This window comes from Vigna radiata, chromosome 8 (genome assembly GCF_000741045.1).
Source record: "Vigna radiata var. radiata cultivar VC1973A chromosome 8, Vradiata_ver6, whole genome shotgun sequence".
NCBI classification, from domain to species: Eukaryota; Viridiplantae; Streptophyta; class Magnoliopsida; order Fabales; family Fabaceae; genus Vigna; species Vigna radiata.
Window position 1 is genome coordinate 37769331 of NC_028358.1, and position 72089 is coordinate 37841419.

The 72089-nt window shown below is 31.7% G+C and overlaps 5 protein-coding genes across 13 annotated transcripts; 3 read left to right on the plus strand and 2 right to left on the minus strand.

Moving 5' to 3' along the window:
• The first annotated feature begins 4193 nt into the window (after window positions 1–4193).
• LOC106772811 (auxin response factor 22) lies at window positions 4194–7658 on the plus strand. The gene is made up of 2 exons (XM_014659408.2): window positions 4194–5717; window positions 6482–7658. The coding sequence occupies exons 1-2, from the start codon at window positions 4647–4649 to the stop codon at window positions 7229–7231; spliced, it is 1821 nt and encodes a 606-aa protein (XP_014514894.1). The 5' UTR covers window positions 4194–4646; the 3' UTR covers window positions 7232–7658.
• A 5482-nt stretch (window positions 7659–13140) lies between these two features.
• On the plus strand, window positions 13141–22554 carry LOC106771950 (phosphoglucomutase). 3 transcript variants are annotated; one of them, XM_014658027.2, is made up of 18 exons: window positions 13141–13419; window positions 13735–13971; window positions 14234–14306; window positions 15443–15626; window positions 15745–15797; window positions 17293–17381; window positions 18073–18309; window positions 18521–18585; window positions 19915–19975; window positions 20059–20176; window positions 20258–20339; window positions 20444–20516; window positions 20670–20731; window positions 21044–21139; window positions 21498–21652; window positions 21731–21827; window positions 22028–22105; window positions 22193–22554. In XM_014658027.2, exons 1-18 carry the CDS (start codon window positions 13413–13415, stop codon window positions 22301–22303), a joined length of 1878 nt encoding a protein of 625 aa, XP_014513513.1. In that variant the 5' UTR covers window positions 13141–13412; the 3' UTR covers window positions 22304–22554. The 3 variants fall into 3 exon arrangements, with proteins under 3 accessions (XP_014513513.1, XP_014513514.1, XP_022641166.1); XM_014658028.2 differs by lacking the exon at window positions 13735–13971 and having other exon boundaries at window positions 13142–13419; XM_022785445.1 differs by lacking the exon at window positions 13735–13971 and having other exon boundaries at window positions 13142–13415.
• A 184-nt stretch (window positions 22555–22738) lies between these two features.
• Window positions 22739–27615, minus strand: LOC106771952. The gene is made up of 3 exons (XM_014658029.2): window positions 27229–27615; window positions 23658–24054; window positions 22739–23281 (listed from the first exon to the last, which is right to left on the minus strand). The coding sequence occupies exons 1-3, from the start codon at window positions 27374–27376 to the stop codon at window positions 23005–23007; spliced, it is 822 nt and encodes a 273-aa protein (XP_014513515.1). The 5' UTR covers window positions 27377–27615; the 3' UTR covers window positions 22739–23004.
• A 1338-nt stretch (window positions 27616–28953) lies between these two features.
• LOC106772131 (endoplasmic reticulum metallopeptidase 1) lies at window positions 28954–47592 on the minus strand. Of its 7 annotated transcripts, none has more exons than XM_014658320.2 (14): window positions 47471–47592; window positions 46669–47040; window positions 45738–45976; window positions 43394–43550; window positions 40365–40442; window positions 38774–38848; window positions 38558–38677; window positions 37855–38019; window positions 37159–37681; window positions 36922–37078; window positions 36084–36193; window positions 32198–32310; window positions 30196–30553; window positions 28954–29370 (listed from the first exon to the last, which is right to left on the minus strand). In XM_014658320.2, the coding sequence occupies exons 2-14, from the start codon at window positions 47002–47004 to the stop codon at window positions 29069–29071; spliced, it is 2733 nt and encodes a 910-aa protein (XP_014513806.1). In that variant the 5' UTR covers window positions 47005–47040; window positions 47471–47592; the 3' UTR covers window positions 28954–29068. The 7 variants fall into 7 exon arrangements, with proteins under 7 accessions (XP_014513806.1, XP_014513807.1, XP_022641167.1 ...); XM_014658321.2 differs by having other exon boundaries at window positions 46669–47031; window positions 47471–47571; XM_022785446.1 differs by lacking the exon at window positions 47471–47592 and having other exon boundaries at window positions 37159–37458; window positions 37579–37681; window positions 46669–47451.
• Window positions 47593–60147: 12555 nt separating this feature from the next.
• On the plus strand, window positions 60148–62985 carry LOC106772018 (aquaporin PIP2-1). Its single transcript, XM_014658124.2, has 4 exons — window positions 60148–60585; window positions 61020–61315; window positions 62296–62436; window positions 62565–62985. Exons 1-4 carry the CDS (start codon window positions 60279–60281, stop codon window positions 62682–62684), a joined length of 864 nt encoding a protein of 287 aa, XP_014513610.1. The 5' UTR covers window positions 60148–60278; the 3' UTR covers window positions 62685–62985.
• Window positions 62986–72089: the final 9104 nt, after the last annotated feature.

A 72089-nucleotide genomic window follows, 5' to 3' on the forward strand; every position in this document is an offset into this window, starting at 1 on the left:
TATCACCCACAAAAAATAACCGTTAAAAAAACATCTCGATTAAATAATATTTTACAGATATTTTTATTAAATAAAATAAAATAATTGAAATTACTACACTCCAATCCACGATACGTGTTTTATTTAATATACAACAGTTTAGCACCTTCTTAATTACATTTTAAGAAAAATAAAATTATATTATTACTCACTTATTTAAAATTTCAAGTTTTATAAATTTGGAGAGAAAAAAATTTATTTCAATCGAAATTGCTTAAAACAACTTGTCATAACCATTGTATTTATGAAGAAAAATTATTTTGAATTTCTAAACTCGATTTAATCGTATTATGAAAAATATAAGTATATTGTATGATTAATTGATTTAACGTTTCTAAAGAAACGTTGAAAAATCGTTTTCAATTATAATAAATAAAAATAATTAAAATATATTTATTGATTTTTGGGGTAGTGAGGCGAGTTTCAATTAAAAATTTATCTCCAAACTTATAAATACAATTGAAGAAATAATTTAACATTAAAATTAATGAAATATATTTAATTGATTTATCCATCAACTCAACTCGAAAATTGAAAACAAAAAAGTAAAAACAATAATAATCTAAAATAATGTTAAAAAATTAAAAGTAAAGTTTGAATAATTCTCATTCCACAACCGAAACAATAAAAATAAATATAAATATAAATATAAATTAAATAAAGTAAATGAAAATAGTATTTTGATTAACCAGATGAAAAAAATGAGAGATGAATGTAATTTTTCCATAATTAATTATTTTGACATTTCTTAGGAAGAAGAGAGAAGTGGAAAAAATTGTAGCATTTGATAATACAAAGTGTCTTTTCTACTTTGTTTTGTGTTGGAAAGCAGGCCTACCTCAGTAACTCACCGTATATTTTGGCTTTTGCATGCAACTCTAGTTCCTGTCTTACAAACATTATTTATTCCTTCCTTAACCTAAAAACATTCAAATTACTACTACACTCCTTTCAAAAATCATATTAAATTCAAATTTTAATACAAATTCAATTTTTATTCTTCAATTCTTTCCAATACTTTTCATTTTCATTTTCTAATAAATCTAAATATTTGTTATCCACAGGACAACGTTAAATTTATTTATTTAATTGAAGAAGAATACGAAACTATTATTTCAAAAAATTGTTAAAATTTATTATATTTTTATTTTTTCCCTTTGCCGCTCCTCATATTATGGGTCTAGGAATCACACCCCACTTTTATTATTGTGTTAGGCCTTAGCCTTAGGGTAGGACCGAAGAGTTAGAACCTCCCCTTAATGCATCTCTTTTTTATATTTCTTATTTTCCCCATTTACATAAAACTAATTCAAAAATATTAATTTTTAGAATAATAATATTAGATAATATTTTTTTGACAACATTTAAACATCATCTACGTGTCATTTTGTGATTGGTTTAAAATTGCTCCACAATCAATAATAATAATCATAAACATAACCATGGACCAATCACAGATAAATATGTCAAAAAAATATTATCTAACTATACTATCCTAACTTTTATAAGTAGAAAAAAAAAATTCTCAATCTTAAGAAATCTAAGATAAAGAGGTAGAAAAATTTCATGATTGAATAATTTAAAATTCTTTTAACCAATTAATTTTTAAAGAAATTCTTTTAAAGAAATTGAGTGACAATGTTGGTACGTTATCTTAATTTCAGATATATTTGAATCTCCTTTTTTTCTTAAGATACTTTTCATAAACCTTTTTTTTTTACTTAGCATGCTAAATGTTGGTACAGAAATTCTTGGATGTTTCTGTTCTCTGATATATGTTTGAAATTATTTAATATTGTATCTGTGTGTACATGTATTTATTTATTTTATGTATTATTTATTTGGTTGTGTTTTGTGAGTAGAGCTGGATTCCCTTTTGACCTCATTAATATTCGTGATTTCACATTAAAAGCTTCCTTTTCTTATTATACGATCTGTTGCATGTGTTACATTTAAAGTTTGATGTTTTGATAAGTATTGGTATTAAATAGAAGTGGTAGTATCAATATTCGCAACTTTAGGTCATGCCTTTATTTGCATGTGGTAGGAGCGTCGCTGCTTTATTTATTGCACCATTTTACATTGCTAATTTCTGCTTAAAGATATCACCAATTCTAAATATCACATTACATGTTTTTTATTTTTTATCACAGTTTTAATAAAATTATGCATGCATTGTTTTAAAATAATATATACTGAAATTTATTAACTGTGGTTAAAAGGTAAATATTGTATTTTTTTTAAAAAAATAATGTTAACTAATATAAAAAGTGTCCTTGCGAAAAAGAAGGTTGTTTCTTGAAAAGTCAAAATTATATATATAAAAAATATTACTCATATGTTGACCAACATTGACAAAAGATTCGTCTCTAAAGATTTTTCATCGCTTAAGCTTTCATTTCGGGTACTTTCATTTAAAAAATCAAATTAAATAGCAGTTTAAATATATATATTCTTCACTTAATTATATAAAAAAAACACCTTTTAAAGACTTTACTTAATTTCCGAAGAAAATTCAATTCGAAAAATTTATATTAGCGACTTAATTAAAGCATAGGAACGGACTTTGCCAATCAAGTTATATAAAACAGAACTTAAACAAAAAATAAAACAGCAATTAGATAATTAAATATCTCATTTTATAATTAAGAGAAAAATTATATCACTCAAATTAAATTCAAAATTGATCATATTTTAAATTAGTGGTTAAAAATTGGATTTAAATAAAATATTGACCAAACTCAATGATTGCACCAAAACCTTCGTGCATTTTATTAACGCCTAATTAAAGTTCAGAAACTTCTGTAATTTAATAAAAATGGATTAAAACTGTATTGGTAAGGTCTTGTGATTTTATTATTTTTCAAATAGTTGTATAAAATGATTTAACAGTGATGATTAAATTTATAACATATTTAATTTCTAACTTATTCAATAGTAGGTTCGATGTAGTCTGTATGTTTTATATCTATGGCGTAGATAATAAATAGAATTGTATTTTAAGTATTTGGCTGAAAAAAAAAAATACAAAACATGGAGTTAAGGGGGGTGTGAGCTAAGAAAGATAAAAGCGTTATTTGAAAATTTGATTCTTTTTTAATCATGACAACGAGTTTAGATTATCAAATTTTTTTATACTGTCTTTTTATTGTACATTTTAAATACATTGCTTTAAATATATTAAAAAAAATTATACATTTTAAAACATCCTAAGTGTACTTCAATATATTTTAAAGATAGAATATAAGGACAATATAGAAAAATTCAACAATAAAATCTAAATTCTAAAATATATTACCTATATTTTCACCTTTTCATCTTCCTTGATTTCCATTCTTCTTTTTCTGTAATTTTGCATGTAGGTTTTTAGGGTTTGTTAGGCATTGATAGAAATTAAAGTTTTGAATTAATTACTAAGGGTGTTTAATTGATTTTGAATTGCTTGATGAGGTGCTGTGCTTCATTTTCTTCAATCCTTAAATCAATAAAAACTAGTTCATTGGATTTTATTCTATATTTCACATTTAATATATATACATGTACACACACACACACATATATATATATATATATATATATATATATATATATATATATATAAATTAATCTAACAACTATTCAAGAAATAAGTAACTTCCTTTTCTTGTTATCAATTTATATTAATTTATTATATATAATATTGACCATATAATTAGGTAAACTTAATTATTTATATAGTGAGAATAAAAAATGTATACAACATACAGGCACAAATATATCTCTTTTTAATATTTTAAAAAACATACGGATAAGATACACATCTAATACAAATTTATATAAAGAGTTACAGAAATTAAAATTAATAAAAATAAAGAAAACCTCACAATATTTTGTGAATAAAATTATATTTAATGTTTGAGTAAGTGATAAATGACCGATTAATAAAGAAAATTGAAAACGAAAAGAGTTCATATTTTTTAAATAAAAATAAATCAGTATTAAAAATAATAAAAAAGAAAATAAATCATATATATATATTTATATATAATTTGATAGTGACATAAAAAAATATATTATTATATGGTTTTATCATTTATGAGTACGTGAGTTGTAAACTGTAATGTCGATTTTCAATTCATGTTTGTGTTATGGTCGGCAACTGAGAGAACCACATACGAGTGTGACAGTGAGATAGAGATAGAAAGAGAGAGAGAGAGAGCAGTGTGTGTCTTTATGTACTTCCAACATCCCACTCTCTCTCACTCCCCACTCTTCTTTCCTCTTCTCTTCTCTTCTTCCACATCACTCATTCTCTCTCTACTTTTTCTTCATCCACCAATTAGCAACACATTCATCTTTCTCTTTATTTACAACAATCTTCTTCTCCTTCCTTCATCAACCGTCACAATCTAGCCACCTTCTCTTCTCTCCATCTCACTAATCATATCACATACTTCATTCAAACAACCCTGTTCTCCTCTTTGCATCTCTATCCTTTTTCCTTCCATACCTTCATCTTTTATTATTCTTCTTGGCCACAGAAGAAGACACACCTTATTTCCTTCAAACCTTTTCTCTGGGCTGTCTTTTCTCGTGAAAAGCGAGGATATTTAATATTTTACATTGAGATGTTCAAGGTTATGGAAAACATGGAGAGGGGTTCAGAAAGGTGTTTAGATTCTCAACTTTGGCATGCCTGTGCTGGTGCCATGGTTCAAATGCCACCTCTTAACACAAAAGTCTTCTACTTTCCCCAGGGCCACGCGGAACACGCTAATGGGAAAGTAGATTTTGGCCAAACCAGGGTTCCACCACTCGTCCCTTGCAGACTCTCTGCCATGAAATACATGGCAGACCCTGACACAGATGAGGTGTATGTCAAAATGAGGCTGATCCCTTTGAGGGAACATGAATTGGATTTGGAGGATGATTGTTTCTTGGGGAACACTGTGGAGGGTCAAGAGAAACCTCCTACCTCTTTTGCCAAGACACTCACACAATCTGATGCCAACAATGGTGGAGGGTTTTCTGTGCCTCGTTACTGTGCAGAAACCATCTTCCCGAGGTTGGACTATTCAGCTGAGCCTCCAGTTCAGACAATCATCGCCAAGGATATGCATGGACAGTGCTGGAAGTTTAGGCATATCTATAGAGGGACGCCTAGGAGGCATCTTTTGACCACTGGATGGAGCAATTTTGTGAATCAGAAGAGGCTTGTTGCTGGGGACTCCATTGTGTTTCTGAGGGCAGAAAACGGAGATCTTTGTGTTGGGATAAGGAGGGCTAAGAAGGGGATTGGTGGAGGGTCTGAGTTCTCTTCCGGATGGAACCCTCTCTTTGGTGGGGGTTCTGGATTCTTGTGTGGGAGTGAGAGCAACTTGGTGGGTGGTGTAAAAGGCGGTGGTGACGAGATGGTAGGAAGAGTGGCTGCTGAATCTGTTGTTGAGGCCGTAGCTTGTGCTGTTAATGGTAGGCCCTTCGAGGTTGTGTACTATCCAAGAGCTAGTTCCCCTGAGTTTTGTGTTAAGGCTTCTGTTGTGAAGGCTGCGATGCAAATTCAGTGGTGTTCTGGGATGAGATTCAAAATGCCCTTTGAAACTGAGGATTCTTCTAGGATTAGCTGGTTCATGGGCACCATTTCTTCTGTTCAGGTTGCAGATCCCATTCGTTGGCCTGATTCTCCTTGGCGTCTTCTGCAGGTACAACACACCCCATTATGGATTTCCTTTTACTATTGCATTAACATGATAACTTGTTCATATCCCCTTCCTCGACTTGTCTTTGCTCAGAGGCTATACTTTTATTCTCTCAGTGTGGTACTGATTTGACCAACAGTGACACTGCTTCGTCAATGGTTACACTATTCATTGGATTTCCAGTTTACTCCTTTTCAATCTCATCCTAAAACTGTTCAATGCTTAAAAAAGATGTAGCACAGTTTACACTTTGTCAGACAAGATGATTATTTCCTGATGCAATGTTTTTGTTTATCTTTCTTATTTATGTGTTGTGCGCCTTTCCTATTAAACAGTTGCTGAATCATACTCTGACTTGTGCAAATTGTATGTGCTGTATTCAGCGGCATTTTTATTTGCAATATATTTGTTTTCTATAAATGGATTTTCTTAGTGTTCTAGGTCCATTTCAATTAAAAAATAGCGGTCAATAGTAATAACTGTTGAACTACAGTAAAGTAGCAAATCGTTTTTCATCATTTTAAGCGTGTCTGTTCAGTGCTGACAATTCTTTCTAGCAAGTACAAATGGTTGCTTCAATTAGGCACTGTCTCCATAGGGTGCTTTTGATGATTGAGCTTTACTTTTGGAAGTTCGAGTTACCTTTACCTTTTAACAATACTATGGCAGGATGTTTGTCTTCAGTTTTTTTTGTTGGTTGGTACTCTTTTGGCTTAAAGTATGGTTAAACATGAAAATAATCTATAATTTGTGATGTCACATTTCAGGTGGTATGGGATGAACCGGATTTACTACAGAATGTGAAGTGTGTAAACCCTTGGCTGGTTGAACTAGTCTCTAACATGCCCACCTTCAATCTCTCTGCATACTCACCTCCTAGAAAGAAACAACGCTTCCTACATGACCCATATTTTCAAGTCATCAACCAACTCCCAATGCCATCATTCTCTAGCAATCTTCTGAATTATACCAACTCTCTTTGTAACATTGAAAATAGTAGTTCTGCAGGCATACAGGGAGCCAGGCATGCTCAATTTGGACTATCTCCATCTGATTTTCCCTTCAACAAGCTCCCAACAGACATGCTTCTAGGTGGGTTCTCTAGGCTCGACCATGCAACAAAACCTGTTAGGCCTCCTTGCGGAACCTATAAGAACAGCACTTCTAATACTAGTACTAAGACCAATGTTGACATATCTTGCCTGTTGACTGTGGGAAATCCCATCCCGAATTTTAAGGAATCGAATGCAACAAAAGCACCCCACATCTTGTTATTTGGAAAACTTATTCACACTGAGCAAAAGAGTTCAAACACCAGCTCTGCAAGTACAACTGGGAATAGTGTGTCTGAGGGGAATTCACTCAAGACATCTAATGCTTCTGATGGCCTAGGTTCTGCTGTGCACCAAAATAGCCCAATTGAGAATAATTCTGATGGAGGGTCTCCCTGGTACAAGGATCAGCACAAGGCTGATCTGGGATCCGACAACGTTAACACGTTATGCATTGCTTTGTAACAAATCAACTTATTTTCAGTTGCTGCGCCAGTGAGTTCTTGAGGAAATCGTGCGGCTAACTATTTTTAACATATTTCAACAGCTTTAGTGCTTCCTTTGTTGTATAGGCGTTGTTTTTCCTTCGGCATAATTGTACTTAGGTGCAAGTTAACAAAAATATTACCCATTCGATTCAGAAACATCATAATTATTATAAGTTGTTATTCCAACTGAGTAATCATGAAAACAATAGAGGGGTAATATTTTTGTTAACTTTCACTCACTTAAGTTTCCTCTCTTGCTACATTTCTTATGAGGGAGAATCCCTCTTCCAATTATGGGATATGATGTAACTCATCATAGAGATTGTCTTCTTCATTTAATATTCATGTTCCCATAAATTTCTCTAGGTCATCTTTATCCAAAATTATCAATTCCTTTCTGTTTCCACGCTTTTATCATTTCTGAAAAACCATAATCCCCTGTCAGAGTAGTTGTCCTACGTAAAGCTTGAGGATTGTAACGGTCCGCAAAAAACGTAAATGACGGTGTTTGAATGTGACAATTGAATCTTACTGCAAGCCAACTCGCTTGTCCCTATTTCTTAGGAGTATTTCCTAAATTAAACCTTAACATAAGTTAGGAAAACAAACCATCTAAAGGGAAGATATTTGACATATTAGCAGTGATAAGTATCTACAAGACTTCACTGTCTTGATGCATTGATTAGTTTTACAAAGCAAGACTAAGAAATGGTCAATTAATTAGTTTCCTATTTGTAGTTACTTTAGGGGACAATCAACTAATCAACAACTGCAGTCCCAAATAAAACAAAAATCTTCTTTCTTATTTGAATTTCACAGAGGTATGGCCCACATATAGGTGGTGATCTCAGGATGAAGATACACATACACTCACTGCACACCAAGTTTTCTGGGACATTGGAGCATTAAGACAAGGATATCTATCAACTCTCAATATAAAATGGCAATACAGAGATCGGGTGAATAACATTATATGATATCAAGTTGAAGTTGATAATCACAATGCAGGCAACATCAGCCATTTTTTGTGCTTAAAGATATACCAAATAGCAGGGTCTCCTCAAGTACGGAACAGCACCTTGTTGTAGACTCCGTTTGCCGTTTTACCCCACAATTGGACAATAAACCGTGTGCCTTAGGTGGAAAAGTATCTACTTCACCAAGATTCTCCATAACCCTTTCTCCCAAAAATAAAAAAACAAACACAGAAAATGATGATGTTACGTGGTAACAACTATACTGCCAAATATTTCCAACACCAATCATGTTGGGAATAATTAAAAAACAAACACAGTTGTCTCACATCAGCAAATGTATTCATTTAAATGGATCTCAACAAGGTAAACAAGTCAATCAATACAAAAAATTACTCTGAATAACTCACAAAAACACAAGATTTTTTAAGATTTCACTTTTGTTTTTTAGTCTTTTTTACTATCGGATACCCAATTTTTTTATGGCTTAACTCATTTTCTATTTTTTCTCTATTCTCTTCTCAAAAGGCAAGCACACGCTTTTTACCAACTGCTTTAAAAACATTATGAACAAGTTGATATATAACACTCAGAACAAATTGAATCTAAACAATGCAAACATTTTTCCTCCTGAAATATAGCTTAAAGCATACCAGTTATATATTCTTGACTATTGTATCAGCAGCTCTAAAACTAACTCTAGAAGTCTTTTTTCTCTGCACCAATTTAGTATGGCCAAACTATTGCCATCAATAATAGTTATGTCATTTCGTCTTTTTCGATAAATATCCTAGTGGTGATGCAATAGTTAGTCCTACTACTGTTATCATGTGAAGCAACCTGCATCTAATTTCCCAACCATCGGTTAGTATATAAGATAAGGTTGACTCATGGGCTGGCATTATAAACTAATTCTACAAATTCTTATAATATTTTTTTTTATTTACCAAACAAAATAAAGTATTAAACGTTTTTTTTTATGTTTTACGATAAAAAACACATCAATTTCAATTTTCTATTTCTTATAACAATGAAAAGACAAAAGAAAAAAAATTCTAAGAAGATACAACACTCCTCAATTCACAAATCACCATCATAGATCTAGGAACGAAATCAGTATTTAAGTGTATTGTAATTGAATTCCCTCCACTGTGTATCTCCTCTTCAACATATGGGTGTCACCCGCCATTAATTAAATCTATAATTCATTCATATAATGGTTGTTGCGATTGAAGGATCAGTCTTTGATTATGGGCCTCGTTAGATTTTGATTTCTACAAAGGAAAAACATATAAACTACAAGGTCGTTGAATGTGAAAGAAAAATTAGCAAAATTCATTAATAATTAAATTCAGTCTATTCTGTTAACTATGTTAGCTACTTGTGACGTGCAATAGGTTCATTCATATAATATATATATATATATATATATATATATATATATATATATATATATTGTGTGTTAGCTGGATGGTATACCTAAAAAGTCTACTAGAGAAGAAAGTGGTAATATGGTACAATATGAAACAAAAGACATTAATTTGGAGAGAAAAATGCACGTGAGCCTCTTCTTTTGAGAATTAAAAAAAGGTTAGATGGAAATGGCGTTGTTTAATTGTTAACGTTGGACATGCTTTATATAATTGAATGACCGCAAATAATTGGTAGTTTAGTATTTATAAATGACTTGTGTATGAAACACTGTATTAACTTCTAACCTAATTTTCTTTTCTGTGTATAAATATATAGGGCTGTTTCATTATAAAATTGTCTTAATTAGTTGCTTATATATATATGTAAGATTATTAAACTTTTACACAGAAAGTTCAGTTTAAGTGTTGATTAACTTACTGTAAATGGTGAAGTCAGAAAAGATAATTTTAAGTAATAAATAGTGGTGTTTGGATATGGTTAATCTGCATATCGGTACGAATGACATTGACCAGTAATTATACTGCAAAAAGTTCATTTTTCTGTAAGTTGATATAATCAATGGAAAGAAATAAAGAAATGGCATGCAGATGATAATTAGAATATAGAAAAAAATAAAAAGCTAATGTTCCGCCTATAAAATGGCGAAAGGAATAGGTTATTAATCCACATTACGATCCCCAAGTATGAGGAAGTTGCAGGAAAAAGAGTAAATGATCTCTTGGGATCCCAGTTATATGAAATTTTTTAGCCCTCACATGAACTTGAGATTATGACTTACTCAACATTGTGTGGGTGCGTGTGATGTTGTTAGTATAATATATAGTTGTTTTTTTCCGAAGCAAAGAAAGATATAGAAAGGTCAAGAAACACAGCTCAATTGAAGTATTTCATGCCCCCAACATCGGCACAATGTGTGTTTTTGTGTTGGACAAAGATTATGTATGTACACTTGTTTAATAATTTAATATAAGACTGTAGGGTTTGCATGTGAAGGTTAATGAAGGTTTATTATAATGGCTGGAAATAGTTGGCTAACCCTGCCATGTTAATTTTTTTGGATGAATCACAGATCCCAAGAGGTTTCTTCCTAAGTCAACTAATGTATCAGATTTCCCACATGGGGATTGGGGATTGTCCATTGTCAACTTTATCTGCTTCCATGTCTTGTTCGACCATAAATTTTGTATTGCTTTTAAAACATGGAACATCGAAATTGAACAACCTGGTTGTATTCCTGAGTCAGAAAGTTGGTATTCCAACATTAAAAAGTCAAAAACACCATTTTCAAACATGGATGTGATTGTGAAATTGCCCTAGTTGTCATCTGTCTATGGAGTTCACTGTATCTAAGCGAGTGATCAAAGTGAGAACGTGACTCTAAGATATTAACTTCAATTATTGCAAAACTTCCTTCATGCAGTGATTTCTACACACACTCCAGATGCTCAAAATTATATGCACATTCAATCTTTTATTACTCGTATTAAAATTTACTAGCAATGAAATCTTAGTAGTACCTTTATTTTTTCATGAATGATATCATATAAGAACAATATCAAAATCAAATAAAATCCTTCAACCTGAGTCTTAGACTCTGATCTTTTCTGGGATTTTGGACTGAATTGTTTAACTTTTCAGAAGATTGTACCGTACTACAGCCCAAATGTATAGAGATTCATTTTGAAGTATTTTGTATTTTGTACGTAGACGATCTACTTATAGTCCAGCCATTATAACTCTTTTTGGATTACATTGATTCCATAAATCTAAATCAAATTCAAATTAAATCAATTAAATTGCTTTATATTATTTGGAGTAATTGAATTATTTTACTTTAAATCAAACTATAACTATAATTAGTTTGGTTCTAGAATTAATAGTTTTGAGCTCATAATATTTTTTCTTATAGAAAAAACTTTTACAGACAACTAATTTTTAGTATTTTAAACTTGAAAAATGATTATTTGGCACTCACATTGTTCTCTTACTTCCACCTTACAGTCCATTATAATAATATAATATGTATTAGAATTTTATATTCGAAAATAAAACAAATATAATTAAAATAGTATTATATTGAGTTGTCAAATGTATTATATTTACCCTTTAAACTTTTCTGCTATTTTTTTCTTTTCATTTTTCGTGTCTTAACTTTTTATCCGGTGTTCTTAAATGTATTTGGTTAGGAAAAAGTGTCTTTAACAACTCTTTTTTATAACTTTTTGACATATGTGGCAGGTCGGTTTCAAATATTTTTTTAAACATAAATTCAAACAGTCCAATAAAATGATAACACGTATCTTGTTGTCAAAAAATTATTAAAAAAAAATTGTCAAAATATCATTGTCCATTTGATTATATTTAGTATCGAAATTTTTTAAGAAATTGCAAGTGAAATCAATGTATAAAATCGTAGTTATATAAATGTTGTATATTAATTGAAAATAATATTATTAATTGAAATCGCATAATTATCGTTAAAAATTATTAAAGAATACAAATTTTTTTACAGTAATATTAATTTGAAAATTTATATTGTAGGTAAAGCATAAAATAGAATTTAAAATTGTAATAATTTTTTAAGCTAACCCAGTGACTTTAATCGAATCAACACAATTTTAGTCAGATAAGTGCAATTCGAACTATCTAATTTTTATATGGAAAAAAAATTAATGAAGCAAATCTAATTAAATTTGATCAGTTTAAATTTTATTTTAAAGTGGAAAAAACCATCTAAGTTATAATATAAACAACCTCCCATTAATTTGTTTTTTGTTGGGGTTGATTTTCACTCAAGGCATGGGTTTGTCTAATCGGAGCCCAAAAAGTTAAACTAGGCCGAACGCGTTTGTTTTCCTATAGGGGAATTTCTTCCTGCACCCCATGTTTATTTTTCTGTATGTCATAATTTTTAAAATTCTAACTACAGTCCATCGAAATGCAACCCATTTTTTCTCACGGCACCACTAGTCCTCCACTACACTACACTCTTTTAGAAGAAGAGAGAGAGCTTTTATTCTAAAAAGAACTGAATTTGAAAGTTATCATTTATGTTCTAAAATGTATTTTATAGAAACTATAGTTAGGAAAACTCAACGTAGTTGATGTTATGAAAATCTAAATTTTGATGGTAATCTAAAAGTTACTTTTACAGATGCAGTTATAAATTATGTTGGTGCATAAAGAAAATGCCCTTGTGAGAATACCTTGTACTGGGCTTTTAAAGAGTATATTTACAGAAATAGAGCTTAATCGAAAAGACGGAAATGATAAAGCAATGTGATAAAATCTAACTAGTTAAATTTAGTACACATTTCTATATTTGATCTCATGTGCTCGTTGTACAAGTTAAATTTTGTTCATCTCAAATATATTAAATATTTATCTTTTGAATAAAATTTATATTTCTATTTACCTAACACGAATAAGATAAATTAGTTTTATATGAGAAATATTTTGGGTGAGTGGATGAGGATGCTATGGTGCAGTTTATCTGACGATAATCTTTGTCCCTGTTGTGTACAAAAATTTAAAATGAAAAGGAATAAGAATATGAAGAAAAATGGAATAGGAAAATTGGAATAGCGAGATGGGTAACATGAAGTCACGTGTGCGAGGTTTGTTTGTTGTAAAGCGCAGTAGGTGGAACTGAACTAAGCTGAAGTGGAAGAAGGTTACAGAAAAATTGAAAACACAATAAGGTTCTCACTTGTCTCTAATTCTCCGTCACGGCAATTCAAGCACCCTCACATGGCAGGTCTCATTTCATTTCAACCCTTTTCTTTTTTCCTTCTTTCTGTTCATCCATTCAATTCAATTACGTGCCGTCGTTCTTAAATTGCTCATCGAATTATTTATTCAATACTTGACGATAATAATGATGATGATAATAATTGGAATCGGAACGTGTTGGTGTTCGTACAATCCAAGTTTCATGAAATTTTGCTGTGAACAACTAGAGATAGAGAAATAATTCACCCCACATGATGACCACAAAGATGTAATCGGTGGAGAGTTTTTGTTTACCTGGAAATCTCAATTATCTGATAAAGGTGTGAATGTTTATATGCAGCGACATCAGGGAAGATTGTCCAAAATGTTTTTGTGTCACACAGCTTCCAACAGAATACACAGTTGTTCGCTTCACAGTCACAGGGTCGAAGGGACTATTATTTTGCCCCTTATCCCCGCAACTCAAACCTTCCCTCTCCGCTAGGGAAGTTGGCATGGACTGCCTCTTCCATTCAATTGCGCACTTTATACAAACCCCAGAATCATTTTAGTATCCAGAGAAATTTTCACTGCAATGGTCTGTTCTAGATTCTAATTATACTGGTTCATATGAAGCCAAAATACTCATATTTAAACACATATAAAATTCTGCTCTTTTTACCCTTCTTTTACAGGTTTCTTCGATGTAAGAATATTGTGTTAGTATCTGCATATAGGCATACATTTCGCCCCTGTTTTTGACCGAATTTGCTTTACATTCAACCCTTCGTTGGTTTTTAACTAGCGTGTTTTCTAATGGATGCTTGTTCCTTCCATTTCATTTGGACTTCTGGTTGCAGCTTCTTCATCTGCTTCTGCTACTGCTATGCCATATCTAGACAAGACAGATTTTCTAAAGCTTCAGAATGGCAGGTGAAGATCACTTTATTAAAGCAATCTAGCTAATAAGTGTATATGGTACAAAATCTACTTCAGCGGACTATCTGCCCCTGCTTTTTTTCATCCTAACAGAAATTTGTTCAGGCCATCGTTTTTTCTTTTCATACCTTATTTTAGTCAAAGGATGGTGATTCTGTTAATATACTAAGTGAAAAGGAAGAGATGAAAACATCAAATCAGGAAGCAAAGTACTCTGTAAAGGTTCTGAGTGGTAAAAAGAGGAAAAAAGATGAACATGGAATATAGTTGAATCCTCTTTGCTCATTACCTTTTCAATTGCTGCTTTGCCGTACACTGTCTATGTTGTATATGTCTAGGCATTTAGACAAAATAGAAGAAAAAATAAAACTTATAGTATTCTATTTATTTCTTAAGACCTTATTTTGCCACTTCATTAAAAAATTAAAAGTTAATTATTTAATGTAAAATATTTTGTAATTGCTATATAATCTTTTCACGTCCAGCATAATAATGACTGTAATCTTGTACTTTATTTAAAGAAAGCTTCTAGCTAAAATATCCCATCTTCCTTTTTATTAAGATGGCAAGCAATTTTACATTTGAAGCTGAACTCTTGGGTGTTATATTAAGGCTTTTGATATCACTCTTCAAAAAGGTTGAGAGCTCTTTGGGTGGAGATCGATTTTTTTCTAAATGTGAAGCTTCTTCTGATAGTTCATGAGTTCCTTGGAAGTTAAGAAATAGATATGGTAATAATGTTTTTGGAGTCTATTAAGAATATACAATCTAGATTTTCAAAGTTTTTTTGGGAGGGAAATAGGCCTGCGGATTGTTTAGCTGCTTATGCTTTTAGAATTTTAATTTTTACAGGGTGAGATGAAGTACCTTTATGTATTGTCTTTGAATTTCGTACACATTTCGGATTCCTTTAGTGGCTTTTGGTTTGGTCCCCCTCTTTTGTATTTATTTTTTCTATTAATTGTATAACAAATGCTGGAGGTTGTAGTGCTAACCTGGTTTGGATTGTAACCTGTAAAGTGATGCAATAGCATTCTTTCCTTTTGATTAAAACAAAAGAACTAGCATTTATTGGGCTTACATCCTGCACACTGGCTCATATAAACTTATAAATGAAATTAACTTAACAGTGACATACGTGGTGTGGCTATTGATGGTGTCGAGGGAGAGAAAGTTAACCTCACTGAACCTGTTGCTGAGGCAATAGGAGCTGCTTTTGCTGCATGGTTAATGGAGAAGAAAAAAGCTGACTCTTCCCAGCATTTGAGAGTTTCTATTGGCCATGATACCCGAATATCAGCCAAATTATTACAGGTTTAGATTGTTCTGTATAACATTTTCTTTAACACCCACCTTTAAATAAAGTGATTGTTGATTGTGTTAAAACTCTGATGGTTATGAAACTAAATGTTTGTCCATTTTCAAATTTTAGAATGCAATTTCTCGAGGACTCGCTGGTGCTGGCCTAGAATTTGTCCACTACGGGTGGGTGATATCAATTTTTTCTAGAAAAATATTTGCATTTTTGTTTGCATGATAAAGTGTATTATTGGTTTTAAATCCCCAATGTCTGCAATTACTGTTCTAGCATATACCATACACTGATACTCTTGTTTCAAGATAATATAATCAGATTTGAGCATGGATATTCAGTTAATTTGATCAAACTATGCAGAAAGTTTTGGTTTGAAGCTACAACCTCTGAAGAAGGTGAACGACATCCTCTTAGTACATTATAATTTCGGGATGGCAAAAGTGATGGGTTTACTTGTTGAGAAAAACTAAAGTTAGTGGGAGACATGCTAGAGTTTATAGTGAGCTTGTACCCAAAAATGGGATGAAATTTGTAACGAGATACAGCACATGCATTTTATAATTCTTATGTTTGTAAAGTGGTTGAGTGTTAGGACTGAACTGGTAACGAACTTCTGGCACTGAAGTAAGATAACCAATAAAGATTCTGTTGCTTATATTAAGGTATTGAGGAAAATAACAAGATGTTAGCACTAAAAAACAAGATCGAGTTGTTTGGAAATAATTAAAAGTTGCTTACTAGTAACTATTGAGTTAATGAGTTCACTGTTAATTAGCCAAAAACTCAAAACAATCACTTAGTTTTTGGGACTTCTTTTGCTATTTACTAAGGAATTACTAATCGAATTGCAAATTAAAGGCTAATGAATTACTTGGTTTTTTAATGTACTTCTATATTGTTGAGCCTGGTTTTTAGCTGACTATATGGTTATTATATTGTCTAATCACCTGTAGGAAAACTAACTTGGGTGTATAAGCCGTAACTATTAAGCTGCTATTGTAATTTGCATATCATAAGATTATTGATAATGACTAGTTCACCTGCTTCTTAGTTGCATCTTATATGCATAACCATTTGATTAGCTCATTTTTTCTGATATGATCATACTTTACTGTGTTTCTGTTTCAGCATATGTTATTTTGTTTGATAAATTTTTCCATTGATATTTGGTATTATAAACTTAAATATGCTTCTAGTCTGCAAAATTAGTGCTTTTGATTTTAATTCTTAAAAATTGTTGAAAATAATATTTCCAGTCCCTACTGTTATGTGACACTCTTCAATTACATATGTTTAACAGAAATTGACTATCCCAAAAAATACTTGCTAGTGTTTGATGTACAATGTGTACCACTAAATTTTTTTTAAACCCCTCAATTAAATGTTATTTATATACCTTGATACGAACTTTAGAGCCAAAAAAGCGATTTTTATTTGGAGACAAAAATATTTAATAAAGATTAAAATCAAGACTTGTTTATTCTGTATAGGGACAAAAATCAATTATTTAAAATTCTTGGAGATGGTAAGCAAAGAAAATATTACATTAGGACAAAAGTCAAAAACATGTTTATTTTATAGGAATTAAAAGCAAATTTCAGCCTAATATTATTACCCAACTGTTTCCATGGCCTAATGTATTTAATACTGTCTTTTCATTTCTAGATTAGCATCAACACCGGCCATGTTCAATTGCACACTCACAAAGGATGAAGCATTTTTGTGTCCTGCTGATGGATCTATTATGATTACAGGTACATTATAAAGCTCTAAATGGCATTGTTTTAACTTTTAAGATTTCGCCAACTTGCCCATTAATGCAAAAAGTCATTTTGGATTGATCTATAGAGAGTACGGTATCAAATTTCATCTTAAAACCAATTGGTGTTATGTGAAGCTGTCCAACTAATATATAAGCCTTACTCCAAGAATTGAGGCAGAACATTTGAGACTTCCCAACACCCCATTCTGCAGGTATCTACCAAACTAGGCTAGACTATCAAAATAGGCAATTACCAAAATGAGTTGTAGGCTCTTATACCATGTCGGATTTCATCTTAAAATCAATTGGAATTAAGTGATATTGTCTCACAGATATATAAGCCGCACATAAAAAATTGAGGCAGAATATGTAAGACTTCCCCTTGTGTGGATATAGCACAACCTCCTTTTACTAAAAGTTTAACGAATCATGTAGAATGGATTTACTTGAAAGCTGAGACACTGAATACCAACAGCTTTGGTTTTCCTGTGTATCCATTTTATTTTGTACGGTATTCACTTATTATTTTGAATTTATTGTTTGTTAATGTCCTTGAATTGTAAATGCTGTTTTTGTTTTTATGTTCCAATTTGATTTGATAATTCGTAAATTTATTTTTCATAGATAAATGAATTTGGATGCTGGTTTGTCTACTAACTATGAAATGTCCTGTATGTGAACAGCAAGTCATCTGCCTTTCAACAGAAATGGATTCAAATTTTTCACTAATGCTGGTGGGCTTGGGAAGGCTGACATCAAAGATATCTTAGAGAGGGCTGCAGACATATACAATCAATTTACCCCAGAAAGTTTGAAGAATTCAGAGAAAAAAGCTTTATTAAATTTTAAGAAAGTTGATTACATGATTGCTTATACATCTGATCTGGTAAAAGCAGTTCGCAAGGCTGCTGGAAACATAGGCATGACCTCACTTAAGTATTTATACAATAGTCAATATGTTTGGGGATATAATTAATGCATTGTTCTCTAAATGAAGAGGAAGAATAATGCAACTCTAATTAGAGATCTGTTTTTATTATTCAAGTTTTTTCTGTAAAATTTATAGTTTTTCCTTTTGTTTTTGATTTCCTGATCTTGTTTGCTAAAGTTTATTGCATTGTTTATACACAGAGAAACCATTGGAGGGTTTTCATATAGTTGTTGATGCTGGCAATGGAGCAGGAGGTTTTTTTGCAGTAAGTTCTATTTAATCTCCTTAACTTTTTTGTCTGTTAATAACTTTCTAGTATTATGAATTTCACTTGAAATATCTATATAAAATATTGTGATCATTGTACTCTTCTAAAGTGAGAAATGTTCTTTAAAGGGTAAACTAAAGGGCAAATCTATAACCGCTGATTAAAAAAAATCAATGGTTAAGATTCTGGTAAATTACATTCACATGTGTAACAAACTGTGATTTTCTATCCAATGGGTATATCCACAATAACTCTTGAAAAACTTCTATCAAGCTTTTTGTTTTTTGACAAACTTTTATGCTTAATAAGTACATATAATCGTGTCTTAATAACTCTCCTATGAGCTGTCCTTCTTTTTTATATGATTTACCATGGGCCAATATGCATGAATGATATGATTTAGTTTTCTTTTGGTTTTTCGCTCATCTAATGTGAAATCATAAAAATTGTTTTTCCATAATTAGAAAATTTCCTGCATTGACTATGTACGGATGTATGGAGAAGGATAATACCCAAATTTTTAAAGTGAGTATGAGGACAGAGATGAGTATGTACTCTTACCGTTTTAAATTATTAAAATATCTTTAATTTATTATGTAATCTGAAAAACTTATATTAACTTTTGTTTTGTCCTTAATTTTGTAACTTATTTCTAAGATAAATATTTGATCATTTTTATTATTTTTTGTACTTATTGACCTTGTCTAATTGTTATCGGTAGGTATTCTTATTTGATATTTATGTAATTATAATTTTTTTTTATATTTGATATTGGATAAAAAAATGTGTATCCTTTTAACGTTAAATACTTGAACATAAGACAAAAATTTCATACTTGTAGAATGTGGGCATGAGATAGTTAAACCCACATCTGCCCCGTCCTCTTACCATCCCTGTTACAAACATATGCACACTGTCCGAAACTTATTTAGAAGTATAGCAGGTAATTTACAGTGAAAATAGATCTATTGGTAATGTTTACAACTTTGATATTTTTACTGAGTTCTGGAAGACTGGAACTGACGTACATGGTGTTTTTATAGGATCTTTAAAATAAAATCAGCTGAGAAAATTGTCGATGATGACCTTTTTATATTTTCATATTATGAATTTAGTAAGATAATAATTTTTCTAGATAGAATCTTAGTAGTTTTTCTGAAATTTTTCATTTCTTTACACTGGGAAAGACTAGTTCATAAATTAATTAATGGATTAGATTATTGTGTATAATTTGAAATCATTCAGAATTTTAGAAGGTTTTTATCTGGTTAAGGTTTTTGGCTCTTGCATCAAACTTGATATTTGATATTACTTTTCGGTGAATAGGAAAAGGTTTTGAAACCTCTGGGGGCAATAACTTCTGGTAGTCAATTTTTGGAGCCTGATGGTAATAAGTTCTTCTGGAGGAGTGATTTCAGCTGGTTATGGTACATGCACTGTTAGTAACAGATGGATTTTGTATTCGTTCAGGCTTGTTTCCAAATCACATCCCAAATCCTGAGGACAAGACAGCAATGAAAGCTATAACCCAAGCAGTCCTCGACAACAAAGCTGATCTTGGAATTATCTTTGATACTGATGTGGACAGGTAAGCTTCTTATTACTAAGAGATTGCATAGAAACGCTACCGTTTTCAAATTTATTGAGCATCGACCACTTTCATCTGTAGATCTGCTGCTGTGGATTTCACTGGTCGTGAATTTAATCGGAATCGTTTGATTGCCTTAATGGCAGCTATTGTTCTTGAGGAAGTAAGGTTTTTAACTTTAGCTTATATCAGACCCGGTTTCTCAACCTCACATTTCCCTGTATCAATTATTTCTCATCAGTCTTTTCCTTCTCTCATTTTCTGTAGCATCCTGGAACAACTATTGTCACAGACAGTGTGACTTCCGATGGGCTTACTACCTTTATCGAGAAGAAACTCGGTAGGAATCTAAACTGCCATGACCTTTTAGTTGGCCTTTCTCGCCTTCTTTTAAGATTTCATCATGAACTAAAATATTTTTCATTGAATTTGAATAGAAAAATTACTTGAAAACAGATTAGAGTTAATAACTTGCTGGTACTATTTTTCTTAGGTGGCAAACACCATCGGTTCAAGAGAGGCTACAAAAATGTGATTGATGAAGCTATTCGTTTGGTATGATGAAAGCTTGCCCATAATTCAATAAATTATGAATCAGATTAGTTATGCCTGGTTGCCTGTGCTTGTCTGTGCCAGTATTTCAAATTGAAGCCTGCACATTTTAGCTAAATTTATTCAAAATGGGTCCTAGTAGTAATACCTGGCTAAAATGCAAAACGAAAGCAGTTTAAGAAATAATTTGTGTTTAGATACCTAGCTTCGATTGTGCATTTTTCGTCTTATTTCTTTTAATATTTTTTTAAAATTTTTCAATTTCATATTTTCATGTGTTAAATATTTGACTTGTGGTGCTAATATTGCTGACAGAATTCTATAGGAGAGGAGTCACATTTGGCAATTGAAACCAGTGGACATGGGGCTCTCAAGGAGAATCACTGGCTTGATGATGGTGCATACCTAATGGTATATTATAGTAGTCACATTAAGTAAACGAAATAATCACCCTATTACTTGCTCTTCATTAATCAATAATTGATATTATACGTACCCAGGAGTTGAACCGTTCAACTATATGATGAAGATATTAGTAGAGGACCATAGGCAAAGAATATGTACACTTCTTACTTGAACTAAATTTCCCATGACTTGACACTATGCTGCATTAGATTGTGAATATAACTGTGTTGTAGAATCAAGAAATAGATCAAATTAGGTGAAAAGAGGTTCCAATGATATGTTATCATCTGCTGTACCGAGCTAAGCCGGGTCCAAGGTTAGTTTTAATATTCAAATTATGACAAATATGACATTTATTCTGCAGGTTAAGATCTTAAATAAACTTGCTTCAGCAAGAGCTTCTGGAAATGGTGGTGGAAGCAAGGTTTTGACTGATTTAATAGAAGGGCTTGAGGAACCAGCTTTTGCTACAGAACTAAGATTAAAGATAAACCAATTCCATCCAGATCTTAAAGAGGGGTAAGCTAGTGTATAAAGGTTCTCTGTGTGCATCCATCCATTATTGTCATTAATTCACTGACACGTCTGAGCTTTTAGATCTTTTCGGGAATACGGAGAAGCTGTGCTGAAACAATTAGAGAATTCAATTGGCTCTGATCCAAGTTTGCACAAGGCTCCCGTGAACTACGAAGGGGTATGTTTGTCCCTGCTTATTGCTAAATTGTAAGCCTGTTTTAGTTAGTATTGATATGAAATTTTCAATGACAAATTATGGAGACAATTAGGACTAACATGTTCCAAAATTGGAATTTGCATACAATTCTAAATTGATTGCTTTTCTGACTTTCTGCTCCCAAAATAATTTATTGCTTGTCTGATCTAATCATCAACCAGGTCCGAGTTTCTGGCCATGGGGGATGGTTCCTTCTTCGATTATCACTCCATGATCCTGTACTTCCCCTTAACATTGAGGTAAAGGCCCGCACAGCTCGTATTGTGGTGTTTATATGCAAATTTTAAGCAATGCAACTAAATCAGAATTAACATAATTCACTGTAGGCACCTAGTAATGACGATGCTGTGAAGCTCGGACTTGCTGTGCTTGAAGCTGTAAAGGGCTTTGGAGGTTTAGACACATCGGCCTTGAAGAAGTTTGTTGGAGCATCATAATTCAATGCTTCGTACAAGAATTGAGTTGGTTGATGGAAATGCTTTCGCTTCTATGTTTTCGTTATACAAAGAGGTTCCCTATACTTGCATCAGCGGCAACAGAGGATGAATTAAATTATTGTCATGAGAATGGTGTGTTGTCTTGTGAATTAGAAATATCAGAGATATCTATGAAAAAGAAATTTTAATGACATCAAGATCTACGGTGTAATTTTTTTGTGCTTTGCATTTAACATTATTGACATTTTTTTGATATACTTTTGGACCAATAACCAGACAGGTGCTGCCTTTCCATTGGCATCAACTTCTCGTGACAAGAAAAAACGAAAAGAAAGTGAAAAATGAGAAAACATAAAAAATTAAAAAGAAAAATGGACGGACAGTCCACCTTGGCAACGTGTCTTTTATGTAAAATTTGATGGAAGGAGCTAATTATTTGCCATAAGTGTGGGGTTGGACAATTTTAACTCCAATGCATTTAGATACAAAAGAATGCCAAGTGATATACAAATGTCTGCTATTGGAGCAATCTAAAAGGTTCTCAAGTGATTTTTTCTCTAATTCTTTGTTGTTGGTTTTTTCATGTACACATTTCAATAGCAGACTGCCTTTTCCATGTGCATTTTTTTTTCTTAAAAACATTATGTTTCAGAACATAAATATTGCCCACTACGCAATGTCTAATTTGATTTAGAAGCAGCTTAGTTGTTGAGAAGCTTCATCATAAAGTTGAACTTTATATCTGGTGAGGTCTTTGGCTGTGGCCAGTTAGCTCCTTCTGGAACCTTGATACACCTGAAACCTTGGCCTTGATATAACTTTGTGGCAGCAGGATTTTTGAAATCACAGTGTAATGCAATTGCACGACAGCCCCAGCTTCTGGCTTGTGATTCTGCCTTTGCTACCAAGAGTTTAGCTATTCCCTTCCGCCTAAATTTTTCCCGGACTGCCACATTTGATATGTATGCAATTCCAGTCCTAGCATTATTTTAAAACAACAGAAATTACAAACACCAGCAGAAATTCAGAGGTAAAGTAATGTGTCAGTCAAGAATATCATGATCCCAGCAGCATGCACATAATTAGAAAAATCAGAAGCTAGCCATTTTGAAGGGTTCAAGTTTTCAAATAGAAAAAGATAGAAACGCTAGTTACACATTTCTAATATGTTTTTTAACAGTCTTTTAAGTAAAAATTAAGAACAATATTCATATAAACCAAAAGATGGTGAAGCATGAACAATGAAAGACACTCTCACAAGTCAAAGGTTGACAACATTATATCGACCACGTACATGATGCAAGTAAAAAAAATACAGAAAACTACGTTGGAGAATCAAGCTTCTTGAACTCACCTTTTCTGCCGCAAGGGCCCCTTCCTAGGAAGAAAGTCAGCAACAGTATCTACTGTTAATATACCAGCCACATACCCCTTGTTGAAGCTGAATTTCCCATCAAAACCACCAACCTTGAAATCATCACTTCCAAACAAGAAAGTTTCACTAAGTGAGTTGCCAATAACAGCAACCAAACAGGTTCTCTTGCAACCGTTTGGTAATGTAAATCCTGCCAACATGGCCACCAATCTGTCCATCCTCAGCACAAAATCTAGTGGGAAGGAATATTCAGGGAAGAAGGAGCTGCAGTGAGTCTCTGCCACTTCCCAACAGTCCTCCAACCTGGCCTCACGCACAATAATTTCTGGAGACACAGTTGGGAACAAATCAGCTACTTGACTTGCTCTACATATTCCTACATCCAAACGTCACACCCTCAGTTCTTAATTCCTCTTCAACTTTAGCATTACAGAATATAACAAGTATCAAGGATCTAACTCTTTTAAAACTACAATATATATATATATATACACACACCCTTGATTTGAAGAGCATTAAATCTGTAAGACACATTCAAATCAAGAGTATGTAGAAAAATAAACGTCACACACACACTAAAGATATTGCACTGTAAATTTTTGTGTTACTTTGATAGAGAAAAACTACTAAATAGCCGTCAAAGGCCTTGGGCCTGTTAAATCAGTGCATAACAACTGAAATAAATAATACTGAAAAACAAACTAGGGGAAAGCTCTACAAAATAAAACCAGCCACTAATTATTGGACTGTTACAGTGTATAAAAAACTGACGAATAAAAACTGAAGCAACCAATGCAGTACAATAAATCCGCAACTCTGAAAAGTAAAACATCACTCTAAATTATAAAACTAACGTTCATAATTTAAGTTTATTAATTTAAGTTTATTTAACACCCTTTAGACATCTGGTATTGTCATCTGAGCTTCATTCCTTCATCCCATCTGTGACTTCTGGATATGTGGTATTGTCATCCAAGCTCCGGTTAACCATTTCCGTGTTCTCTCATAGCCAAATAAACCTAGATCAAGAAAGCTTCTCTGGACCTGCAATGCTCAGTTCTCAGTGCAGCTGGGGTCAGCTGAACTGGAAGTGACACACCTTTGGTCTTCATTGCTTCCTTCACTTTCTCCAACATAATACCAGCTTCATATTCTGATATAATAGGCTTGTTAAGCCAGTCTAGGAGTGAGGACATGGAAGATGAGGCTTTACATGAGCTAGCAACACCACGTCCTTGCAGGCCCGCCAAGCTCCTATTGAGTTTGTCCAGAAGTGCCTGTAAAGATTCCCCTCTCTGTGCTGGCTGCGGATTCGGTCCCTTTGCAGCATCCAATATGGTCTTGCTCATTACATCCTGTGCCTGCATATCACTGCAATTCTTCTTAGCCATATGTTTGGCCAAAGTCTCATCCAGCTTTGCTATTCTTTGCTTAATGTCTGTGTTCTCATTCGTTAATGCTGTTATAAGTCCCCTAAGTACTTCTATCTCATGGCTCATAATGTTTAGGCCCTTCTGCAGAGCTTCATTTGATGGTGGAGATACCGCGAAATACTCTGCGTCCTGCTCCATAGCTTCTTCTGCTTGGATCGCCTCATGTTGGTCAATATTGTCCACTGGGGGATTCTCGTCAGTAGCAATGTGATTAGGTTTACCATATTTGCAACACTTCCTCGATCTGCATTTGTTTGCATACTGGCCATGTTTGCCACATTTGAAGCACTCCACACTTGTCTTAGATCGTCCTCCACGACCCCTTGCACGACCACGGCCACACCAATCTTGATGTCCGGTCTCATGTGTGCAAAACTCATTATCACTTCGGCCACTTCCACCTCGTCCTCGACCTACTCGTCCTCTGCCTCCAAGACTTTGACTCTGAGTATTCCGAGTTGCATTTGAGTCAAAGTGTGCATGTAGTGCTTGATAGTCGGATTCCTTCCTTTTCTTTTTCTTTTTCAGTTCATGGGCCTTTAATAAACCAACTAACTCCTCTAGTGTGAGAGTTGATAGATCATGTGTGTCTTTAATAGTAACCACGATACTTTCAAAATCATTGGTAAGATTTTTTAAGATCTTTTCTGTAATCCGGTTAGGAGGCATCTCTTCTCCGTTCATTTCGAGTCGGTTGGCTATTTTCTGCACTTGAGCTATAAACTCGACAACTCCCTCCTTCTCATCCATCTCCATATGTTCAAACTCTCGTATCAAAGCTTCTGGGACCTGCCTCACGTGAATATTTCCTTTGTACGCCACCTCCAGAATTTTCCAGGGCATTGTATAGAAAGTACAAAGCCGATCTGTCTTTCATCGTGTCTTTTTCAATGCATCAATCTGGGTTACTGTCTGATGTTCATCCTTAGTAGGTTCATTGTATCCATCCTCCACTATGTCCCATACATCTTGAGATCCAAGAATAACCTTCATATGCAGACACCAATTGTCGTAATTGATCTTTTCCAACAAATGTGACACACTCATTCCATTGACTACCTTTGTCATTTCTCTCACAAAATACTAAGGATTTCCTTCACTATGTTTGACTCTCCCTTTTCTTTCTCTCTGAGACGACAAAACTCTTTTCCCACTTTGTAGACAAATAAACGTGATACACATTACCAATATTCCCCGGTAAATTTTGTGTTACTTTCATTGATAGAGAAAAACTATTAAATAGCCGTCAAAGGCCTTGGGCCTATTACATTAGTGCATATCAACTGAAATAAATAATAATGAAAAACAAAATAGCGGAAAGCTCTACAAAATAAAACCAGCCACTAACTATTGGGCTGTTACAGTGAATAAAAAAACTGATGAATAAAAACTGAAGCAACCAATGCGGTACAATAAATCCGAAACTCTGGAAAAATAAAACATCACTCTAAATTATAAAACTACCTTTCATAATTGAAGTTTATTTAATAGAATACACCCTTTAGACAAACTGGATCCAATGAATACGAAATATTTCACCCCTCTCTGACTACTACACCAAAACAATAATAGTTATAAGATGAAATAAAAATCCATAGTACTGAAAAGGGTAACCCAGATAAGAGTTTAACCATGCTTATATACGATGTTCCTCATTGATGATCAGGGTAAAATTTAGGAGTAAGGATTATGAGAACTAAATGAAGGGTAATTCCAAATAACTTTGAAGAATGGCATTACCTGTTTCTTGTGCTTGAAATTACATTAAATATTGTTTTAAAAAAGCATTTTTTACAATCATGTTTTCCCAGATATTACTCACGTAAAACCATTTAGCTTATCCTCCTCCGTTTACTTTTCTTCATTTTCCCACAAATTTCTATAGCCGGCCTTCCTAAGACATGTTGACTAAATGGTCAGACATCATCAGCTTTCCAAGAATTGGATAAAATTAAAAAAACCCATTAATCCACTTGATATAATAAAATTTAGGGTTTGACACAGACGTGCTAATACATCAAATTCAAAAACCTATCTACTGAATTCCTTAAAAAAAATCAAGCATGGATAATCCAGCAGTGAAACAGAGTTTTTACAAAGAGCGAGAAACTAGGCACCTGATTGTGAGAAAGAGAATTCGTGAGGAGAAGTTGAACCCCAATATGGAAAAGTGAGTGATTTCTTGAAATTAATGTTGAAAGGTGATATTTTTGAGGTGTTTATAGGAGTAGGAGATAGTGAAGTTCCCAGAGGAAATGACCGCATTTCTTGGAGGGGTGTCTTGCTCACTCAAAGAATCCAAAGATTCTCTGTGAGATTGAATCATCACATAACATGAGAGGGTGAGTGAACTTAGAACAACTTGGTATAGCAAAGCTGTGCTTACAACAAGACTTTCCAAACTTGTGGGGGCCACCTGATTCTGACAACCAAACTCACAAAGATTAGAGTTAAATATTTGTCTTCAATTTCCGCCATGTCTTTCAGATTTTTTTTTTCTTTCTTGCGTCTGATAGATACAAAGCTTTAGTTTTTAGATAAACTTCACTTTTTATTCTGTAATCCTTTTTGTTCAAATTATCCTTGATTAAGTGATTAGGAAAAAAATGTTGTGTTTTTGTTTTGTTTTTTGACGAAGGTAATTTGAAATTGGAACAAGACATGTTGCGTGGAAGTAGAAACACCTCTCATTTCTTACTTCACTGAATGGTGTCTGAAAAAGAAAGTGCATGTGCATTATCATCAGTGCAAGAATTTCAAATATTCTAGTATTATAAAGTTGTGTGCTAACTAAACCAATGTACAAGTTTAATAAATCATCCATAGCTCTAAGTTAAGTGAAGATTATTTAATTCTATATGAGCGAAAATTTGGATTTCATTATTAGAAACTTTGGCAGATTTAACCCCAAGAAAAACCGTGCATACTTAATTTGATTGAAGTTGTATTTTATGCTGTAATTTTTTATTGTAATTCAGAATGTGTTCATAATACACTTTTTTTAGATATAAAAGATAACAATTCACTCTTTAATACACTTTTTTAATTAATTAAAATTTATTATATGAAAAGTGAAACTCACAAATTTTTATAATTTCTAATAAATTTCAATTTATAACAGAAGGTGTATTTAAAAGATTATATTTAGAAAATATTTGTTCACATTTCTCCTCGTTTTTACTGTGTTAAAATTATTTGTTTACAGGAGGAATAACTGCATTCTTTCCTAACCTCCGGGGCTTAGCTTTTTTAATCAAAAGTTAAAAACTAATTAATCGATGAATGGAAGGATTAGATATAATTCTGATAAAAACCAGGGTTAGTTATTTTCATTTACATTTGTTAGTCTTCAACATAACCAAAATTTATCAGCTTTTTCTCTAAAATGAATTACTTCTTGACTAATAGATCTTGTGCATCGTGTCTAAATTTATACCATTACTCTCAAAACATAATCATATGATTATTTGAATTTGAAAGGAATAACGTCCAGCTTTTGTTCATTTGGTTGGATGGAAAAAGTACAAAGAAAAATTAAACAAATTTGGATAAAGTATTATTTTCTTTAAATTTTGATTAGTTTATTTTACACGTGTGTGTATATATATATATATATATATATATATATATATAGTTTTTATCTACTAATTAATGGTCTCAAATAAAGTTTATAAGAAAATTCACAATTCAATTATTTAGACACTGAGTCGACTCCAATTAGTTTTTTTTTTCAGGTAGAAAAACATTATTCTTCTCAAATGAAACATAGGCCTGAATTTTTCTTTTGTGGCCGGTTCCTGCTAGCAAAATTACCAGGGAATAAGAGAAATATGAAGAACAGGTTCGAAAAAAAACAAATACTTATCTATTAGCTATTGAGCTAGTAATTATTTAATAAATTCTACATTAGTTTAAGATTTTAAGACTTATTCTATAAAAGCTTACAGTTTCAAGTAACTAAAAATTAACATACAGATTTCTCAAGAAAGCAAAGGTATACGGAGATGTAGACTTTCCAAACAAAGAACACCAACGGGGAAGCTTCCTAAGGACTCGTTCGGTTATTGGTGTTAATCTGTCCACATCAGTTCTAAGCTTAAGAATAGGAGTATCAGATTTATGAGTTGAACCTGACCTCCAGTAAAGAGTCAGATCAAACAACTTGGGTGCATTTTTTCCTCCAGAAAACTGAATAATATGCCAACCATCCACACCATTCTTTTTGCCAACTGAAATCAATTCTTCAGAATCCCTTGCATCTGAGGTTGAGTCAGAAAAACAACACTTTAGATAATGAAATATCATAATATCAATATTGGGAAACAAGCATCAAGAACGATCATTTTAATCAACGCAAGTTTGTAATAGAATGTGTAAAATATGATCTTTTACTCAACGCCACTTTAAGTAAAATGCAAGGCAAGAGTTATCACGGTTTACTACCTTAACAATTTCATTTCCATACTTTGTATACCTTAATTTCATTCATGTCTAGATACTCTACAACCCCAATAATTTTACCTTCTGGTAAACAAACAGATTAGACATGTTAACGAAGACCGTGATGATGTTTACTATAGATGTTGGTACAAAACCATTTACCTAAGGCTTAGGCCTTATAAGGATAATTGGTTTGTGCTGATAGACTGATATATAAACAGTATTAAGAACTTGACCAAGCATGGTGTCAGCCAATTTTTGAAAATTCATGCTGATACAACATGCATTCAGGAGGATAATGGGTCAACTGAAGCTAACAATTCAAGTGTTAGTGCTAGGTCCAAAATATGAGGCCCACAAATTGGGACGATTACTACATTGAGAAGGAGTGTTATGATTGTTTTGTGGGAATCTTTCTGTTAGAACTCTTTTGTATTGTTTTTAAGTGGTTATCATGATATACGAATAAACCGTTAGTATATGTAATGAATATAAGCATTGTAATAAACTTTTGGGGATAAGAATATTATTCACTAAATTTCTTTTTTTCTCCTTGGAGGCCTGGTACCTCGAATACCATATTGTTAACTCTAACACCTATCACATTCTCAAATTGATGATCATTTAGAAACACAACTCGTTACCTTTAAGCTCAAAATCTTCTATTTCTTCTGTGTTGATTGCAAGAACCCAACGGATAGAACCCTTTGTATCAATTGAAACTTCTGTTAGTCTTCCATTTCCTTCAGCATCACTAAGGACATGCATTGTAGGAATATCCATCTCAGACCAGCCACTAACGGTGTCATTATACGCCCAACAACCATATTTGACCAAGAAAGTCACAAAATCAACTGTTTTGTCTCTACCACATACAAAACTTTCATTAATCTCTTGAACCTCTTTGTTCAAATTTCCAGGAGTAGTAGAAAATAAAGATAAATATGATTTAGGATTTTGTCCTTCATCGGGTTTTCCTGTGGCATCAACAACATGTACAACCTGAAAATAAAGAGAAAATTTTAGTTGTTATGCTAGCTTTACTTTGTAATTGTCAAATTAAATGGTTATGATAGGGAAGGAGAAAGACAAATAAATAAAATAATAGGATTAATGAGATTATATTCATATGGTGTGTAATAATGTGTTGCAATATACAGACTTTTACCAAAAGGTCACATAAAGTAGCATCGCTAGTACAAGCCCAATCCCTAGTATGGTAAGAAAATTAAGACTAAAAATGAAAAAATAAATTAATAAGCATTATGAATAGGAAACAACTCATAATATTACATCCTCAATTAGATGACTAGTTGATTCTAAACCAACAGAATATATTTTATAAATATTTTAGGATATTGAATAAGATGAAATGGATGTATTGCCAGTAAACAACATAAGAATATCAGGAATAACCATTCTCCATAGTAAGTACAAAGGCCAACGTTCAATGATAAATATAATTACAGGTAATGATTGCCAGGGCAATGAATAGGTAAAGAATCATCTTTGTTGCCACTTTCAGATCAAATATCTTGCAGACTACAACATTTCTTCAGGATAAAAGTGGCACAATCCAAGAACATTATTGTGATCTGCCAAATAAAATATGTGATGGGAATCCAAGAGAATACATGATTGATGGGTGCTAAACCCGGTGATTCTCCTATCCTATGAATCCTAATGCCAATCTTCTGTGAAGATAAGCGAGTCATTTTCACACCCTTAAAGGAACAAAAGACCAGTTGGGAAAACGAACTATTTGATTGTCATTTGTCCAGGCATCTCCTTTGCATTCAGTGTAGCAAGTCATTTTCTTAGCTCTCCATGCGAAGAACCCAGAGGTGCAGTAGTGCACAACTTGAAGTATATTGGAGGAGGTCTAAGAAAATATTCTTTATACAAAGACAAAGGCTGTATTTAGACTGCGGGATATGGGTGACCATTCAATCTTTATTGGTGATAATCTGATTTCGAGGGAAAGCAAGGAACCAAATATAGTTGTTAGACCTAATGCAGAAATGGAGTATCGAGTCAAAACTTAGACCACTTGAGAGCTTATCTGGCTCAATGAGTTGCTCAAAGAGATTTATGGAGGTTACACAAATGGCACTCATGTGATAATCAAGCACCTTGCATGTTTCCTCAAATATAGAGATAAATTCCCATTTAATTAGAGAGGAAATATTATCCCAAGACATCACCACTAGCTTTGTCAATCCAAAAGACCAAGGTTGGCTGTTTCAACTAAGTCACTATGAAGTCCTTAATATTGTTATATGTGACAAGCTTGGTGAATATGGTTTATATGTTCCAACCTGAGGAAGAGTTAAAAATATGTAATTATAGTAATATTGTAAATACATCACATCATATTCTAGTGATTATTTCTAGCTATCCTTGTATTTAGTAATATTGTAAATACATCACATCCCAAGTGCTTCATTCATTTATAATTTTTCTCTTGCTAATAATAATAATAATAAAAAGACAATATAAACTGCACTACTAGTAGACAAACATAATTCAAACCAGGGAAGGGAAGTTCTATGTGTATTCATACTATATGAGGTAGAATAAGTGCTTCTGTTAACACTATTAAGTGACAAAAAAGACTGTAAAGTTTCTATGCAAATAAAAACTTACATTCACAGCTCTAGCAATGTCTTCTGAAAATGGAGGAACGACACCCGATAATACAATTGCAAGTGATGAAGCAAATAACATTAGGGTAGCTAGGATGATAGCCTTTTTAGCACCTGGACATCAAATTACCAATACAAGAAACATCATGGAATATTAAGTTTCAAAACGCTTAAAAAAATTCCTTAATATTTTACAAAATGTATCATTTCATTATACTTCAAACTTATAGAGTCAACGATTCCTCAATAACAACAATTATGTGTGAAGACCATATCTTTGAATTATAGACTCTGTTGAGATTTAAAACAGAGAAATATATATCTAAAGGGCTATATAGACCCTCCTCATGTTCTAATATTTATATTGATAAAAAGATGATACAATAGGAAGATGGAAGGTCAAAGAATAGTCCTAGACTACTAGGTACAATGATTATGTATAACCCAACACACTACTCCCTAATTTAGTCCTACTGACTACACTAACATAGGTAGACTTAGTAATTATTCTACCATTAAGCTCATACACACAACTCACACACTAACCAATAATTCTAACAGACTCAAATACCTAAAAGTTTTGATCCTTGACATTTGTTTTTGAAGGTATAAACATGATCAAGACAAATATGTCCAAATTGATAGACATTTCATAAAAGAGAAGACCAACACCGGCCTAATTTGCATTCCCTTTGTTCCTACTTCCCAACAAGTAGTTGACATTCTTACTAAAGGATATTTTAAGCCCAACTTTGAGTTTCTTGTAAGCAAGTGGGGTATGTTGGACATCTGTGCTCTAACTTGATATGGAGTGTTGATATATCAAAATTAATTAGACATCTGGAGAGAGAGAGACCATGATATGATCCATAGGGAATCAATATCATTTTGAGTTTCCTTGTTAATATTTATTATGTTTTTTTAATTAAGTGCTGAATTGTCACATGGGAAGATCAAAAACCATAAGGGAAGATGGGAACTAATGATTGCATATAGTAGGAATTATAGGCAGCACTAGTAGGAATTAATTGCCAATGGACATTAAAAACTACTTAGTAAGAATTAAGTGGAATTTAGTGGGCCTTTTTATGGATGTCTAGAGCGGCATGGCATATAATTTTGTCTATACAAGAATGTATTTTTAATGCAATAGGAGATATATGAATTCTGAAAGAAAATTAAGTGTTCTTTTTGTGAGAATATTAAGTTTTCTCTTTGTGAGAAATTTATAGAGTTCTGGGCTATAAGATCCCAAATTTTAATCCAAGGTAATATGTGACAATCAACCCTAGAACTTATCCTTTACCTGTTCATCTTTCTTAAATGTTGCGACAATATCCTTTCCCAAATTGAATATTAGAATATCCCCTTTTGTTTTCTCATCGGGCCAAGAAGGATATTAGAAGATTTGGTCAATATGGATCTTTAGGTAAACATTATGTTTGAAACTTTGATCTTTAATTGAGTTGAATGGCATCAGGATAAGACTTTGCTGTTGTATTGCAAATTTGAATGGTACACTAGTACCATTTTGTAAAACCAAATAGTCGAAACATGCTCATTTCATTCACCCCACATGAATATTGTGGTTCATATGTCCCTCTATTTCTTTCTCATTTCGTATGATGGGTCTAGATACTTAAATTGTAAGACTTGTGCTAAAATATGCTCTTCAAACCTCTAACCAAGAGTAATTTTGTGCCTTTAACTAAATTTATATTTCATATAACTCCCACTTAAACAAAAAAGTCCAAGGAAAAAAGAAAAAATACATGTCAAATTTTTATGAGGTTCAAATAGGATGTCAGGTGACAATAATTTTTTTAAAAATTGGCATCCATTTATTAAAACAAGCAAGTAGTGTAACACCCCGATTTTCAAGGTGTCACGGTGTAAAAGTTTTTCACAAAAATATTTCGATACAACAATTCTCTAAGACAATCAAACTTTATTTGATTAAAATGTAGAAGCAAAACATAATTATAAACGTTGTCTGAAATTTTAGAATATTGTTTTTGCATAAAAATAAAAATGCCAAGTCGGAAAAGTTTTAAACGAAATAAGTAATCAACCCCGATATAAAGATCCCAACTCTCGTCAACTACTTCGATCCAGCCTTTATCTGCAATGTCATCTATTTCCATACAAGTACGATCATCGTAGGTGGAAACTATAACCACAACATACAAGGGTGAACAACAAAAAATATCATAACATACAAAATATCCTATTCATATTAAACACAAAATAATATAACCCTACAACATATTCCATGACAACATTTCCTTCACAGTCAATTCATTCATGACTCAGTGTCGTTTCCTTCTATTGTGTCGTCATAACCTGTTATCACTAACAGGAACCTGTTCCACAAAATAGGACAACTCGAGTCGTCTTCCATCGCAACTTCCAACCTATCTCCTCGACTTCTCAAAGAATTACGAGTAAAAACTTCGGTTAGGCGCACCCACCAAGCACTATACTCACATGAGTTGAAGTCATTTTGGGAGAGACATCCACATTCCCGCGCAGTGGGAAGTGACACTCGAATCACTATCTCTAAACGAGAGTCCAACACATTATTATCGTACCACAGTACGAAAAGTTCATCCATGACCGGCCACAGTACAAGGAAATAACATAGTTTCATGTTCACATCACAATTTCATACATATTCTCAATAACATGCATTGCACACCAATCACAAGGCTAATAATACAATCTCATTAGATTCCACCTTTAATCTCAATCATATGCATTAACTCAAAATCACAAATCAATACACATTCTCAATAACTTGTATTACACAACCAATCATCAGGTTTAAACACTATTCTCATCACATTACATGCATAGTCCCAATAAGATGCATTTCTCACCAGTCACAAGATTTATAAAACAAATCTCATTACCTTTCCTACATAATATTGATAATATATATTAACTCATTCACCACAAAGTTATAAAATAACATCTCATTAATTTCATCTAGGTTAATCAATACCAAGAACATGAAATTGAGAATATGTATGGAATTGTGATGTGAACATAAAACTATGTTATTTTCTTGTACTGTGGCTGGCCATGGATGAACTTTTCGTACTGCGGTACGGTAATAATGTGTTGGACTCTCGTTTAGAGATAGTGATTCGAGTGTCACTCCCCACTGCGGGGGATGTGTTTGTCTCGCCCAAAATGACTTTGGCTCGTGTGAATATAGTGCTCGGTGGGTGCACCTAACCGAAGTTTTTACTTGTAATTCCTTGAGAAGTCAAGGAGATAGGTCGGAAATTGCAATGGAAGACGACTCGAGTTGCCCTGTTTTGCGGAACAGGGTTATGACGACACAGTAGAAGGAAACGACATTGGGTCATGAATGAATTGACTGTGAAGGAAATGTTGTCATGGAATATGTTGTATGGTTATATTATTCTGTGTTTAATATGAATATGATATTTTGTATGTTATGATATTCCTGGTTGCTCACCTTTGCATGTTGTGGTTGTGGTTTCCACTTACGATGATCGTATTTGTACGGGAGTAGATGGCATTGTAGATAAAGGTTGGATCGAAGTAGCTGACGAGAGTTGGGATCTTTATATCGGAGTTGATTACTTATTTTGTTTAAAACTTTTCCGACTTAGCATTTTTATTTTTATGTAAAAACGATATTCTAGAATTTCAGACAACATTTATAATTATGTTTTGCTTTTGCATTTTAATCAAATAAAGTTTGATTGCCTTAAAGAATTGTTGTATCGAAATATTTTTGTGAAAATTTTTTACACCGTGACACTTCGAAAATCGGGGTGTTACAAGTAGCATCCCCATTATCATAAATAGTAAGACTAAAGCATTGCTTGCAAAAGAACATACAGTAAGCCAACCTGAAAGATGGACATATGAAAGAAGGTACACCAAGGTCAAAGATAGAAGAGAAGCAATAAAAGCAGCAATCACAAAACCTCCAAGCCATTCAGGAGTACCACCAGGATTCCTGCATGGTAAAGAAAAGTAAATTAGATGTTAACTGTAAAAGTGAAAATTGACCTGTGAAAAAGATTAATGGTGCTAATAGGAGTAGTGAGTCTAAAGACAATGCCATTGGCAACAATAGACAAGTGAGGATGTATGCAACTGACTGAAGGAGGCAATCTGATATCAAATCAGTGATTAAGTGTATTTTAGAAGGAAGTAATTGGGCCACAGCTAAATGGGCCCATTAACACTTCCAATCATGACTCCTATCCTAACACATCAATGATACCAATAAATAATCAAACAATTCTTATTGGACTTCATTTTCATGAAGGATTTCTTATTTCCTTTTTACAATTCAATTTTCTTCATCAACAAAATTTATTTTATACCAACAAATGCAAGTAAATTTGCGTAAAATAGCCTCCAACATAATTAAAAGATGACTAAAAATAGAAATTCCATTTTAAAGTTCAATTTCAGCACTGGTATAGCCCACTAAAAGGTAAAACGTTTTCAGATTCTTCTTGATCTGTTTATCTCCTTCCATAATTTACCTTTAATGTTTCTATTCTTACCCCCCTGCAGCAGACCACTGTAGAATACAAACATGTAAAACCAAAACAGGCAGTAACACCCACACCACACCAAAAAATGAAAATAAGCATCATTACCAAAGCACTAAGCAATAGACTTAGCTCATTACAGGTCAGTCCACATATACTGATTAGAGGGAAAAGGATTTACCTATCAAATCGAACCATACCCCCTATGAGTGTGGCCGCAAGCCGAATAAATATGCCTGCAGAGAATAAAATTGGTGTGGCTAACCCCAGAATTAGCGTTATCAGTTTGAGTGGCTTTGGTAACCTTTCTGAGGTTAATGTTGCTTCAAAAAAACCATCTGGAAATTCAACCAAAATTTAGTACCATGAAATAAAAATGTTGTTCTAACAGAAGAAAATATAAGGTAGTGATAGTTACATGCAAATGCCGGAGAAACTAACCAAACAAGAGCCAAGTAAGAAGAGCCAATTTTAAAATAGTTTCCCAAAATGAGAAGTATAAGCCATTGAAAGGATCCAGCTTTAAAGAGCCATCTTTCAGCCTCCATCTTGACCACAGCAGCTTTAATAATGAGGGGCAATTGCCTTCTCTTTGAGTGTGCATTCAGAAGATATTTTTGAAGTAGAAGAAAACCCAAATGTTGACCAATCAATGCTCCAAGAAAAGCTGGTGCACCAAATAATCCAACCACCAATAATGGGCTTGAAACATATGGTACTGGTGATGAAGATATGAAAGGAAGGAGAAATGCAACAAGGAAGGAGAAACTTAAGGCAAACACCCACATGAGGAGAACACTCAAAAACGACAAAGCTAATGAAACTACAGCTGGTATACCACCCATAATTAAGGATGTAGTCCATATTAGAAGTGACTGCATTATCACTGAATTATGGAGCATATTAGCAAACTTTTGACGGTATACAACCATATACATTCCCTGGAAAAATACGACATTTACAACATATCAGAGGCTAATGGTATGACTGTAGCCTACTACGCTACTGCCACTGTTATATTGAAAATAGTACATGATTTTACACACTATAGCATAGAATTGGACTAAGATTCGCAAATCAGAATGACCAAATTTTCTTTCCAGAAATAATTTACCAAAATGTCAAAATATATGGCACTGTTCTTTCTTATATCCTCCTCTGCTTCAGTTGAATTGCCTTCTGGAATATGAGAAGATGCCCCAATATGAAGCAAGAAAGCAAGCATATTTTCCCCCAGATGTTGAAGAGATCCGGTCTTCAAAAGCTCTAATTTATCATTCTGCACAAGGAAAAACATAACATTATTATTGTCATTGGATATGAGAATAGTTTAATAAACCCCTTATTTCTCTCACGATATCCATTCACTTCAACCACTCATGATGTCATTCAATATTATATCAGAGTCAACACATTGTAGGCTATAAAACCATTATTTATTTTCAGAATTTAGGATTCAGTCTATCTCATCCTTACAGAACCAGCAGTAAGTAAGATGAGAGTCGCTTCCTACGTATACACTATTTTGTCTTTCTCATTAGTAGATGTGAAACTTAAGATTTTACCATATTAGCTACAGATACGGCAAATACACAAGTGAGGAACAAGCATCATCTCATAAGTTGCAAATCGGTTTTATATGATTAAATTAAACACAAACTCAAATTCTAAGAAATTACTATTGTTCTAAGCGCTATCTTGAAGAGTTGTTAAGTCTCATTCTTTCCACAAAACACAATGAATTTTCATGGTTAGAAATAAAATGTAGAACAAAAAGCAGTCCAACTATTGCATAAAAAAGTAAGACGGAAGGAAACCTTGGTATGATATACAGCAGTGTTATCTACAAATGCAAAATCAAGCCCAGAAAGGCCAGCAACTTCTTTGTACACTTGGAAATCAGTTGCAGATTTTATAGCCCCAGAAGCAAACAAATCCTGGAGGACAAATATTGGTAGATTTGAGTGATTATTCAAAAAATAACAATATAAAATAGGTAAAGGTCAAACGTTCAATTAAAGAAACCAACAAACCTGTGCAATAACTTGACCAGATGGGTATTTTGCTACTAAAGCAAAGTTCTCAGCAGCCCAAGGATGAGGTCCAGCCTACTAAATGCAAAGCCATTAAAAAGAGACATGAACTTGTTACAAGAATTAATAAACTGCAGAAAGAAAAGATTCAGATACTAAATAACTGGATAATATTTCTATTTTAAAAGTTTCCAAACAAGATTGAATAATAGTTTTTAAGGTTCAATATTGAACATAATACACGAGAAACCACTAAAAAAATGGATGACTTGTCAATGGAAGAATGGAAATTATTTTTCACATGAGCAATTGTTGATATGTCAAGTCTATGGACGTACAGAAAAGGCAAACAAGACCATTAAAAGTTCCAGTTAAGTTTTTGCATAAGTTTTTGCATAAGACAGCACAGGAAAGTATAAGTTTTTGCAAAACAACTCTATTTACAATAAAACAATCATGGTATGAATAATTTTGCAATTCACTTTTAATATATTTGTTTTAATAGAAAAAACATTAATTTTCAAAACAGTAAACATGCGGCAATGACAGGTAGAAATAATTATTTTGATTAAATAAGGCATCTAAAAAGAAGTAACAAGGACCTGGGGAATAAAAGATAATCTAAGCTGCGCAACTTCTGCTACTGTCAAAAGTTATTTTAAACCTTAAATGGTTGAAGAAATTTATTTGATATCATGCACTTACGGGGTGTCAATAAACAATGCTCCTAAAAGTTATGTAGATATGTTAATGCACAGATTGATTTTATTCCTAACTCACCCACACATGAGAGCCCTTTGGTCTTGAAGCACGGCCATACTCATGCCAACTCAACATTGTTTTGAAATTCAAATTTATTTAGAGGAAAGACAACGAAGATTGAATTTAGGACCATTCGGTCATAGTTTTAACTACAAAGGCAAAAGATTACAGTTACTAGGACCAGGAACAATCAAAAGAGACTGATATAAACAATGTTCATACCTACGAAGGTAGAAGATTGCTTTTATTCCTAAGACAGGGAAGATTTTATATTGATTATGGTCCAACTGAGACAACTATGACAGCATTAACATGTGATCTCCATTCCATCTATTTCAATAACCAAAGACGTAGAAAAAATTTGCGAACAAACAAAACTAAGGGCATGTTTGATTTGAGAAAATGTTATGTTTCATTTTCAGTAATTCCCTTCTATTGGCAAGACTATGACCCTATTTTCATTTTGTTACGCATTAATAGAAAAACAGAGAGTAGATGTCCAGCAAGAAAAAGTATTTCTTAAAAGTTACTTACAAAGAGAAAAGATACAACTATTTATAGAAGATAGTTATCCTCAACAGGAAACATAAACAAAAGTAACTCCTGTAAAAAACATACAGGCCGTAACAACTAACAGTCTATCTTCAAAACGAAATAACTGTCTGTTAAATAACTATATTCGTACCACGAGAATTCAGTACTCTAATACCAAAAGAAAACAAATGAAAACAATGTAGCAATTTGGTAATTTAAAGTGGAAACATAGAAACATTTTCACAAAGAACACACTACAATTTCATAAAAAATTAATAGTTATCAATAAACACACCTGGAAAATGCTAGACTTTCCTCCAATGCCCATGGCCTCCAAATCAATAGCCATTCGAACAGTTTTGCTCCAAGGATGCTGCATCAAAAATTTCGTTTATTGGTGATAAGGATTCTATACAACAAGTGTATCTTAGATACCAATAAAAATTCATTCCAACATTTTGTAACAGCTTGAGAGAACTTCTAATGCTAACAGATTTTGAAGAAAAAGAGGAAACAACGCATTTCAGGCCTCACTAGGAAGAAAGTACAAGATTTTTCAAGCATCTATGCTTTCATGCAGTAAGTTCAAAATCCACAACGGAGAACAAAGTACAGCAGAAACTACAGCCAAATAATGGAGAAAACAATATTACAAGGGATTTTGAGGATGAGGGACCCTACTTAACAAAAAGGGAAAACAAAAACAACAAAGAAAATAGAGAACATCAATGAAGCAAGGTGTGTGATTACTCTGCGTATATTTTTAGATAAACCCTCACGAACAGACCACGTGCTTTACACCAAATACAATTCTAAAGCCAAAATACAAGAGGCATACTCCGATGCAATGCACCAAACAAAAGCACAGGTATTGCATATAATTGCTAACTTAAAACCTTAAACAATATTAAAATGTCATTCCAATTAAAATATGTGCTTAAAAATTGAGTAAATTACACTCTCCTCTTTAGACTAAAATATAAAGTGTAAACTCCCATCATCTGACAAGTTCCAATATGTTACTCTGTTTTAAATTTCACAATAAAATTGTTAGCTTCTGCTAAAAAACTACTATCAAATTGTTACCATCGCCTAACAAACACCACCTTCCCTCCCGTCTTTTGTTGTAATCTTCCCTTGACAAACATATTAAACTTTATTCTCTTTTTAAATTTTCATTAAAATTAATTTTATGACTAAATATATTGTTACATTTACTACTACAAAATGTAAATATTACTTTTCTGTTTTCATATTTTAAAATATATAGTTTTCTCTTTTAATAGATTAGAACATACCACTCTTTTTTACAATTTCTATATTTTCTACAAACAATCTAATAATCTTCACTAAAGATTATTTATAACTAAATATTTTCTATTAAAAATATATGATACTAAGGTACTTGTTTCATATAATACATGCACAGTAATAATTTTTTTTTTCTTCATTAAACGTCATTTCTAGCCATTTATAGACTACAAACAACAAATTTGGTTAAATTAAAGGTTGTCACTCTCAAAGCAGTTTTACTTTGCCTGCAATCCATTACAAAGCGAAGCTATAGGGCATGAAATGACTAAAGGCTAGCTTGGCAAATTATAAACATTTTAGCATATTTTAAATAATATTCTTTTTATGGTGTTAATTTAAATGCAGTAAACTATATATTTCAAGATAAGAGAGGAAGATAACGTTAATACTCACATTTCTTCGGAAAAATAAGTGTAATTACTTTAACAATATTAACTTAAAAGGAGACTAAACTACATATTTCAACAAAAGAAAGGAGAACAACCTAATATTCACATCTTTTAGGAGAAGAAACCTGATTTACTTTGAAAAAATTATAATAGTTCCATAAGCAAAAAACAACAGAAACCTAAAAAAAGTTGAATTAGTGTTTTTCTCAAAAGCTAAGAATACTTGTTGGGGAGCAGGGAATACTCTACAAAAATGCTGCATAATAGAATCATTTTATTTTAAGCTTAAATATATAGGTCCTAATTCTTTTTAATTGATAGTTTGTGCTCTCTTCATGTATGAGCAAATTCATAATAACAATACCTTAGCAATCCAGTCACAATAAACCCACCAGGAACTTATATTCCTAATAGAAGTTTAAAAAATGTCATCATAGAGAAACGCAATGAAGTTCTAGATTTGGTATTTTCTTAGCATACTCCTAATTTTGATATTGTTGGTAAGACAATTGTCACACTTCTAATATAAAGAATTTGAAAGTCAAAGTGTGCATTATGATAATCATTGTTCAGATAAGTTGATAGGTTTAGGTCTGGAAAACGAAGAAGGTTTTAAACGATACATAATAGGATTATTCTTCCTATGTTCAAATTTGTATAGGTTTTCTTGGCAGTTTTTTTTATTTGTTTTTTCTTCCCATATTCAGAACTGTACAGGCTTTTTTGGAAAGTTGTTTCATCTGTTTTACAAGAGTTTGGTTTGATCCCCATACTTTTTGTTTATTCGTTTTTTCTTTTATTTAATAAATTTTTATATGATGACAAATGATTGATGTTCTTTGGAATATCAACATCGCTAAGATGTCAAAGTACATAATGATACCTAACATGAGTTTTATATAAAAATAAAAAAATAAAGTCTACAGTATGATAATAACAAATGAACCATGTGATTAGATAAACATAGACATGGCAAACCGTTTTGTAGTCTACTATACTTTTTGTTTATTTTGATTTGCATTAATGATAAATAAAAATGATAATTAAAGTTTTGTATTAAAATGCTTTCAAAAATTTTTAAGCTTACATAACAGAGATGCTTGCTTCATTTGAAAATAAATTTTAGGAATTATTTTAAAAGAATAATGATGATATTAGAATATACTAAATGCCAATGTTTTTCACTAAAATTTGGGAAAAATATCTTTAAATAATGCAAGAAAAAAATCTTGAAATTACCTAATATGTTTTCCAAAAATTAAGAATGAAAATGCAATGTAAATCTTAATATGAAAAAAAATAAAATAGTATATTTTCCATTCACTTTAAGCATATCTTTTAAATAAGCAATGGGAAAATTATAATCATTAATAACATCACATGTTCCAGGCCAAATAGATGAGGCAGATCAAAATTGAAGGGCTCAATTGAAAATTGAAATATAGTCCATTATTATTTTTCCAATAGATTTAACCAATAAATCTTTATAATTTAGATTTCTTCTAATCCCAATATCAGTCCAATAATCTGCAGATTTAAAAACCATATTTTCAAAACAGATGAGAAAAAAGAGAACTACTAAATATAAGGATGCATTAACAAATGGCAAACAATTCCATACCTGAGTTATGAAGCTATGAGCACCATTAAGACCCTCCTCCTCACCTGTATTAAATAAGAATATAACAGCTCTCTTAAATCCATGAGCCCATTGGGAAATCCCACGAGCAAGTTCCAGCATAACACCAACACATGAACTGCAGTCTCCTGCCCCTGCCCTGTTAAATCAGTGCTACATTTTTAGCAGAAAATAATGAAGTGCACTTAACTGATTCAAAATTTTCAAATATTCAAATGAAAAGCAGAAAATTTTAGAGCTGTCACTTTGCATGCTTGCTAGGAAGTGAAAGCATAGCACCAAGCAATAGCATAAAGAGAATCTAATGGAAAATTTTAACAAATTGATGTTTACTAAAAATGTTTGATTGCAAATATTCTCAATATATAAAGAATTCTTATCGATGTCCCCTTTACAATTTACAACTAGTAGAAAAACGCCACTTCTCAAATGTCCTTCCAGGACCATTATGCTCCTATTTTCATAATGTTATTACTCAATGAGTTTAATTTTGATCCACGATCACTGTTATAAACTTCTTTGCAGTTCCATCCAACCACGTGTTGCCAAATCTACTAAAATTTTTGGCCTCTAATGCAGCACCACATGCTTGGACATATGCAAGTTTAATTATGACAAACGATAATAAACAGACTCTTATTAAGCAGTATTCAACTTCATATGATGTACCACAGATGTGAAAAGTCACTTAAGTTTAACTAGCATAAAACAATATAATCAGCATCTCAAACCAAGAACTGAAAAACATTACTCTATAACCAGTTTCATTTAATTTTTAAGCCAAAGATGTGATCACTTTTTTGTTTTAGATACCTAGCTTGTATTCAAAATCCAATTTGGACCTTAACTAATTTGAGACCAATTAAGAGGGGCCATGTAGAAGGAAAAAGCTCTTCTACTTCAGATAATAGGAATCTGAGATACTGGCTAAGGGGAACCAAGCTCCCTGCCTCATATCCACAAACACTATGATACAATGTAATGACCAGAACAACAATAATAAATGAATGTAATGAGAACAACAATAAACAGCAACAATAATATGCCAAAACATTCATATTATAACATATAAGAATGGTCCAATGTCCAACCATATCATATCATCAGCCATGCTTAAATGTAACCATATTACAATTTCAATTTATAAGTCCATGATCGTCTACAAAAAAGTATGCCATTTTGTTGTTCCAAGGAGGAAAAAGTTTTCGCAAAAATAGTATTTTACCATTGACCTATAGATTAATTTATAATCACATCAAACTAAAAGGAGCTGCATCTTGCGCCATCTTAATGCGTCAAGTTCCACCAGATCATTATTTCCTTTAATGCATAGAAAAAGTATACAGTTTTGCATCAGCTATATCAGCCCCAGGCTGCCAGCTGAGTTTTAGCTCTCTATATAAGAACTTGACAATGACTTCACAAATTGGCATCAGAGATTCTTTTACTGATAAGTCTAGTCCGGTTCCCAACATGTACGAGAAAGAGCATTCAATAACATTTCTTCTTATTGAGATCTTACATTAACTAGAAATGTGGTCGATTTATAATATATAAGTTAATGCAAATCTTACCAAACAAGTTGGTTTTATGAGATTAAGTTAAGCACTTCTGAGATGGCAGAGTTTATCCTAAAACAGTTTGTTGGGTCTATATTGTCACTCACTATTAGGTCTTCCACCATTCTCAACCTCAATGTTCAGTTCTTAGCATGAAAGGGTATGTTGGAAATCTCACATTCATTAGATATAAGTAGATGTGAATCTCATCTTACAAGTTGATTTTGAGATTTATTTATCTTAACTCGACCTTCTAAGCCTATTAAACCCAAAATTTTAAATGTGCTGCACCACCTCTAGTAGTGATGCAAGTTACTTATTGCTGACTAATTAAGCAATGAAAAGAGCATTATCAACAGGAATATTTTAAAATTCATGACTGTTGTGAGGATCTCATTTATAATTAGAAGAAGATAGTGTTTTTCTCCAGCCAATACCGGGGTTCCTGCATAATTATTGTCCTGCTCTTACTGAACAAAGAACTTAGTGTTCTTTTATTTAGAACTAATGCGAGGTTATTTTAAAAAGGCCAGGTGTGCCCCACAATGAAATCGACCTCTCCCCTCTCCAGCAGCACACTAAGCAGAGTCCTATATTAGTGGTCCTTTATAGGCCATAGATTTACAAAATTACACACAGAAAAAACCCCTGTACAACACATTTCTAATACCATATCAGGCCACAATGATAAGTGCGTAGTAATAAAAAAGACAAACAATGATTGATTAAAACGTAAGTGTGAAAACAAATAGATTAAGAGAACATACGTTGAAAAAACAGTATCAATATGAGAAGAGACCAGAATAGATTGCTCTCTTGCTTCAGATACATATTTCGGCAAGATTCTTACAACAACATGGTTCAGATCTGAATAAACAAGTGTTCTCCCAGAAAGCAAGCCACTGCCGAGATTATTTGCACCAGACTTTGAATGAAAAATATCCACTTCAACATCAACCTCCCAGAGAGCTGTTTTCTTAATATTTTGACATGCTGTCAAAACGTACTGCAGTAGGAAGTTTATCAAAGTAAACATATAATAAACAGAACAGGCTAATAAATTACCACAATCAGTTGTATAGGTTTGTTCATTATAAAGTATAGTGAATATTAATAACAAACCACACATGTAATAACCTATCATGAACTTAAAATTACATAAAGGATGTTTACATCCAGAACATAAGCATGTTTGAGACAATTTAATTATAGCGCAAAGGACTCAGCAAGGAACAGGGAGGAGGATGCATACCCAATGGGTGGTGGATATTATAACACCCAGCCCATGGATACTTGTCTATTTACAGAATTTGGATGAGATAAAAAAAAAATTAAAAAAAAAAGCCATCATTGCCATAAATTTTGTTTAAGCACATAACAACATTAGATGATGCTAATATAACATTGAAATCCCATATACTCCCGGGTCTCATAGATTCTCGCTACCCTATTGGATACCTGCTAACATAAATGGGGACTGATAGAAAAGGAAAGTACTTCTCACACCCACCCCACCCTACTGGCATCCCTATACAATTAATTGATTGCGATATTTCCTTTTATCTATTTCCTCTGGAAGAAAAATCATGTAAGCCACAACATCTTACTCTTGATCCTTGTGATACAAAGAATCAAGAATAACTAAGAAGTGAGAACAACAACAATGAAGGAAAAGATTAAGAAAGTTAAAGAGTTGACCTGCACAGCAAGATGCAGAGCTTCAGAACCAACTGGATGAGGCCCCACCTCAGTTAGGGCCTTGACATGCTTAAATGCTTCGATCTCCGAAAATCCCCTCTTGCCAGCTTCATCTGCTGTAAGAGGCACGGGCATGCTCTGAAACTGATAATGGTAAATGGAGGAACAGCAATAAATGATAATCAGCAACAAGGCCAACCACACAAATGAAGACCTCCTTGGATTTCCAAAATGAACAGCGGTTCGGCTTTCTGCGCCCTCACTGGACTCTTCACTTGCTTCTCCACCGATTGACCCTTTAGATGCAGCTGAAGCAGTTTCACGCCTCTGCCTCATCTTGAACAAACTCTATGGTCCAATTACCTGCTCAAGCTTGTGAAATGGCAAATGCTAAATCATCAATACAAAGTCACAGTACAACAGCTCCCCGCAAAAAAGAAAAAATTTAAGATGGCAAATACTTGTTCATTGCTCAATGCAACAACAACTAAAAGGAGACTTAGATGGGTTTCTCAAATTAAAGCCTAATTGCACAAGACACAGTAAGATTAGCTGGAAACCGAAAATGCAATTTTAAAGCTAATAAGATTATCCAATTGGTCAAACACAAAATAGCTGCAGACAAATTGCACAACCCAGAGGAAAAAATATAAACTTGATCCCGTGTATATGTTTATTTATAATTCCAAAATTTACTCAATATCAGGCAACAATATGGGCAGATAAAGTCAGGAGAAAAAACATGATATCTATCGTAACATGTATATTGACAAAGAAAAGTAAAGATGAGGTGAGCAAGAACCTGTGTAGATGGATGTGACAAAAAAATTGAAAAAACATTCGGCGGAGAAATCAATAATCTGTGTTTGGTATAAATGAGACGGAAATAAAGAAAAGAAAAGAAAAATAACGGTTTTTCATTATAAAAAGTAAAATAATAATTTCTATTACTATCTATACGGGATACTACACTGAATAAGAAAAGGATATTTTTTGTATAGATAAATTCTATTCGTATTTTATCTTTGTAATATAATTATTAACTGATTTTTTTATACATAATTGTTATCTTAGTTCAATTAATTTACATATATTATTATTAACTTATAACATAATATGAATATTTAAAAAATGGATACACAAATACACTTTACACTGATTATTCTAAAGTGAGAAAAATATTTGTAATGAATTATGAACACAAAAAATATTTAAATTAACCCAGAGAGATACAAAGTAACACCAAGATCACGGCTGACTTTCTCATAGTTGAACTGAAATATCTTGTGATTTATTTTTCAGCTTAAATTTTATCTCATTTTTTCTTTTATCCTTCACTTTTGTTCTCAAATAAATTATGTATTTAGTATTTTACTTTATTTTTATATTAAAACATTAAATCTCATCTTTTATATGATAATCCATTTTTTATTATTATTTGATAATTGAATGGGATTAAAAATAATGTTACAGTTAAATTTAATATAATAGAAATTTAAAAATTAAAAAAAAAAACTATTTTAAGGTATAAAATTTGACTTGAAATATGTTTATCTTTTTCTGAAGGAAAATTTTAATTTTAATAATTTTAAAGTATTGTTATGCCATTTAAATTTAGTTATTATATTCATAATCACATCCAAACCAATAAATGCATACACATTAATATCTTTATGTATTTCTGTTACTATTAAAATAAAGTTATGATAATTGAATTAGTTTTTAAATACCGCAATCAAAAGTTCATTTTATGATATTATTGTGGAAATGGTCAATCATCATACGATTTTACTTTCATTTTTTAAAATTAAAATCAAATGCAGATTTAGTGACTTTTTCTAAATATTGAAATGCACTTGCGAACACAGTTATTTAATATGCACATTGTGCCTTCTGGTACTTACCTATTATGTTAATTTTATTTAAAATAATATATTTTTTACAATTAAAAAGAGAGAAAATTACGTTCTAAACATAAAAAAAAAAAGAAAAAAAAGCTGTTAACTAGGGATAAAATTAAAAAAAAAAAGGACGAAAATATTAGAAGTGGGAGAAAAACAATAGAGAAAAGAAAAAGATAAAATAATAGAAGAACAATAAACTAATACATTACGCATATGATATTGAGTAATGGTAAAGGTTGTTGCAGTATATATATATATATATATATATATATATATATATATATATATATATATATAATACGTGGAAGGACACTGAAAAAAAAAGTTTAAATATTATTAGTCTATGTAATTTTTTTTTCAGTTTTAAATTATGAGAAGATCCATTGTTAATCGTATCAGCAAATCTAAATAATTTATTTTAAATTTTATAACTTAAATAATTTGCTTTAAAATATTAATTTACACCATGACCACCATTTTCTTAGCATAAAACATTCTCATTCAGTTAACACCTGTAAATAGAGCATGAGCCAACCCATTAAAGTATCATACGTCCACAATTTAATAGACTAGTCCGTATAATAAAGATAAGTAATAGAATATTTCTTTTTGCACCCATATTTTTCTTCTGCGTCTCCAGGAATAACAAAATCTCTACTTTGCCATTCTGATTTATGATAAAATGATTTTTGCATTTTTTTTAATACATAAGTCCTTTTTTTATGGAAAGAAATAGATTATACAACCTAAAATTCAATTATTCATTAAAAAAAAGTTCTGAATTGTGTTTTATGCGACAAGTTGTTGTTCTTAGAAATAGTTTAGTTAGAATGAAAATAAAAACAACAAAATGATAATAATTCATTTTATCCAACGTATTGGGCCTCCAATGTGTATCGAGTTTATGGGCTTTCTAAAACAACAATATCGAGTTTACAGGTTAGAGAGTAAGTCCATGGATACTTAATTCACCACCATAACATAACAACTCTCCACACCTCTTTTGCTAACTGCTAATTTATAATTACATTGAATTCAACTGTCTGGCATTATATGTTTCTCTGTCTTGTTGACCCGATACCTCTGTTGACCACGCCAGGTCCCTGCATTGCAACTTGCAGGGAGCTAAAGACAAAACTTTAGTAGAACCCAACAAATATTCATTTCTTGCATTTATTCAATTCACAATTTACAATTTCTTTCATTTATCAATTCAGAATTTAAAATTAAGGATAAATATTTTTTTTTTCTTAAACTATCACGCTTGATTATTTTTTTTCAAACTTTGATATGTCATTTTTTTTAAAAGTTATTAATATAATTTTTTCATGATAATGTCGATTCAAGTTCTCTATATATTCTTTTTGGATTTTTTCATCAAATTATCTGAGTTTTCTATTTACTTACTGGACTGTATAAACTTTTCATATAACTATCTAAATATTTTGATGACCTGAAGACACAGTATATAATTTTTATCGACTTTATTACTAAATTAGGATCACCAAACTATCTTATTAACCTTAAAATAAAATACATGTGTGTCGGGTTTGGAACTTGACTCATTTGTCATATAAAAGAAAATTAACTACATTAATTAAAAAAACTAAATCTATGTATTTCTTAAAACAAAATTTAAAAAAAAATAAAAACAAAAAACAAGAAAAATATATTTAACTTTTGCACCTTTATATTTATTTTTTCACAGTGCAGTATTAGAGCTTGGTCAAAAAGATCAATAAGCCTTCTCCGACATTTTCCATCAATCATGTTATCTGTCTTGTTTCGTACACAACCTTGTGATGTGAATGTGTGAGGGGTTATTAATTCATGTCACTTGTTTCTCACTAATGAATTTTGCAGGAAACAATAACATGAAATAGACTGCACAACACTCAGAAAACATTGATTTTTCTTCTCCCACCCAGTCAGAACGAATGAAACTATATTTTATTCGGTGTTCCACTTTGTTTCTTACTTTATTCATTCTAAGAACATAAATAAAGCATACGAAACTCGTGCCAATATAAAATTATCCAATCCAATACGTCTCTATAACTACTCATCTGAATTCTCTCTCCCATCAACACACTCTTTCAAGCCATTTTCCATTATCAAAATAGTTCTCGAATTAAAACATCAAAAATATATTTTTTAAAGTAAATATCATTACGTGATTGGTTTCTTCTTCTTCTAACTGTTTGTCTAAGTTCTTTAGTATATGTTTATTAAATAATATTATTGTCCATCACCACAAACACAAACCATATATTAACAAAAAAAAAGTGCTAATTTGTTATGACAAGAACATAAAATTGCTTAGGTTTTTTCCTGTTTTTAAACAATGTATACAACATTGCTTGGGTTTTTTGTGTTTTTAAACAATTTATACTATCACGCACATTATTCTATACATCAGCATGAATGGGGTGTGTTATAAGTTCCATATCGACTAGAGATAAGACCAATTTATAATATATAAGTGAGGTGCAAACCTCACCTTATAAACCAGTTTTGTAGAATTGAGTTAGGCTTAAAACTCACTTCTTAATATAGAACTCATTGACTTCGTGACACTCAGTGTCCTGGAGCTCAGGGACTCTCAGGTTTGATAGCGTTGAGCGACACACAGAACCACTTAGTGTCATACCAAGATCAATTCTACATCACTCAACAATCATCTCAATTTTTAACACATTCAACCAAACATTATTCTTACAACCTAGCAAACATAAAATCATACATTTTAATACAAAATAAAAACATATATTAGCTTCCCTTACATGACAAAAGACAAATCGTTCTAAAAAACCTAAAAGAGTTTCAACGTATAGGAATTCCTTTCTCTGCCTACGAACCACAAAAACACGATCAAGGTATACCATTATAATCACTAATCAGTAGAGGTAGAGTCTTGTAAAAGACTCAGATGATACATCCAACCATAGATGAAACACATGTAAAGAAGAAGAAAACAGACCAAGGAAAAAAATGCAGAAATCAAATCACTTTTTGTAGAGACTAATTGGTTATCCTGAAAGATCTTACCGCGATGATCATTCATGCGACCTCTGATCTTCAAATAAATGAACAGGAAATGAAAACCCTTAAAGAAATATCAAAAATCTCCACAAAAATTATTTATAAAGGAATAATATATTTTAAAATAATAAAACTCGTTTACAAGAAATTATTTATATTAAACTATTTAATATTAAAATAATCAAATTTCAGTATTTTTAAACCATAACCACTACTAAAATATCATTTTATAAATTTCTATAAAACAAAATTTTAATAACAACTAATTAGTAATACCAAAATTGAGAGAGACCTAAATTTAATTAGATTTATTTTTTATGTATAACATATTTTAAAGTTTATCTTTTATATATAACATACTTTTTAATTTGATTCTATATATAGTGTATTTTTAGTTCTATATCTACATATTCGACACACAAGAGAAAAAGTAACAGTATGTAAGAAAAAAAACATTAAGAAAATAAATATTCACATAAACTAAATGAATAACTTTAACATCTACAAAGTTAATTTAGTAATTATTAATATATGTAAAATAAAGCTAAAATATTGTTTAATTGAATAAATTTAATATTTTAACTGTGATAAACATAATGGTTTGTTAAATATTTTTCAAATCATACAAGTTGTATCCCTTGTTTAGGAATGGCAACGGGTCAGGCACAGATAGTCTCTATTCGCAACCCGATCCGCTGGGTAAAATTGTATCTGCTGGATATCCGCCTTAAAAACATTCATGGATTTTTTTTCAACCCGTGCGTACCCATTTTCAATCCGTGAATATTTAAAAAAATATATTTTGTAAGTTTTTAAATGAAAAAAAAATCAAATTAAATTGCAAAGATATGAGAGGATGATTAAGGAACATAAAAGAAAGAGAGAAAGAAAGAGGTACTCATAAAGGATCATCGGCAATTGCAAGATATGAGACATTGCATGCTATGCCTCACATCACACACTTGAACATTAGATAGCATGCAACAAAAGATAAGGGAGTGAGTAAGATTCAGAACAAAAAGAGAGAAACAGTGTCCATGGCTGCGTCAACAAAAACACCTCGCCAAGACACATCAACATCCATCACCGTCACTTAACAAATGCCATCGAAGCCACCAACAACCATCGCAAACAAATTTATACAAAATCCAAATGAAAAGTAACCTAAACCCCCAAATACTATCCATTAAAACCCACACCCATCCACTGAAACACCATTCAGAGGAAGCAAAAAAAGCAAGAAAAAGGAAGAAAGCATACCTCAAATCCTTTTGTCGATACTTGGATTAGTTGGCTAAAATAAAAAACTAAAGAGTTGCAAAAGTTAGGGTTTCTTATTTCTTTTCGAAGAACTTCACGGGAGAGACATAGAGAATACGAAACATGGAGTCAACAGTAAAATATCAACTTTAAGTTAGAAAAATTAACAGGGAAAAATTGTAATTTTCTTTCTCAAACAGGTAGTGGATATCCACAGATACGAATAGTGAGATACTTGAATCCGACCCGTTAACAAGCGAATATTACAATATCCACTATGCGTGGGTATCTTTTATCTGAGAATACTAAATACTCTTAGCGGATTTTATCCGCGAATACCCGCGGGTATGAATTTTTCTCCCATACCAAATTATGGAATATAACTTAATTGTGATATGGACAAAGTTTGGACTCCATGAATGAATCCGCAGAAAGTTTCACATTGCATATCTGTACACAGAACGCACATGTTCAACCATGTTGTCAGCACTAACAAGATGTCTATAACTGTAGCAATCTGGTCCACAATTTCAGGAGAAGAGATGTTCAATTCACACAATTATTATCTTAAAAATTAATTCTTATATAAATACATTCCATTCCAAGTCACATATTAATTATTTAAAATATTTAACGTCCAAATAAACTCGACAACCATATCCTGTGACAATGCAGCACACATCCGAAAAAATATAAAATAAATAAATTCCAAAATTATTAAATTTAGGTCTCTCATATGTCTTTCTTTGCAAACTTAAAGGTATCATCTAGGTACAATAATATTATTGAGTCATGCACCTGGGCTTAAATTGCTTTTCTTTAAACTTGATGGATATTGATAAATATTATCATAAATAAATAGTTGAAGACAAACTCTAACATAGAGGTCAAAGAAAGTGGGTTTCTGTGGCAATGGTTGAAAGTGCTTTGCTGGCTTCATCGGTTTCGGTTGCTTAATCGTAACAGGACTTGTCTGTCATTTGTTAGAGTGGAAATAATAAAAACAATTGACATGTAAATATTAAAAAAATGATATAACCTTTATGCAATGCCAAGAGCCAACTCAAATATTTATTGCCACACTTCTTAGTTATCTATCAATAAAGGTCAGATATTAATATTATGTTAATAAAAACAATTTTTCACATTCTTTTTTCTAATCCATAACAATAGTGGACTTTAAGCCTAACTTAACTCCACAAAACTGATTTCTAAGATGAGATTTGCACCTATTTATATACACTTAAATGGTCTTATCTCTAGTTAATGTGGGACTTCCAACACAATACAAGTAATTATATTATAAAAAAGTAATAAATTATGTTAAGACAAATAACCAATTATACTTTTAATATAATTTTCATAAATATAACAAAGTATTTTTAAAATGATTTATCAGGATTAATAACTATGTGTAATATATAATTTCTCAGAACTATTTTCACATTTAGTAATACACTTTAAGGTGTATTGTATTGTCAGGTCACTGTAATTTCTCGATTATCTACAACTTAAATGATCAATTATCAACAACTTAAATAATCAATTATCAGCCCAACACATCAATAAGTCATTAAGTTTGAATAATTATCCAACACAGAATGGTCTTAATAAAACTAAAACATATCAGTTCAAAATCAATTAACTTAAAAATTAGAACATCATTATTCATGTTTGGACTCAAACTATGTCGACCTTAATAAAAAAACCCACAAGAAAACTAATAAATAAATAGTTGAGGTAAGAAGATATCTTAGGTATGAATTACAACATTATTTCTTTTTATTTGTTGATCTGACTATCTTTTGCAAAACATAGACTTGAAATGATATGTCAAGGATCGAACAGTTGACATTAACCCCATATCCGAAAACAAAAAGTTAAATGCATGGTTTTTGTTGTTCTTGTTTCTTAATTTTAGTTTCTTAGTTTCTCTACTCATGGTTAGTGCGTTTCCACTCCTTCCAAGGCGTAAGAAATTGGAGTGAGGCTTGTAGATTTAATATACAAGTTATTGATTCTCATGAATAATCAAATTCGTAGTTGACCATGACCATTTTTCAGTCCTTTTATATTTGATTTTTTTGTTATGATTTACTTATAAGCTATATGCAGAGGCTCCAGTTAAAAAATAAAGATCTTCCCAAGAGTTCTTTCTTGTTTTTGTAATGAAAGAGATATGTGGCCAATTAATCTACAACATATACATTTCAGTTTTCCTTTCATCACAAACCACCAGTCTTGGAGTCCACTTCAATGCTCTTGGTCTGAATGGAGAATCTTTGCACGTTAAGATTCCAGTGCCTCTATAACATCAATCACTGTCACATAAAAACGACTGGAAAAAGACCCAACGTAAGTGCAACAGGGTTAACATCAAATTTTCACCCTTTTCTTCTAATCTGTTTGGTTTGAGTTACAACGAGAATGCTATATATGCCTATCAAGTACATTTTCTTCCTTTGTATTTTTCTCATTATTGCTCAGTTCATCACACATTCCCAATGTTACAAGGAATCGATCATATTCGCAGCAAAACATCATCACAATTCATTGATTATTCTTCCATTCACAACCCCAATGAATATCCCTGTTCTTTGGCGTACTTACAGCCGATAACAAAAATATGATAATATTTATTATTATGATTGATGCAACTCTGTCCCCTTGATGATACGTTTTGTATGCCACATAAAATATATAGCCCACTTCTTAATAAATCACGAGCTTCATTTGTGCGATCAGAGGAAGAAGCCGATGCATGCATTATGAGAAAAGCTTTGAAAGGAATCGATATCTTTTCACGTGATTACGCCGATATTCCAGCACAGACAAAGCGACCCAAACCCAGCCATACGTGTAGTCACATTTCTTAAATAACATGTGAGACAAAAACTCTATTATTTATCATTTATATCATTGTAATTATTTATCATTTATTAAAATAATAGGTCATTAAACTATTCTCGATACAGCTAGAATGAACGATGGAACGAGAAGTGATGATTGGTGGACATAGCATTTAATATAACTCTTTTTGATTTTAGTAATCATGTGTCGTGCTAGGTTATGTTAATGAGAATTTGATTATAGCGGACACTAATATTCTCGTTACTTTTAATTTTCTTAAAGTTAATGATCAGAATATTGCTGGCATTGCAATCATGTCGTTCCAAACCCAATGATTAAACAGTGTTCATCAAACCCCTTGTCGTAGCCCATGCTTTTTTTTTTCTTTTCTCAACCTCTAAATCCAATCAACTTTTTATCTTTTTCTTAGAATCTATTCAACGAATCCCGCACTCCGTAAATAACAGAAAAAGAAAACAGAGTTAGCAAAAGGTGGAAAGATCCAGAAGGCAAAAGGTTCGTAGATAAAGAAAATAACATAGTACTGTAGATGTTTTTATTTATTTTTTTTTCAATTAAGTTGATGCAAATAACTGTATAAAAAATATATTTCAATTTTATATTTGTTTTTCTAAGTAGCTGTTGAAATTGAACAATTTGACCGTTGGGAAGTAGTAGAACAATGTATCGCTATCGTGAAAAAGAACGAGCATTCTAGAATTTTCGAGGACGATGACATAGGATCCGTTTTCAGGAGGACCGTGAAGAAAACGTTAGAAAGGAAGAAAAAAAGAAACCGTTAGAATGGAAATAACGGGTCCTGCGTGCAGGAGTGGGTCCCGTGCGCAGTGTTCACGGTAGAACCGCCAAGTGGTTTCGGACCATAACTTTAGGTTGCTCTGAATGGCGTGTTTTAGTTACTTTTTTCGTTTTCTTTTTTGTGGCAAAAGAATAAAAAAGTTGTTATGTGGCTGTGGGTCCACCACGTGTCAAGAAGGTGTACGATAAGGGTATGGACGCCCTCCTCGGGGTTGGCGTTTCAAAAAAGATTAAGCTATCTGTAGAGGGCAATAGAAGCGTGACACGTGTACAGGGTGTCATTAACTAGGGTTAGGAGCGAGTTCAGGTCCTTTTAACGCTGTGCTGCACACGACTCTGAAATTTTGAGCAGAATGATGAAGACTGATCGAGAGGGAGAAGACCAAGTTGCCATGCTCCACACTCCACTACCACTTCCTTTTTTTTTCATATTTAAAATGCACCATTTTCTTCACATTATCGAATGTTATTTGAATGCAATTTTTTAAAAATAAATTTCAAATTGAATGTATGTGGTTAATAAAGCAACGTTAATAAAGAAACTGAATGTATGTGGTTATTTTTAATTTCAAATTTCAAATTTTAAATGATGTAAGATATCTAACTACCTTTTGAACAATATAATTAATATAGAGAGATGAAAATAATATGAACTTTTTTTTACGCTTAATGATTTGATCCAAAATTTTGGTTGATATTATTGGAATTATTACATCTAAAATAATATATATTTAGACTATCAATTGATTATATTCATTAAGATTAAACTAGTACATTTTTAAAAAGACACATGTAACATTATTTGTAATTTATTTGTCTATGATAACACAAGAAAAATTAACATCTAACTTATTTCTCACTATAATTGTGAAATAAGAAAAAAAAAATTAAACATATTCATTCTTGAAATTAAACATATTCATTAATTCTTGTTTGTATGATTGTTTTATTGTCATCATTATGTGCCATCTCAGCTTATGTGTCTCTTGCAATGGATTTTTTCTTTGCTGTGTCGTTTTTATCTCTTCTTTGTTTTTCTGTGAGTTACCCTTCCACGAGTTTCTACCTCACCATGCTACTGCCAATGTTTTTTTTTTGCTAGCATCATAACGTAAAATATTTAAAAATAAAATAGAATAGTATCAATTTAATTAATACTAATTTAAACATGTATAAATATCAAAATTAAATTAAATTAACGTTAATTACATTAACACTACTTTCAATATGTATTTTTTATTTTAATTTTTACGATAAAATTTTTAATGTTACTCTATTAATCATGTAATTGTTAACTATGACTATTATATTAGCTAGTGGAAGAAACATTATGGATAGTTGAATATATAAGTAAATGTCAATAGAACAACGGCTTTATGACGTTGATACCACGTTGAAACTGAGATAACCAAAATAAAAATGGTTAAACTAGTTGAAACTCAATTCATTAATTCATAGGTTTCAACGAGGAGAATAAAACAGTTGAAAGTAGCACAACCACAACAGAAGACAAAACAAAAAGCCTATAATTAATGACTTAAACAACTAATTAAGAGAACTAATAACACAATTAACAGCATAAAACATAGTTATTCAACAATGATAATATTTCCCTTCAATTCATTATTCATTTACATTTAATAGTTTGGCAAGAACTTCCACAACCTACTACACGAAGTTGTTTTACTTTACAATAGCAAAATTTCTCCATCACTACGTCAACCAATAATTAAATTCATAGGTTTGGTATTTGCTACGAGGTGGTAGATATACCCAAGCATATAGATTCCTGTAGGAATTTTTGGGGAACAAAAACTATTCTCCATACATGAACATATCAGAAATTTTACCTCACACTAATTAACAGATAATATATTAGAAAGTGTTCTAATTATTCAAAATTAGACACTTAATATAATTAAGTTAACCATTGTTTCAATTTATCTGATTCTTTGGCGTAAAAAAACAGTGCAGCGAAAATTGTTAATGAAGGTATACGGATCATGTCATTTTACCTTAAAAGGTGGGAAATTCTTAAAACAAAACCCTACGTTTTATTTTACGCTAATCTTCTTCCTTAACATCCTGAGAAGCAGAAAAGGGAAAACCACGAAGGAATGTCGTACCTTAAAAAAACAAAAAACGATGAAAGAAGCTTAAAGTCCACGATTTTAATAAAAAATTCCACCATATTTCTATATTTCTCGTGATTAATTCAAAGTTTCGCAGGCAGAAATTCACTACAAAATTCCTATTATATATCGAAGTACAAGTTATTGAAACATATATTTCCATGTACATATTCCGAGAATAAAATAACGACAATCTTATACTGTGTGTGTGTGTCATTGTTTATAATTAATAGTTGGAATTGATTGATAATGTTCTTGAAATTTCAAAAATATTTTATAACGTGGTAAAACTAAAAACAATATAATTTCAGCAATTATTTCCGTGGGCGTTCTTTTATTTTCACACCAGTATAGTTAAAAATAAAGTACATTAATTTGCAAAGAAATTAAATGCTCAATAGATATTTTTTTCTTGGAAAAAAACATAGTCAATAGAAGTCGTGTAATAAATTAGTTTTACCCAAAACATAGTGTGTAGCCATTGGAGGATTGAATGATAAAGGGTGGAGACTACGTAGGTATCTAGAGAGGTGGGTATACTAAATTTAATTAAAAGAGTAAGAATAATAGAATGGCAAGACATTGACATTCATTTTGAGGAAAACAGTCATAAAAAAAAGTAATGAAAGATAATGTTAAATGAATATAACAAATTTGTTTGTGTATTATTCTAAATTTAAATATATGAATTTGACTAAGAAAACCACTCTTCTGAAAGGTAATTCATGTTTATTCATGAAAAAAAAAAAATGAAGGCATCTCATTTAGGTTTTTGACTTAAAAAAGTCAAGGCTATATACTAACATGTACCCCCATTTTGGGATAGTGGATGTAAAGATATATTTACACAAAACATAACTTGTAGCCATTGAAATTAGTTTCAACAGTAAAATATGGCAAGTTCATGTGGGAGACCTAAATTAATCTCTTTTACTAAACTTATGAGGACACACATGTAAAATCTGGATTTCTTTCTGAATAACTGGCACACATGTGTAACAAACATATGAGGACAACATAAAACACAAAACAACTTGCGATAATAAGATGGGAAGGGTAGAAAAATGTACAAGTTGTAGAAGTTTGAAGAAAGGGTGAAAACCCGTGATTGCAAAGGCAAGAGCCAACCACTATGGTGAAATTGAAATGCAGATTCTGGAGAGACGGAAAATGACAAAAAGAAGAGAAATAAAAATATTGAAATGAAAAGGAAGGGAGTGGAGTGGGGGTGGTGTGGTGTGGCAAAGTGAGGTGGAGTGAAGGGTCGGTGAAATGAAAGCTAAAAGCCTAACACCGAACCAAACCAAACCAAACCTTTCTTTTTCTTCCAATTTTTTTAAAAAATTTGTACTATATGCCATTCCTGCCAAATTGGACAGATCATATTAACACCAAAATAGAAAAGTTTTTAGATAAAAAGAAAAAAGAAAAAAATTGGTATAATCCTGAGGGTGCACCAGCATATATACCCCTTCTCTGGTAAGTCTCTTCCACACCTGCCCATTACCAAAGTCTCTTCCTTTCTTGGCTCTTTGCCTTCTCTGACAACCTAGGTTCCTGTCTGAGCTTGTTGTGGCAAGAGGGTAGTAGTAGTATTCCTGTTATGGCGAAGGACGTTGAGGTTACCGAGCGTGGCTCCTTCTCTGGGAAGGACTACCATGACCCTCCTCCTGCACCCCTCATTGATGCTGAGGAGCTAACAAAGTGGTCCTTTTACAGGGCTCTCATTGCTGAGTTCATTGCAACTTTGCTTTTCCTCTACATTACCGTGCTCACCGTGATAGGGTACAAGCACCAGAGTGACATCAAGGCCGATGGTGATGTCTGTGGTGGGGTTGGCATTCTTGGCATTGCATGGGCCTTCGGTGGCATGATCTTCATCCTTGTTTACTGCACTGCTGGAATATCAGGTTATTCTCTTGTCCTTTCCCCAGATCCTTTGGCTCCAAATGAAAAAAAAAATAAATATATCCTATCATTTGTCATGTTTGCTTCATGTTTTGCAAATTCTCATTATTTTTTACTTTTCACACTTTTCTGTGTTGGCTGTCTGAAAAAAAAAAAAGTTTTCTTGCAGAGGGTTTCTTATTGTTTTGAATTTTTCGTTCTACGCTTCCAAGCGTAGAAACTTGCTCTGTTTAAGCCCCGTTTATTCAGACGTGTTATCTAAAATAAAAAGGATTTATTACTAGGTTTCCTTTGTTTTTCTCTTTGGCTCAAGTTTCCTAGACTCCGTAAAGCGGTTTCTGTTTTTGGAGTGTGTTTTTTGTAGCAATTGTTTGTTCAGGATTACCACGAAAGTTTTAGTTCTCATGGACGAATATTTTGTTGATTTGGTTTGCAGGGGGTCACATTAACCCAGCAGTGACATTTGGGCTGTTTTTGGCTCGCAAGGTGTCTTTGATCCGAGCTATCTTGTACATAGTGGCTCAGTGCTTGGGGGCTATCTCTGGAGTTGGGTTGGTGAAGGCCTTCCAAAAGTCTTACTACAACAAGTATGGTGGTGGGGCTAATTCCCTCGCTGATGGGTACAGCAAAGGTACTGGATTGGGTGCTGAGATCATTGGCACCTTTGTTTTGGTTTACACCGTCTTCTCTGCCACTGATCCCAAGAGGAATGCCAGAGATTCCCATGTGCCGGTACCTTCTCAATCATTTTTCTTATTATTAGTTTCTGTTTCTGATCCTGTGGCCTTGTTTTAATTGTATGTATGAATAATATATCAACTGTGGAACACCGATTGCTGCCTGAGTCCTGCTTGAAGGGAGCAGTATGTTAAATGTTCTGAAATAATAAAGTTTAATCTGGTTTGCATTTTAGTCTCCCCTTAAACTGTGGTAAATAGTTTTTAAGACAGTGATTTCGAATTGCGTCTAGTTGAAGGTAAAGAAAATACTGTGCATCAATTCTCGATCTATTTATTAGGCATTACGTGTTTCAGTGTTAAATCAGAAGACTTTTTCCTCAGGTTTCTTGCTTTACTTGTTGTTGCCAACTTATTTGATTGTTCTTAGTTTTCCAAAATTGAAATAGGCACATTTAATTTCTGAGTGGATACATCATTGGGTGGTGAAACTATCTCTTTCGAATACCAAATTTTCCAAGTGAAATGATTATGTTGAAGAAGTGTAACAGTAGCGTGCGTTTGTGGAACTCGGGTCCCCTTTGCCTTTGTTCAAGAATTGTGGTTCCCCACATGATTATATGGTTACATAATTTCTTCCAGTTTTGAGAAAAGTGGATTCTACCGCATCCATGTTATCCGACAAGTAAAGGACTTGGAGTGTCTTAAGTTTAAGATAAAAGTGTTTATTTTTGTGTCTCTAATGCATGTGTCATTTTCCCAAGGCTGGCAATTCTATTACCAATTCATCAATTATAAGCTTGAGCTCCCAAATAAAGTTGCCTTTTACCGATTATTCTAATTAAATAGGATGAAATACGGGCTTCACATGTTAGCATGGCCCCATCTGTCACAACTCAATTGTCTAGTGTTTTATCAGTACCGAATTCTTTTTTTCTGGTTATTTGGATTCACGTGTTTGGAATAACTTTTGCATCAACGGTGCTACTTTAAATCAATCACATAAGATTCTTATTATGCATTATTCTGTATTAGGTTTTGGCTCCACTTCCCATTGGATTTGCTGTGTTCATGGTTCACTTGGCCACCATCCCAGTGACTGGCACTGGCATCAACCCTGCAAGGAGTCTCGGAGCTGCTGTTATCTACAACAAAGACAAGCCATGGGATGACCATGTAAGTAATATTATTGCTTTTGTCATCACTTTATCTATATCTTGTACCAAAAGTCAGTTTATGAACTTAGAAATAATTTATAAAGCTATAGCTTTTATCTGATATATTGTTCCCTTGTGTCTGGTCAGTGGATCTTTTGGGTAGGACCATTTATTGGGGCAGCCATTGCAGCTTTCTACCACCAGTTCATCTTGAGAGCAGGTGCTGTTAAGGCCCTTGGATCATTCAGGAGTAACCCCCATGTTTGAGTTGTCCTTCTCTTCATGATGGCTCTTTTGGAAAGAAGATAATTGCAGAGATGGAGTTGATATTGCAAGTTTAATAATGGAAAATGCTTTTGGCTTGTATTTGCAACGTTTATTTAGCCCTCTCAATTATGTCTTCAAGATTGTGGATAAGTGTAGATTAAAGTCTCTTTCATGACAGGGGGAGCCTTTTGCACTTTCCTCTGTGTTGCCTTTAGCGTGTCATTTTTCTTTTATGTTATTCTCTTCTGTCATCTTTGTACTCAGATATATTTATGGAAAAAAAAAATAATTTTACCTACTACATCCATATTTATATAACAGACTATCAAACAAACTAACGTTGTAAAATCTGCATATCATTTTAACCAGAACTAATTTTAAGAAAGTTAAAAACATTGTTTAAGTCGAATTTGGTGAGTTGAATTGTTTATTCAAGTTGGCACTAAAGAAAAATTTACCTCAGTAACTGTGTTGTAATTTCAAAAAATGCTTCTGAAGTGGTGAGCATGTTCCTTACTGAAAAGAAAATCTTGGTGCTTGGTCTAATCATGAATATCTCAGCATCTTACTACATCTCCAATCGTCTTCCTGGTCACTGTTAATTCTAAGACTTTTAAACGTTGGAACTAGAAAATGCTGGTGGAATCTTGTGATCAAAAGCTTTTACAATGACAAGTTTAAAAATAGCAGTATCTTTACCGTTAGAAGAAGCAAAAAGTGAAGTTTTGAAAAACAGTGTTCACAATTTGGGAAAGAAATAGAAGCATAAACGTGTAATGAAAGGAAAGTAGGAAATAAAGTCAATAAAGACGACAAGAAATTTACTACTAGATGAAAAGAGACGCTGGAGACCTGAATTTCAAACTCACCATAAAAGAAGCTGAATAAACAAATAAGAACAGAGAAGTAACAGAACCATGATATACCCAATTTTACAAGTAACAGAGAAATCAACAAACACGTATTTTAGAAGTTACAGGAGATAAATAAAACTAAGGATAACGATAATTAGAAAATATTTCTTTTATAACATTTGAATATTATTTACGTGTCATTTTGTGATTGGTTCATGGTGATGTTTATGATCATTATTATTAATTGTGAAGTAATTTTGAACGAATCACAAAATAAAACGTAGTTTATATTTAAATATTGTAAAAAAAAATTGTCTAAGTATCCTTGTCCTAAAACTAGTTAATACGATTTGAGCACTTCTAAAATACTCTTTTTGATAAACAATGCTACCAAATTTTAAGGTAAGTGAGGTCAGTATATAATGAAATAAAATATAAATTGTTTTTGACAAATTTCTCTACAGGACATATAATATAATAAATTAATAACAATTTAGAAGACGTGGCATAATAAATTTGATGCCATATTTGGAATGCATGAAGTTTTATTCAGCCTTGGTTAGTTGTCTGCCTCAATTTGAAAGGAAGTTAAAAAATGCATAAACTTTTTGGGAAGGTGACATTTTTTTTGTCTTTGGTATTAGTGACTAATGACTATCCAACCACTAAAACATTCTAAATGTATGCCTTTTTTTAGTGGAAAGAGAACAACTTATTTAGTTTTATTCTATTATAGTATTTTATACTTTAAAATATTTTTGTATTATCTTTTATTTTTTACATATTATTATGTTACTTAATTTAATATACAAGTATTTTAAATTGAAAAATAAAAAATATAAAGATCTAAAACTAAATAAATATTAAAAATAAGTAATACTTATTAAATTAAATATTTTAAATAAAACAACTTATTTAAATGCAAAAGACTACAACTTTTGATAAATAATTCGAAACACTAAAAAGTTAAATACAAATTTAATTATTTAAAAAATATGAATAATTATATAATAATGTATTTAATTTATCAGTTTTCTGTTTATCCACCGATAACTAATAATAAGTTTATTTTTGAAATATATTTTAGAATAGCTTTAAAAACTACATCTTAGCCTATTTTAATATTATAATTGGTTCATACATATTCTTGACTGATACATTGAAAGAAAAGTTTATACAAACTTTTTATTTAGATAAACTTATATAAAAAGATCTCTCCAAAAGAAACTGTGAAAAAAAGTCAAATAAATATTTTCATAAATTCAAATTAACTATTGTTTGAATTAAAAAATAGAAAAAATATTAATGTTAAATAACTTGAATTATTCTCAGGTTAATTTTAATTCAGTAACTCAATATTAATCTTCTTTTACATAAACTTATCTAAATAGGTCTTACAAATAAAAAGATTAAATATTTTATTCATTTTAAATTGTAGTGGACTGATTATTAATTTCTGTTGCAGAAGATCTTACATTTTAAGGATAAAACATTATTTAAGATGTTGTTTCACTCTCAACTTCCTGTTGAGAAGACTGAAAGACATCCTTTCTAAGCTTGCATCATTTAAGGTAATCACTGCAAAAGATAAACACACACAAAGACACACGACACAAAAAACAAGTGTAAGTTAAAGTACCAAAAGAACACATACATTTTTATAACAATAATACACATCCATATTACAAATCAAACAACACATAATAATAATTCCCATCAACTTTGAAAATCTCAAACTATCCATATAGATGTATTAATGTCGGACTCATGGAAAACCTGCACCTATGTATGGTGGAGCAACTTGCTCATAAATAATAATAACCACATCCTCGACCACCACCAATAATGTCACACACCAAGGTTAATCTGTTAAACATCTATGACCCTAATCAATGACTATAGACTATGACCTCCTGCCACTCTCCACAACGTAATCACACATCTTTACATGAGATGGGTTATTGACAACATTAGGATCATTCTCCAATCTAGGAGCTCCTACTTCAATACATAACACGACATAACCAACTTAGGATATTCCTCCTTGGAATTCCTTTCTCACATGGTACTTGAAATCCACACCTCACACATTATTTGAACATCATCATCACATCTCATACATTGTCATATTCATAACTTTATTTCAATACAACATTTCATACTATCACATGAAGCCTCTAATTATACATTAAACAACCAGAAACATTATTACAAGTCATCAAAAGTCACATAATAACACATTTTCTTCATGACATCTTAATACTCACATTTAGGTAAGGAAAACAACTTCGAAACCCTCATCAACAACTTTAGAAGGGTTCAAAACCCCCCAAAACGACCTAAAGAACGTCCAAAACGGACATCTAAAACCCTGAAAACTCTCCAAAACTGGTATAGTGACGTATAGTGGCACCCGGGCACCCAGGGGCTGGCGCTCAGCACACTGACCACTGGAACGGGCGCTCAATGCCCTGTTTGCACGATCAGGCACTATCAGCAAACCCCAACCCTTTTTGAACCACTTTGTACATTTCTCCCACAACTTTGAAAGGTTCCTAGGACCTTCTAAACACTATGAAACTTTTGAAACACATCTTTAACTCAATTTGACCACTTCAAACCCAAACAACCTCTTTAAACCATCCAAACTCATTTCTACTACTTTAAACACCAATTTTCTACAACTAACAGTTGGAACAAGTCCTAATAGACTAAAAGACAGAGTACAAACCTTCACCTTTAGCCCATACCTTCTAATTTACAATCTCACAAGTTCAAACCCCTTAAATTACACATAAAACCATGCAACTACACCCTCACAACTCCTCTACTGCATAATACACCACATTTCATTGGTTTGACAGCTCTCACTAGTCCTAAATGACTTCAAAACAATCTCTAAACTTCTTCTTTACACAACCAACCATTTAATCAAAACTCACCTATCAAACCCCCCAAATTTAGACCAAAAATATGCAAACACTCTCATCTTTCATTACCTCAAGGTTCAACATAATTTCTCCAACCAAATAAAATATCAACATCACCACTCCAGGCAATCAAAATCAGCACATGCAACAATCAACTTCAGCAAAGCTCTTTTAACATCATACAAAGTGTTTTCTAATCAAATTCACACAATCATACCATCATACAACATAAACTCAATAAGCTCACTTATTTAATTCACTTAATCATATCATTTCATATTATAAAAAATACTTAAAACTCAAAAAATAAGGCATTTAGCTTCCATTGCCTTTTAGAAACTCCAACTAGCTCTAGAGAACTCGACTCTGCTTCCTCAGCTCAAAGAGACCAAACAATACCTACAGACCTAAAAAACATGATCAGAATATACCTTTAGAACCACTGATCAGTAAACAACACGAGGAAAAGCCCAAATCATACATGCAACAAAATAAACCATACATGCATTGAAGAATGTGAAACTAGAGAAAAAAATATAAAACCGACTTACTCTATTTGAGAAACTGATCGTACAAACTTAAAGATCTCACCGCGAGGATCGCAGAAGTGGTCTTTAATCTTTAAACAGAGGATGCAAAAACCTAGAGAGAAGGCAAAGAACTATAGAAAAGTAGTTTTTAGAGAGATAATGTGTTTTAAAATAATGAAACTCGTTTATAATAATTCCTTAAAACCTTTTAATATTAGAAGAATAGAGTCTCATTATTTTTAACTCACTACCACTTCTAAGATATCATTTTATGGATCTTCACAATTTCCTTACTTGAAAAATTTACGGGATTTTTTCCCTTACCATTAAAAAAAGACAAATCTTTATTATTAAGCAAAATTTTAACTTTCTTTTAAACTAGAGTGTGTTTTATTTGAATTGTTAAGTTTAATTAATAATCATTTAAATCACACTGTACATAACAATTGAATTCCTTAAATACGCCGATGGATTAGTATCTTAGATATATATATAATAGAAAAATGTCGAAAAATGTTTGGTAATCTTGCTACTTTCATAGTGATACACAAATGATGAGAATATGAACTCACATTGAGTTTAAAGCTCTGATGAAGTTTGAAGTCACTAGACGTAGGAAAATTCAGAAAGAGTCCAAATAAAATAAGAGGATAAAGATGCCTTATTTCCAAAATTTAATAGAAAATGTTCATCTTCCTTCACCCAACTTTCTTTGGAATAATCTATGAATCAGAAATAACATAAAAAAAAAAAAGATTTTCCTTCTCTCTTTACTTTTCGGTATGATTAAAAAATATTATTTTCTTATATTTTTCATATTTTATCCCATTAATTTATTTTTTCCTGCTTTCAAAAGTTCAAACGAAATTTTCAGAAGATTCTTTTTGGGCTGAACCAGAGATCGACTGAGAGATGACGCGTAGGGCTTTCTCCACCACTGAACGGTCGGCCCAATATTCTCGTTATCTTCTTTCCGCACACCCCATAGAAAATTTCAGTTTTACCTTTTTCAGATTGTGTGAACTGGACAATTTGAAGTAATTTTATTTTTTAAACTTTCGGATAGCACAATTTGAAAACTAAAAATAAGTAATATCTAAAATATCAGATTATGTAATTTAGAAGCTTTTTTCTTATAACCCTATATGACTTTTTTGAAAGTCATTTTAATTTTTCGATGATCGAAAAGTAAAAAATAATTTCCGAAATGTATGATCTAAAAAAATTTAAAATTATACAATCTAATAGTATTTTTAACTTGTATATAATTTAATTTTTAACTTATTGATTTTATAATTCAATAAATGTGAGTGAGAAGTTTATATATATAAAGGTTTAAGAATAAATATATGAAACTGTCCCAAACTTTATTCTTTCAAAAAAAGAAAATCCACAACAAACAAGATTCATTTTTTGTTCTATCTCTCTCATTGTCAATTTCAAACTATAATCTGAATTTCTTAATTTTAAATATAATTTTTAAAAATAATTTAAAATTACATAATTCATAAGTGATCATCAAAACATTTCTCATAATGAGAGTTCTAAAAGATATACTTGAAAAACTATTTTGGAATGTTTCCAAGAGACAACTAATCTGATAAATATTTGACATACTTTAAAGAATTTAAACCTTTTTATTTAAATAATATATAAAATAGTGGATGCATTATCAGCGAGGTAAGAGAAGAAAAAAATAGTTCAATTTCAAAGGAGAATAATAAGCAAAGCAATGCAAATGGGCCATGCTTATTTCAGGACGCAAAGGACAGTTTATGGATTGCGTTAGTAAGAACAACAAACGAGGATGTCTAGATTCGATGCAAATTATTGGTCCTCCTCCTCATTATTTTCTTTCCTTTTCTAGTATATTACACAAACACTAAGAAAATTATTTTCATAAACAAAATCATATATACATACGTATTGCATTAAAAGTGTGAAAAGAAAGGAGACCATAGGAAGTTGCTTTGCTTCACAAATTCATTTCTTTTGGCACTCAACATTATACTTAATTACTCAATTCTTTCAATTCCTCAATCATTAAAAATACTGTTCTAATTTTTCCTATAAAAAATTCTCACCACAAATACTATCACCAGTTAGGTTAAAACACTTTATATTAGACATCTTCAGCGAATAATCCCTTTTTTATGTTATTTATATTATATTATATTATATATAAATTATACCACCTTTATGTAGGTTGGTTACATATACTAAGTAAAATGATATTTTAACATTATTTTTGACACCATTTTGATACTGCACACGTGTTAAAATGTGATTGGACGATTTCAAATTAAAAAAACAAACTTTGTTTTTTTTTTTTTCAAATATACCTATCTCAACTTTTTTAATTTGAAATCATTCAATCACATTTTGAGACGTGTGTAGTGTCAAAACGATATCAAGGTGTTAAAATATCATTTTCCATATACTAAATACGAGAGCTAGCTACAGCCACCAGTGGTCCTCTAATTGATGTGGTCATTCATTCATCGTTTTCACTGCAATAAAAGCTGACACAACGTGCCATTCTACGTTCATCGCCTAGTTATTAATTGAATTTTTGTTAGATTAATCTTTCACTAAATATCTAACTTTTTATGAGATAAAAAATTGCTAATTTTATTGTGGGTTTAAAATTTTCGTCTTTATTACTCGATGTTCATCTTTTGTTTATATTTAAGTTAAATTCTATTGCTTTTGTGAAGACGTGTCAAATATTAAAAAAATTATCATTTTTATCTAATAAATTAAGCTTTTACAATCATTGCTGGACCATGCTTTTCACTTTCTTCTTCGGATTCAAACGTGGTAACTTGTTATACAATATAAAACAAGAAAAATTGTTATAATGGGCCACTGAGGTTTTAATTTTCCAAGACTTTTTAGTAGATATTATAAAATGGGGAGATTCCCTCAATTCGAGTATAGTTGCTTAATTAATGTGACAAGCTTCTTTAAAGAAAGGAAGATAATTGAGTTATATTTAGTCAACTAGTATTATATTAGAAGTGTGAAATGTATTATTAGTTAGATTGGGTGTAATTATTTAGAAAAAGATGGTATTCTATTAATTAGTTAAATTGACTTTAGAATCTCGTATAACTATTTAGAATTAAAATGATATATAATAATTGTTGAATGAAAAATTGGTATTTTATTAGGCCGATATTTATTAAATATACACTTTGTTGACTTATTTTTTTACTCTTCAAGTCAAGATATTTACCTAAATATATTTCAATGTCTTCAATTGAGAGTCAATAAAGACATTTTGGTGTTCAAGTTAAAAATATATTATAATTAGAAATATAGTAATAAATAAACTAATTAACATTCATTATATACAATACCTACATGAGTCCTATTTATTGGCCTAAGATTCACAGACTTACCCAATTTTAAGGTTTTCTAATTTATTTAATTATCTTTAATTTATATTTACAAATTTATCTTGCTGTAAATACTTGAGTGTCTCCTCCTATGTTGTGGTATTGGCTGATATCCTTTACCACAATTTATATAAGTCAAGGTATGCTCTTTCTTAACTTATCATTACATTGACAATTAAAAGCATAATACAACTTTTAAAATGATAATTATAAATAATGAAAAAAGAAGCTTTAAGTTTAGGCATATATTGCTTGATAATTGGTTTATTTCAAACAACTAGTAATAATTAAATGCACATAGAAGATAGTTGAAGTGTTATAATAGATAATGGAGTGATTTCAGACTTAAATAAAAGAGATGTCAAAATAATTTTACTGAACCAGTGTCAATGATTATATTTGTTATAATTATAGAAATTAAGAGTTCATTTTATATTCATAGAATAATATCATTGTAATAAAGAGACGATACTATATAATCATGAAAATGTATATATGTATAACAAATATATCAAGACTATATTTTTATACTTAATATGATATTGTGACCCCAAGATACTATAAGAAACAATTTTAAAAATTAGATATTTTAATTTCACTTTAATGACAATTTGAAACAAAATTTGTTCATTATGTTATTACAAAATAGGTGTAACCAATCACTCTTAAATGATAATTTATTTGTGGTATGTTTTTGGTGAGTTAGATTTTTGATTTTAGTTAAATATGTTTAATACAAGTCTTTCAAAAGAGATAAAGTGTGACAAATTAGTTTGAAGTTATTAAGATGCACTTGAAATTCTTGGTAATATTAGATAATGATTTAAGTGTAATCTGTTGTGTTTGTGATAGTTCTCTTATAGAAAAACATATGTTGAGAAATGATACAGATATATATGATTGTATAACACATCATTTGAAAGTAAAAGTAGTGCATCTTCAATTCATAAAGCTCAACTTTCAAACTTTCAATATATATATTATGAAACTTCTCCAATAATATTTATGAAGGCAAGTGATATTTCAAAGTAGTAGTAAAGAGTAAAGAGGTAAGGTAAAATTAGAAAGATATTTGTTGCTTTCTAATTTTTTAATGAACATATATCTACTATAGTTTTGTGTATATTATCACCCAGTATAATATACTTGTAAATAAAAAAAAGGATTTATTTTATAAAAATAATAAAATAGATAATCCTAATTAAAATATGTAAAATATATAAATAAATTTAGCCTAAAATTGATTAAATATGTTTTTTAATATTAAAAAATTAAATTTGTAGAGCAAACTAATTGTCATCTACTTGTGACTTAAGTGAAGGATACCATGACATATAATATAACCTTATTTTTAAAAGAATTATGAAGTAAGTAGAATAAAATATAATCAGTAAATATATATATATATATATATATATATATATATATATATATATATATATATATATTACTATTTTTGTTCCTCTCTGTCTTTTCTAGATAGATAAATACAAAATAAAAAATAAAAAAATAACGAGACACAAAATGAAAAAAAAAAATTCAATATAACTTTACATTATAGTTTCTGTACGTTTTCTTTACTGTTGAAACATTACGATGTGAAATCTCGTACAATTATACAACAGAGAATTATAGAGAAGGGTTCATAATACCAGCTGGCATGATTCAAAGATTTTTTTTGCAGCTTCAA

What these genes read in the sequence shown, in the direction of transcription:
- LOC106772131 (XM_022785448.1), bottom strand. Translation starts at nt 47,004, where the DNA reads ATGAGGCAGAGGCGTGAAACTGCTTCAGCTGCATCTAAAGGGTCAATC. An exon ending in CTCTGCATCTTGCTGTGCAG is followed by an intron (nt 45,977 to 46,668) that starts GTCAACTCTTTA and finishes TTCCTACTGCAG; the next exon opens with TACGTTTTGACAGCATGTCA. An exon ending in CTGCTGTATATCATACCAAG is followed by an intron (nt 38,020 to 38,557) that starts GTTTCCTTCCGT and finishes TTCCTTGTGCAG; the next exon opens with AATGATAAATTAGAGCTTTT.
- LOC106772811 (XM_014659408.2), top strand. Translation starts at nt 4,647, where the DNA reads ATGTTCAAGGTTATGGAAAACATGGAGAGGGGTTCAGAAAGGTGTTTA. An exon ending in CTCCTTGGCGTCTTCTGCAG is followed by an intron (nt 5,718 to 6,481) that starts GTACAACACACC and finishes GTCACATTTCAG; the next exon opens with GTGGTATGGGATGAACCGGA.
- LOC106771950 (XM_014658027.2), top strand. An exon ending in TATCAGCCAAATTATTACAG is followed by an intron (nt 15,627 to 15,744) that starts GTTTAGATTGTT and finishes TTCAAATTTTAG; the next exon opens with AATGCAATTTCTCGAGGACT. An exon ending in TGGATCTATTATGATTACAG is followed by an intron (nt 17,382 to 18,072) that starts GTACATTATAAA and finishes GTATGTGAACAG; the next exon opens with CAAGTCATCTGCCTTTCAAC.
- LOC106771952 (XM_014658029.2), bottom strand. Translation starts at nt 27,376, where the DNA reads ATGCGGTCATTTCCTCTGGGAACTTCACTATCTCCTACTCCTATAAAC. An exon ending in ATTCTCTTTCTCACAATCAG is followed by an intron (nt 24,055 to 27,228) that starts GTGCCTAGTTTC and finishes GTTTGGATGTAG; the next exon opens with GAATATGTAGAGCAAGTCAA. An exon ending in GGGCCCTTGCGGCAGAAAAG is followed by an intron (nt 23,282 to 23,657) that starts GTGAGTTCAAGA and finishes AAATAATGCTAG; the next exon opens with GACTGGAATTGCATACATAT.
- LOC106772018 (XM_014658124.2), top strand. Translation starts at nt 60,279, where the DNA reads ATGGCGAAGGACGTTGAGGTTACCGAGCGTGGCTCCTTCTCTGGGAAG. An exon ending in CCAGAGATTCCCATGTGCCG is followed by an intron (nt 61,316 to 62,295) that starts GTACCTTCTCAA and finishes ATTCTGTATTAG; the next exon opens with GTTTTGGCTCCACTTCCCAT. An exon ending in ACAAGCCATGGGATGACCAT is followed by an intron (nt 62,437 to 62,564) that starts GTAAGTAATATT and finishes GTGTCTGGTCAG; the next exon opens with TGGATCTTTTGGGTAGGACC.